The 72,089-nt window shown below is 36.2% G+C and overlaps 3 protein-coding genes across 3 annotated transcripts; 1 reads left to right on the plus strand and 2 right to left on the minus strand.

Annotated features, from left to right (window-relative positions):
* Positions 1-13,450: 13,450 nt before the first annotated feature.
* On the minus strand, positions 13,451-30,161 carry PLRG1 (pleiotropic regulator 1). Its single transcript, XM_026676582.2, has 15 exons — positions 29,990-30,161; positions 26,594-26,700; positions 25,313-25,455; positions 24,355-24,408; positions 23,089-23,182; positions 21,683-21,773; positions 21,429-21,530; positions 19,746-19,838; positions 19,286-19,435; positions 19,094-19,195; positions 18,382-18,484; positions 17,402-17,510; positions 16,606-16,745; positions 15,150-15,343; positions 13,451-14,140 (listed from the first exon to the last, which is right to left on the minus strand). Exons 1-15 carry the CDS (start codon positions 29,996-29,998, stop codon positions 14,081-14,083), a joined length of 1,551 nt encoding a protein of 516 aa, XP_026532367.1. The 5' UTR covers positions 29,999-30,161; the 3' UTR covers positions 13,451-14,080.
* A 5,928-nt stretch (positions 30,162-36,089) lies between these two features.
* FGB (fibrinogen beta chain) lies at positions 36,090-47,692 on the plus strand. The gene is made up of 9 exons (XM_026676583.2): positions 36,090-36,206; positions 36,401-36,418; positions 38,957-39,169; positions 40,221-40,404; positions 41,635-41,862; positions 43,284-43,397; positions 43,779-43,901; positions 45,519-45,804; positions 47,106-47,692. The coding sequence occupies exons 1-9, from the start codon at positions 36,108-36,110 to the stop codon at positions 47,332-47,334; spliced, it is 1,494 nt and encodes a 497-aa protein (XP_026532368.1). The 5' UTR covers positions 36,090-36,107; the 3' UTR covers positions 47,335-47,692.
* A 12,920-nt stretch (positions 47,693-60,612) lies between these two features.
* Positions 60,613-69,909, minus strand: FGA (fibrinogen alpha chain). The gene is made up of 6 exons (XM_087963638.1): positions 69,812-69,909; positions 67,645-67,767; positions 65,388-65,571; positions 63,607-63,752; positions 61,879-62,731; positions 60,613-61,491 (listed from the first exon to the last, which is right to left on the minus strand). The coding sequence occupies exons 1-6, from the start codon at positions 69,860-69,862 to the stop codon at positions 60,782-60,784; spliced, it is 2,067 nt and encodes a 688-aa protein (XP_087819764.1). The 5' UTR covers positions 69,863-69,909; the 3' UTR covers positions 60,613-60,781.
* Between the last annotated feature and the right edge of the window lie 2,180 nt (positions 69,910-72,089).

Raw genomic sequence — 72,089 nt, forward strand, 5'->3', positions numbered from 1 at the left:
AAAATAAAATAAAAAAAATAAAATAATAAAATAAAATAAAATAAAATAAAATAAAAATAAAATAAAATAAAATAAAATAAAATAAAATAAAATAATAAAATAAAATAAAATAAAATAAAATAATAAAATAAAATAAAATAAAATAAAATAATAAAATAAAATAAAAAAAATAAATAAAAATAAAATAAAATAAAATAAAATAAAATAAAATAACAAAATAAAATAAAATAAAATAATAAAATAAAATAAAATAAAATAAAATAAAATAAAATAAAATAAAATAAAATAAAATAAAATAATAAAATAAAATAAAATAAAATAAAATAAAATAAAATAAAATAAAATAAAATAAAAACCTAGAGCTAAAGAGAAATTCTCCTAGCAAGTGAGAACAATCAACCAGTGGAACAGTTTTGCCTTCAGAAGTTGTGGGTGCTTCATCACTTTTTATTTTATTTCATTTATTTGTCGAGCATGTATTAGATAACAGATATAAGTATAAACATGATTTTTAATAGATGGAATGGGTAAGAATAAAAGGGAACATTAGGACAGGGGTGGTAACCATGCTGGTGTGCTTATGCATGCCCCTTAAAGACCTCTTAGGAATGAGGTGAGGTCACTGCAGGCTTTTAAGATGATACTGGACAGTCTTTTGTCTGAAATGATACATAAAGCAGAGGGATGGACTAGATGACATCCAAGCTCCCTTCCAACTCTGAAGATGTTCTTATTCCTATCCTTATGGGATGGGTAATGTCTCTATGGGATCCCCCAGCAGGCTCAGCTACCCTCCAACCCACAGAATCCCAGTACCTCAGTAAAAAGTTAAAAAAAAGGGAGAAATAGTCACTTGAGTCCGTAGCATTCCTTGTTACAAGTGGGTGGTGCTAAATGGATGACAATGACCAGATGCAGCCGTACTATTTTTACTTCATAAATATTAATTATTACCTGAGGATAACGAATACAGCACTATTCCATTGTTTCCAGAATCAAGGTCTTTGGCAAATATACTGGCAACTAGTGTTCCTGCTGGTTGCCTTTCTAAAACCTAAAAGCAAACAATTCAGTTAAAACGAAATGTTTCAAATTACAAGGAAATGAGATCATTTGTGTTCCAAAATAAAATCATGACATGATTTAGAGACAATTTTCACAAATATATTCACAAATGCCATATACTTAGTGGCGGATATTTTTTCTGTTATCTATTTGCCCCTTTTTTGAATGGCTGGAAGACCATGATTATCATACTTATCAAAATATTTCTAATAGTCAAATTGATTGATTGATGGCGAGGATGCTTACTTCTAGCTCTGGCCATAGGTCAGCAGTTGTAATTTCTTGAGATTGGTTGGAGCTCTGTTTTCCAGTCCCAGCATAACTAAACTGATGTATTAAAAATACCTCATCTCACTGACTAGCTGATATAAATACATTTATCCATTTAGAAGATATGTCATAGCATTGTCATAGCATCTACTTCATTGATTTTTCTGTAATACCTATACAGGTTACACACACACACACACACACACACACACACACACACACACATATCTCATAGCAGGTAGCAATATTTGACCAATTATGATTCCAAAAAGATCACCTGAATTAGATTTTATTAATATTTGAAATTGGGAACATTATCTGACAAAGGTAATGACAAACCAGTTCCATATGGTTGCCGCGAGAAGTTCATGTCAATCATTGGGCTCTCAGATCTAATTCTTTCACATTTTGTAACAGGATGTCCAAATTCTAATTCAAACGTTTGACCACAAGATGGTGACCAAAACCAATTTTTCAGCATACATACATTCATACTTTTTTTTTTTTAACTTGCCTGTAATGCAAATTGAACATGCACTGGGGAGAATTCACATTCAAATTTAAATTTAACATCCTCCCTATTCCGTCCCACTGTAAAAAATAATGTTTAAAATGTCCCCAAAGCCCTTTTCCAAACCTGCAGTAACAAACTTCGCATATTTTGCAAACCTTGAAACGTAGTAGATCCTGGGAGAAGCATGGATGGTTGTTATTGAGATCCATAACTGAGATATAAACAGATATGGTAGCATTATGTTGAGGGACCCCATGGTCTGTTACCAGAACAATCAAATGGTGCTGAACTTGCTGCTCATAGTCTAATGCCACCCAGTTTATAATTTCCCCTAGTGAAAAGGAACAAAGAAAAGGAAGAGTATTGTGGGATGCATTCTAATAGTCTTAGTAAGTAGCACAAGATACCATTTGCAGCTTCTGTCATTGGGTCCATTATCCAGAGGTTACCAAGAATGGTCATTCAGCATTACTTGTGTATCTACTGTCAAAGCCAGATGCTATCAGATGTTAGCGTCAAAGCCAGATGCTATCAGCCAGAAGCAATCAGATTGTTAGGGTTCCAAGTAATATACCCATAGCAAACATAACTCCAAGGCTGGAGAATAGTTTTATTTGGATATATCGTATTGGCACAGGCTGGTGAAAACCAACTCTGAATGTTTCCATGGTTTTCACCTAATTAAAAGTAAAAGTTTTCTCCCTGCCCTAAACAATCAGTCACATGGTCCAATCAAGGTGTTATCCAGTTGCCTGGTAACTTATATGATAAACATCACATAAACATCATACACAGCCAGGAACAGAAATAACTAAACTTCTCAGTTCCGGCTTGCAGGGCTTCGGCGGCAGGCAGGAATCCGCGATCGTGCACGGTTTCTGCCTGGGCTCGCCGCTGGAGCGCCCCGAGCCAGTTTGGCTTCGGGGCTAAGCCACCCCGTAGAGATGGTGAAGACGGGGGAGACCCCAGCAGGGTTCAGGAAAGCCGCACCTCTCCTCCTCAGCTGGCTAAACTCCCTTTCCCGAAGGCGGTAAGAGTGGCGGTCAGAAATGGCTGCCTCAAAGAAGCACACAGCCGGAAAAAGAAAGTGCAGGAGGAAGTTAAGAAGTGAAAGTTTTGGCTGACCAGGATAAGAAGCAACAACTGAGGTATCCTGGAATTTAAATTTTATAAAAGATACATCACTCCCAAAGAAGATTCGGAAGCAGCGAATGAAAGTGAAAAGGGAAAGTTTTTTTTTTCTCACTCTCCTTCCTTACGTTGACAGCAGATGAATGAGAAATCGGAAAAATCCGCTTTGGCACCAACAGGTAATTAAACTGGATTAAATGCCAAGGGGACAATAAAGATTTCTGAACACTTAGAAAACTTTTTTTTGCTGTAAGTGGGAAGGGAGAGGAAAAGAATAAGAGCAAGATTTGGCTGGAGGAGGCTGCTTGGAATTTAAAAGAATCTAAAGTTAAATTGTAATAAGACTTCTAAAAGATACATTTTAACTGGAACTTTGTAACTAAATAGTAACCCAAGGAAGAAAAAGTGAAAAAAGAAGAAAGTGTTAAATGAAACAGCTTGTGTGTATTTGGATTGTTTGGTGACTTTGCGACTTCTGGAATTATTAATTATTTGAATGATTAAAAACAATTGGGTGGTTGTTTTAAAAATTTTTTACAATGGCATCACTTGTGGATGAACTGAAAATGGAATTTTAAAAATATAAAGAAGAGGAACAAGAAGGGAAGGGCTCTTTTGGCTCTGTTTTTCATGAAATGAAATAAATGAGAGAATTGAATTAGGAAGGAATGGGAACATTTTAATTACACAATGTTTTAAAATATAAGTGAAATGGGGGGAAGTAACTATGCAAAATTTATAAGTGTTCCCATAGAAGCATGATACCTATTTGAAAAGTAATGTGTAAAATGTTTAAGATTTCAATGAATATTAATTTTAATGATAGAGTTGAATTGGTATGGATTGTTGTTTTAATTATATTATACATTTATAATTTCTTCTTTTCTTAAAATATACTGTGTAGCTTTAGAATGTACTAAGCAGAATCCGAATGAAAGTTATGTATTATATTAAGTGTTATAAATTTAGGGGAAAGATATAAAGGCGTCACACTCCAATCAGTGATTACAGGAGAAATGTTGTTTTAATGAGAAAAGATAATAGACAGCTGAAACAGGACAGACAAAGGATATAAGTATAATGATTTAAATTGAGATGAAATAAATCAAATAGAATTAAGAGAGTTAAAAGAGGGGAGAAGCTATATAGAAAATGTAGAATGGTAATAAGATATGGAACGGTATATAAAAATGAGCATGAACTTGAATTTGTGTCTGTACAAAGAGATGTAACCCGGGATCAAGCTGCTTTCAAAAAAGATGTTTTATATTTTCATGTTTTGTGTTTTGTTTGTTTATGTTTGTTTTTTAAAAATCAATAAAATTTTTGAAACAAAAAAAAACAAAAAACTAAATTTCTTGCTACAGATAAAGATTCTGGGATATATGGAGCTGACATATAAACATATAAACTGATTCCAGGAAGTTACGGTAAGATCAGTCATTTGAATCCAGCTCCAAAGCCATTTATGTTACAAGTAGCTGTCTTTTAAATCTTTGGGAAAGTTTGCACTCCAGTAGCAATTAGAACCATCTGGATTTTTAAAAAAGAAAATCAAATTTACATAAATCATACCCTCATAATCCCATGAATATTATCGGAGGATGAGTCACTATGTCCAGACTAGGTTTTCTAAAAACAGCTGCAGGTGATAATTGCTCCATCTTAGAGTGAACACAGAAAATGATGTGACATTGTGCAAGATCTGATTTTAGATGGAAAGTGTACAGATTTTTTTTATGTCCGAGAGTCACATTTCACTTTTGAACAGTTTGCCAGGGAATATAGTCCAAAAGAAAAGGAAAGGAAAGGAAAGGAAAGGAAAGGAAAGGAAAGGAAAGGAGGAAAGGAAAGGAAAGGAAAGGAAAAGGCAGAACTAAATTATTGAGGTTATATTACAGGCAATAATACTACTCCCATATATTTAATCATTTTATCCCAGATCACATTCAAAGATAAAATTGGTCTTTAAAGATATTGGTCTTTAATCCCATGCTGTGTACGTTGGCATTTGCCAAATTTATTATAAACTTTGTTATAAACTTTTATTAAAAGCCTGAAAACACTAATCTTGTATATTTTGTACCCTACAGAGCTCTTTCAGTTTCCCCTGTCAGGTTTCAAGATAGAATTTGCTTAAATAACCTTTCCAGCAAACTATTATCACATTTAACTGCCCCAGTGCAAAAGCTCTCTAGACAGAGCTAATATAAACGGAGAACACTTTCATGGGTTAGGGCTGGAGTGCGACTGTCACAATATTCACATCTCCCAGTTTAAATGATATATCAGCTGTTCACCAGCTAAACAAAACTGTACCTTTACACCCTAAAAGGCCATCAGAGTTGACCAGCAGACTTTCACCAAGTGGCTGAACTTGAAGATTGAACCTCAAGCTTTGCATGCTTTGCTTTGTTTGATGCTTTATTAATGTTGACTGTTTTTTTTCTTAGTTATATAGCTGTTTATCTTAGTTATATAGTTACATGCTATTCAGTTAGTATTACTGTCTACTGCTTATCTTAGTTTATAGTTAATTTTTTTTCTCTTCTCTTAATAGTGGAATTTACAATTCCAGGCAGGGAGTGTGCTGTCCCAGCCAGTCTATGGGAATTGGATAGTTACTTAGGAATTATGAGCTGTCCCCTTAAGGGAAGGCATCATGGTAAATGTAGTTAAAGGTATCCTGGGAAATGTAGTTCATGTCACGTGGCCACATCTGTAATCCCGATTGGTCACTAATTTGACCCTTGAGAGGTTGGGGGAGTTTCCCTCCCTTTTGCCTGAACTCCCTAACTCATGGCAGCTTCTTTCTATCGCTACGAGATGGGTTAGGAGATAACCATCTTTTACTACAAGGCAGATATACAAAGGATTGTTCATTAAAGAAGAACTTCATCACAAACGTGAGTTATGAGGATACCTGATGAACCAATAAATGTACTTTGTTATGGACGTCTTGTTGAGTTATCTATCTGCCTCTGTACAGTTTATAAATCCACCTCTGTGCAGAAGGCAGAAAATTATGTGCGTAGTCTAGTCGGCCTGCTGCACCATGGCCAGGGTTGGGAGGAGTCCCTATCTGGGCTCTGGAGTCTCTCTGGAAGTCAGAAACGGGCCCATTTCTAGCCTTCCCAAACTCCCAGAAGACCAAGATGCTTATTTCTTTTTCTAATGCAGAGGAACTTCATTTGCTTGCTATATCAAGATGTTACTGTATGCAAAAGTACTTTCATTTCTTTGTTATCTTTAATTAAACTCAGGAGGCAAAAATAATTCTTATTACAGATAACACAAAATGAGCTATACTTCCATGAGTGACCAAATAATGCTTCAAAATTACTAATGGGGCTATTATTATCTTGAGTTATTATTTGTACTTATACTAATTTTTCCCTATTTTTGTGATATATAAACTGATAGGAGAGATTTTATTGTTTGGAGCACGACAATCAATATTTTATACTTCTTCTTGTGCCATATCTGTCATCGGATGTTGGCAATCATGTTGGCCATTCTATTTTTATCAACAGCCGTTCGAAAAAATGCTGTTGAGTTTTGTACAAACTAGTCCCTTAGATTTTGAATCCATGATGTTCTTCTTCTGCCTGGATCTCATTTGCCTTCAATCTTAAGTGAAGTATGCCGTATTTTTCTGGGTGTCGTATCACATGTCCGAAATATTCTAACTTTCGCTTTTTAGTGGTTTTGATGATTTCCCTTGGCTTTCCCAGGTGGCTTATCACCTCATTTCTGTTTTTTGTCAACCCAACTTACACGTAACGGCTGCCTGTAAATCCACATTTCAAATGCTTCTAGTCTCTTCGAGCGGCTTTCGGTCAGAGACCAACTCTTCCCTCTTCAGAGCAGAGTAGAAAAGGTGTAGCATCTGACAAGCCTGATTTTCAATCTTAGGCTTATGTCGTGACTGCAGAAGACTTTTTTCAATCTGAAGAATGCTGTTCGAGCTTTCTCTGTCTTTGTTTTTACTTCAGTGTACAATATTTTGTACAGAAAACTAAATATAACTGGCTGAGATATCAGTTACGAAAACAGGAAACAGTTCAAAATTCCCGAAAATGTATTTGTGTATTTGTTTTCTTAATCCATACTCCATCCAGTTTTATATCAGTGGTATTACAAAGGCAAAGATGCTGAAATGCCATCATGACTACCTGCATAGAGACCCCTATAGCCATCTGCTAATATAAGGTCTGAGGCAGGAAGCACCTTTAGAAAAAGATTGCACCATAACAACTGTCTGCTAGTATGAGGAGGAAAGAAAAAGATTATGCAGACAAGAACAGCCTGCTATTCTACAGTATGATTGGAAATCCAGGTTGTTATGTATTTATTTGAATAGGAAAAACACATCTCTATTTTTTGTTGAAAAAAAAGGGGGGAAACGCTTTTGAGATTTCCGTTTTTTAAAATGAGATTTCCATTTTTTTAAAATTAAAATTTTTAATTATGTGCCATGTGGAGTCACTGGAGATGGTCACATCTAAATTTAAATTCTCATCCTCATCTCAGTAGCAGCACATACATTATTTCTCTTTTATGTATCTGTTCATATTTAAATTTAAGAAGACATACTTCCAAACAAACATAGAAATGCAGACTTATACAGTCATAATTGAGACTCGGTGAAATTTTGCTCAACAGCCTTCCTACAAAACCTTGAAAAAATATTGGTTTTTTTTCTTCTCAGGACAGAAAGCTAGCCAGGACAGAAAGCTAGCCAGAAAGTCTAAATCTAGTCATTCTCTCATATCTAATGAGATAACGTCCCTTGGAGAATTGAGACATTTTTGCCATCACCTAGATATATTCTAACGACTAGCAGAAACTGAATTTTGAATTGTTACAAATAATTACATGAAAAGTATTCTGCTAGTCTCTATTTTCAAATGTTATTTTCACCTATTAAACAGAAGAATTATAGTCGTCCGTGTCTTCCCTATAAAAGAACATTGGAAAAACATGCAGTTCCATATAAAGACCATATAAAACTGTTTCAATACAAGATTAATGAACACAACCACAGAGCGCCTACTAGGCTGACAATTTAAAACTGATCAGAAATGTATGTTTGCAGCTCAGAAACAAATGTTACTCTTTGTAAAGAAGCAGATAGCACTCCTAATGTATTTCATCTCAGGGTTAGCTTTGTTCTCAGCATCAGACACCATTGCAGCTAATTAGGAATGATTTGTGCATAGGATCATGTTGACTGCAAGAACCTCCATGCAGATCAGAATTAGATGTCCGGCAAGGCATTCTTGTTTCAATAAGCCATTAGTAACCCTTACTGTATTATCAGTTTGTGTGTATATTGTCAACTCACAAAATATTTCTCTGGTCTTTTAGAGTTGCCAACAGAAAGGGAGGGGAGGAAAGCAGTACATTCCATAAACGTTTTCATAGATAATTTCTAGGCAGCTGAAGTTTCTGGCACGCAAAATTATAACTGGAGAGTATGATTGATGACTCTTGACTATGGATGTGTCCCTTTGGAGAATATGAATTATGATACACCCAGGGGATGGGGGGAAACCAGGGTCAAGGATGAAATGAATGATGTGTTTCAGAGTCGGCCACAGCCAGGTAGCACCGGTATGTTCACTCCTAATAAATCTTCTTTAACCTCTGAAAAATCTGGCTAGAGATTTATGATTTAAATGGAGGTAACTACCGGAGCCCTGACATATATCATGAATTAATTTATATAGTGTAATGCTGTGGTGGAACCGAAAGCTATTTCCATGCCATGGAAATGTGAATGCTGCATTGGATAGCCGACATCTCCCTTCTTGACCACATCACAAATGACACCATTTGACAACATTTTGGTGTGGCAGCAATTATAGAGAGGATGAAAGAAGGCCGACTCCTCTGGTATGGAGATGTCCTGCGCTTGCTGGAATATGCTAGAACAGGGGTCAGCAACCCACGGCTCTGGAGCCGCATGTGGCTTTGCTGTGGCTCCGTCGCTCAAAATATGCATCACAACTGCCAATATGCAATACCTGCTGGCACTCAATTTATTGAGCTTTTCAACCCCCGGTAGGCCAACCATGGGTAAATCCAGGAAAAGAAAAGTTTCAGAAGAACATAGAACACTTAATTCAACTAGATATGCTAGTTTTGTGGCCATTCAGGAAATAGTCAGGCAAGGGATGGGTTTTATGGCTTACAGTGTTTTCTTTCCTGTGGGAAACGAGTTCAAATGGCTCTTTTGAGTGTTTAAGGTTGCCAGTCCATGCTAGAAGATTGTGGTGAAATCACCGGTTGAAGGGGAGGAGCCCCTACTACAGAAAGTAAAGAGATCCAGCTAACGGTGAGAAAACGTCTGAGAGCAAACCCTTAGGTATACATCTGGCAAAATTCTTGTCAGATATATTTATGTTAAATTTATCTGCTGCCTATCTCACCAGAAGCTACTTACTCTAGGAGGTATATCAATCATAAAATATCTCTTTGGGCCATCCACAAGTGGATTTGGTTGCTTGTGCTTCACAAATGTGGAGATAAATATTTTTTCTGACCCAAGTATTTCTCTTGACATTTATGTTCATGTTTATTTTTTTTAACTTAAGTTACTTAATTTCCCTGTGCTCTGGAGTGACTCTCCCTCCCCACCACACACAACACAACAGGACCCAACTTGCTTGTAAGAAAGTCCGTCTTCCAGACGTTTAGTGTCAGTTGAATGGGACTGCTTCTGAGTTTGTTTTGTAGTGTATTTGCATGCTATTTTACGTTTTTATTTAGATAGTTTGTTTTTTTTAAAAAGGGGTATAACTGGTGTGTTTATTCATCTGTTGTTCTATATATGCGTCTAGATGTACAAAGGGTAATTTGGGTTTGAGGATAGCTTGCAAAATAACACTATCAAAGAACAGGTGTCTGTACACAATACTATTTATTTAAAGAATAATTAGCACTATAACTGTACTTCTACTATAAATAGAACATACTACACATCATAAGGCCCCTTTGGGGGCATTCTACCCCGGAGGTGGCTACTGGACTAAGAAAATCCCACCTGCTCATGCCTGCTCATGTAATACTTACCTAGTTTTACCCAACTTCTGTTAATTTTGAATGTTTTAATTTCTTGTTTTTATAGTGTAGGCCACCCAGAGTCAATAGCAAATGGGTGACATAGAAATTTAATAAATAAATGAGCAGTGTAAGTTTTCCACACAGAATGGATTGTTCAGAGAAACAGCTTTTTATTATGCAGAACCACAAGGTCTAATATTTTAAACCTCAGCTGAAGCAATATCGGGCATCGTTTTGTCTGATGTGAATATCCCCAAAATCTCAATACACTATGTAATTGCCCAAAGGTTAATTATTTGGAGCAAGTTCTCAATAGGAACAAAATACTACTCTAATTAAAATTTTATTGTCAGAAATTGCAAATATGACCAATATTAGGGTTTAATAAAAATACTTTATGCCCATTCTTTCACAAATAGTAGCAACTTTATTCTACATTTATACTGCATGCTAGCATACATACAAGAAACTTATTCTATTTTAATTTCCTTAAAAATAAAAACAATGCAATTAAATTACAAGAGCCTACATTTCTATTTATCTACAATTTGGAAGCAAAACCAGCCAAATGACAAAAATGGGTATTTCTAGAAATTCGGAATGGACCATTCCATTAGGTATGAAAACACTGTTTGAATTCTAATCACACTCTGAGGTATGCTAACAGGAATCATACAATCTTTTTCACTTCAACATGATCTAAACTTCCTGATCTTGAGGGATCTATCTCTATTAATCAACTTGGAACTCATAATCTGAAAAAGAATAATCATAACAACATCTAATATTTCTTACCTAAAAGATATTATTCACTGCAGTATAGATCCACTCATTAATTTTAGTTGCTATTGTTTCTCATTAGAGCGGAGTAATATACACATTACTTGGAGATAAATTTCATAGAATGGAATGAAACCTACATATAGTCCTTGTTTCTTTTGGGGAAACATGACTCACCAGCATTTTAATGGTACACTTATCAATTACCTGCATAAATCTAAATAGTTTATTATTGTAATAGTCTTGCCATAGCCAAGGAAATAAATAGTCCCCTTTAACCCACTTTCCTGTAGTGGTTGAATCAGTCCAACTCATTGCCTTTAACAGTGGCAATTATGATAAAGGCAGAATAAATGAGACACATAACAGAATCTGTATTTTTCCTTTAAATAAATGTGAAAAGATCACTTTGTGCTTTAAAAATTGTTATGAAATCAAACATTACTAGTACTTAATATATCCCTGACAAAATTGTCCAAGTGGCAGTTTTATCCTTAAGTGCTAAGGAGAATTTATAGAGCAAGAATTTTTGTCCGCCATGGTATAGACTGAATGCACCTCAATATTGTAAATATAGGATATTTTCCACTCTGTGGTTCTATGATTATCATCCAGAAATGATATCCAAAAGAAATGTAGTCGTAACATTATCTTCTATGATCATCATTTTACTGACAACTGAAATTGTGCAAATCAAGATTTATAACAGTTCTGATATTTCTTAAGATGAATATCCTCATAGTAACTGAAGTAACCATTGTACAGCTTATACCCGGTTCCTAGTTTTCTCTGGATTGTTTTAGTACCTTGTAAAAATCTTATTAGAAATTGACCAATGATTTCTCAAACCTTTTCAACAAATTTATGTAAAATCAAATTAGGTTGGAGTGTGAAATCCTTCTAGCGAGTAGTTTTGCAGCCTTACCCTTTTGGAAGCTATCCTTTGGGGTTTTTATGGATGGGGTTTTTTTGGATGTACTCTATATACTTGCCCATTTAACCATCCTATGTATGGCTCCTGGAGAATAAGATAGTATTTTAAAAGATTGTTTAGAATGTGGCATGAGTTGCTGTTCCTTGGAACTTCTGGAAGATTACACTCGATTCTGGAAGATTACACTTGAATTGAAAGTTCCCATTGATATAAAGATCTGGGCATCGTTCCTGAGATTATCTCCAGCTCATTGGTCTGAGACACAAATTTAAAAACAAACAAACCATGGTTACTTTCTGAAACACTAAAATATACCGATTTACTTGACAAAGCTTCAGAGCACCCTGACCAAGTTGCAAATGTTATGAAGTCTTTCCAAACAGAATATCCGTTTTCAATTAAAATGTTAGTATCAGGTACTCAACATATTAAACAATTGTTTTTAAGTGGAAACATTTTGAATGTGACCCAAAGAATCAAACATAAGGAAAATAGCTTTTAACATTTTTCTGCAAATATATGGACCAAAAGAAAGTTTCTATCGGAGATTCTTCTTAAATTGCGCTAGTGAAACATTTAGTTCTTTTCTCCCAAAATTCTCTAGTATGAAAAATAAAATAGCTATTAGCACCAGGAGATCACATACCTGTGATATGCTAAACTTGGGTTTATAATCTGTAGTTGATGTTTAAAAATATCGATGCAATGCAGTCATTTCATTTAAGCCAGACTTGCACCATAAATTCCTAAGTCCTTTACTTGGTATTAAGTATAATTAATTATCTTGGTATAAATATAAGCAATAGATCACAGCTTCACAATGACTCCAACCTGAGTCAGGAAAAGTGGTAACTATTCCAATTTTTTTAAGGAATTTAAAATGTATCATCAAACACTTGTAACATATATGATCTTTGTAACAAAAGCTTTCGACAAACAATTGCATTTTTTTTATCAAAACCTACTCATTAACAGCCTCAGGTGTTAAATAGAAATTACACTAATTACATTTGTACCTCACAAATCAAGCATGCTACTGACATTACATGTGAATGAATACAAGCATACATATAAATACATACTTCAAACATTTTTAGAAAGTTTAAGTGAAGACATATCATTTATATCCAACTTGTCTTCGTTATAACTCACATGAAAATTAAGGAGACGGAGGGGAGAAAAAGCTAAAGATTTCAATCTATATTAGACACACTCTTGAAGCAGTAAGCAAAATCCAAAACAGAAAGAAAAAGATGTGCAGTGATTTTTTTTCAGTCCTTCCTAACAGACTTCCTCTCACTCTCTGAAAAGCTTACAGAAGTCATGCAGCCCAAAAGCAAAATTCAATGTTGTATGAAGGGCTGCAAGCCAAAATAGGGAACACTTTGCCACCACATTTAAGGTGTCAAACTGGCAGCCACCGGCCGGATACGTCACACGCAGGCCACGCCTACTCCAGGTCCACGAATGGGAAAAACTTCTCAAAAATATCATCACATGATGGCAACGGCGAGTTTGACAGCCGTGATTTAAAGCAAAGTCCGCCGATATCCAAGGATATTTTATTTCAGCTGAAAAGCATACCTATTTCTGAAATGTATTCTATATCCTTTCCAATGTTATTACCGTCACGTTGTTTTTAAGCTTTCATAAATAAGAATGTAAAAATGGAAGAGACAAACATCGAATTATTTTTAAAAGGTTGTTTCAATAAAATTTTAATGATGATTCCAACATGGGAAGGCAAAAACAGAACCATGACTCGAGCAGAATGATGCACATTCAACATATGAGACTGCAGTTAAATCTTCTATTTTAGAGGAAATGAAATGTATTGCATTACATCTTGACAAGCAGCACATTGTATTAAGGACGTGAATCATTACTACAATGGCTTTTGTTTTCCCTTGACAATTTTAGCATTCAGGGTCCTAGGACAGAGTAGTACATAATTTAAAAAAAAAAAAAAATCATCCAAATTTCAAACATTACTTCTTCATCAACAAGGCAGAAAGAGCACTATTTTCCATCCACACAGAAAGACGTGCAAACATTTAATGGTTTACAGCTAACAGCAATCTACTATGTAATGTACTCTGATTTTTTATATATGTATAATAGCTGCAGCTGACTTTTCTAGGATGAGAGAAAAGATAAATGCCAAAAGAAAGCATTATAGGAAAAGAAAAAAGATGAACTCAAAAGAGAAGAAAGCAATACAAAATGTAAAAACTGCAAACTGAAACAATGGCTTTAGCAATGTTTCGGCTATTAACAAACAGTTGGGATTATGGCACATCAATTGAAGTTTGATCTCATTAAAATCGTTTCCTCTTGAGGATTTCAGGTTTCCAGCTAACAGGGTGAGTTTCTTCAGTCTGCAGAGATTAGAGAGAGAGAAAAGAGAGTTCTAGCCCCATTCTAACTTTGCATATGCTACAGTTATATATTTCCTAAGACCGGCTCTGGTGAATTTCTGAATACAATCCCAAGTGATATGCCAATTTAGACTACTTTTGGTCTTTCATATTTAGAACAGTCACTCGTACTAACTTCCCAATCAATCCCTAGCTGAGCAGAGACTCAATGCCATTATCTTCTGTATCAATATTCTTCATTTGTTTTCAAATTTTAATGGGAACAGAAAGACACTATTGGTCCCACAAGTTGGTTTATTTTCTATTTCATCTCAAGTTATCCATGATTTAACAGTTTGGGGAAGAATTTAAAGGGTCCAATTGAAATCTTTCACATAAACCATAGCATCAATTAAGAAACATAAGAATTACAATTGTTTTTGAAAGTGGGGCTCTATTTTATATTTTCATTAATCATATTTTGCTAAATAGTCTAAGAGTGATTTCTTGTCATTTGAGAACTACCAGAATTCGACCAGTTGGCTTGTTTTGATATATTCCTTTATATATCACAACATGCTGCCAGATTAAATGTAAAAGCAGGTTCATAAATATCATAAATTTACTTGGAAATAAATTCCACAAAACTTTCATGAGCAGATATGTGTAAAATTGTTCTATAAAGTGTAATCCACTGCTTTTAAAATGCTGTCATAAATACATATTTTTTTAGCCAAACTGAATAAATATCTGACCACATAATTTTCTCACAGTTACTTTATTGAAACTGAAGAACAGATTGCAAAAGCATTTATTTTATTCTGTTACTGGGAAGTTTCTATCAAGCAACTGAACTCAACTTATAAACTCTATTTTAAAAAAATGTTTCCACTTGTGTAAAATGTTGTTTTTGAGCCTTATTTAATAAGTTTAGCCTTAAATATGCTTTTGAGATTAATTTTAGAATATGTGCATCTATCTTTAATCTAGTTTTATGCTGTAAAATGTTATTAAAAAAGATTTCACATACCGCGGAATCATCTTCTTTGTAGACTTTTATAGTTTTATCAGCTTCAGCTGTAAGAAGTCTGCTTTCAGATTGGTCAAATCCACAAGCAAATATTCCAGATTCACTGTCCAACGAGCCAGGCTGTACAGCTGCATGCACCCTTTGGAAGTTGTACCCAGTTCTCCAATCCCAAAGGTGCATTGTACCATTGTCAGCTGAAAAATAAAACACTGGCATATTCATTCAAAGTTACAATTCAAGTATATAGCACAGTTATTCCGAAGACTGACTATATCCACCACATTCCAGATCTGTTTGCATCCACACAATTCATTTCTACGTAATAGGATGAACAATCCGTTTCTATTCCCTGCTGATTTCACTAGGATTGACTTTAGAAAAAATTAAACATTACAAGTGCACTACCAAGATAAAGTATTTGATTTTCCTATAATTTGTACTGGTACTATGTATGTGAAAATAATGCTTGTTATCTCCAGTTAATATATATTGCAGATAGACCTCTAGTCCTGGCCATTTCTAAGCACTGGGTTATATACATAATGGGAGCTATAGCCAAACGTAACACTACAGTACCTGACAACTAGAAAGCCCAGAAGAAGAAAAAAATTCCCATAATTCCTCTGCTAACATACTGGCACCAGATAGAAACCCTTTATATTAACTGCATTTCTTGTTCAGGCTAAACTTACTTTAACATGTCTTCTGGTATACATATTTAAATGGGCTTGAATTTGCTTTCACTGAAAGCTGTCCTAAGAACATGGATGTATGATAGATACATGTTCCTTTAAATAGAAAAATATACTTTATAAAAAAAATTGAACTAAGCATTGGGTGCTTAGGATTTTTAATTATTTTAATTATCCAGTCCCAAAAGAATCAAATGTAAGATGCTCCAAATCTATGTTTAAAGCAGTTTGTAGTGCCAAATGCTGAAAAAAGGAATTACTACCCTGCAAACATCTGTTGAAATAAGTGGATATTGCTGTCTTTAGGAAGAAAAAAAAATGAAAAACTGCCATGATACACTACCCCTGGTGGACAGGTTCAGCTCATTGCCCAGATCATATTTTAGCAAGTACCAGAATCTGAAGTAAATATATTCACTTTTGCCTTTATGTAGGAAAATCTTACAAGAGAGAAGCTGAAACTTTGGCAAGGACATTTTAAACTAGAAATGGGAAACTTGTGGATTCTCAGTGTCACAGCATTGTTACTGGTCACAGGTTAGCATTCCAATAATTAAGGGTCAAAATAAATCAGAAACCCATATTTAATCCTTCCAGCACTGATATTCTATGTATATGTGTTCGTGCTCATCATTAAATCTGAGAATAAGTTCTAAATAACCACAGCTTTAGAATAGCACACAAAAAGTGCTGTATCACGAGACTTACAGTGCCTAACAGCAAATTAGAATTTGTTTTCAAGTCGTATGCAATTTTTAACTTACCTCCAGAAACCAGAACTCCATCTGAGTTCACAGCCAACGTATTGATAATAGCACTATGGCCAGAAAGGTTTTGGATGAAATTTCCATCAGGGAATTTCCACTGTTTTATATTATCTGGAGATCCAGATGCAAACGTGTACCTGTAAGAGAATGTATATTAAGATCTTAATAGAATAGAATAGAATTCTTTATTGGCCAAGTGTGATTGGACACACAAGGAATTTGTCTTGGTGCAAAAACTATTGGATGTCTAATTAATCACTATTTAATTATTGGTTGTTAAAGTTACCAGGGTTTATTACAGTTTCAATGTTAAATTATTTCCTCTAAATTATTTTTGGTGACAAACATGGCTTTCCAGGTATTTTTGAATTACCACTTCCAGTGATCTCAGTCCACATTATTAATAGTAAAATAGCAAACTCTTCCTCGCTGATTTTAGTGAAACACAATCCAAGTAAGCATATACAAGATCGCAGTTTTAATCCTACGTACTTTAATCTTGTTATGCTGTACACAGAAACACAAACCTTCTGACTTCGATGAAGGAAAATTTCAAGCAATGATCAAAAGCTCACAAGGCCGTGCGACATGGCAATAATACATTGCTCTAACGGTTACAACTACTTCTAGTTACAACTGCTAGAACAAATTAACTGTATTACTGTCTTAAATAGGCAGCACAGTATTGAGTTCATGACTGGTAGTCTGATTTATCTATACTGAAACAGGTTATTTACTTTAAAAAAAAAGTAAATAACCTGTTGTTTTTTTAAAAAAATATGGAACATCTTACTGTCTTGGATGCAAGACAACTGCTCTTACAGATTTCTTGTGATTTGTTAATGTGACTCGTGTTTTTCCTGCTACCAAGTCCCAGAGACGTATGGTGGTATCATGACTTCCTGCAGTGAAGAAAGGAATTTTAAGAAACAATATAAATACTTTGACCATATTTTGTTTTTCCTTAATGTTTCTGTTTCTCCTGCATTTGAAAATCTTCCTGCTGTTTTTGAGTATTACTAAGATAAGAAAGATGGTAGAGATACTGGTATTGCTTTTTTTTTATTTTTTATTTGTCAATTGCTTACAAGGTAATAGGGATAAATAAAAAAAATAGTTATGAATACATGGATACATATAAGAAAAAATAAAAAAATATAAAAGAAACAACAGGACAGGGACGGTAGGCACATTGGTGCGCTTATGCACGCCCTCTTCTGGCACCCCATACTTCATGCTACAGTAATATAGATATCATACAGCATGCCGACGACAATTATGACTTGGCAGAACAGTACCCTCTCTGTTCTACTATAGCTTCAGAGAAAGTCCTAGGAGCCACAAATTGAACTGCTGCAGGTACACATTGTAGTTCATTTGTGGACTTTATTCATATGGCCAAAGCGGTAAAGAGATGATTTTCTGAAAGACCTTTTCTTCCTTTGCAAGAGTTTTTCAAAACCTAATAAATCTATTTGCCTGTTGCGTAATAAGTATTAGCTGCAATCCAATAACAATTCTGAAAAGTATTCAAGATTCTCATACTCTCAGTATATTTTTTTAAAGGGCATTTATACTTGTTTATACCCAAAGATTCTTAGCCATAAGCAGAATTATTTAAAACATTTACATAATTGGAAAACTACAAATGCACAATTAGAATGCAACAAATGGAAGCATTTTATTAAACCATAATATGCCTCTGCGTGCAAGTTGGCTACAGGACAAACTTACTGAATTGTGTTCTACTTTAACAAGCAGCATTAATCATACCTGTGATAATCTGTGGCTCTGCTGCTTGGCACTTCACTGTTGCCACAGCATTCGTGTGTCCTGACAACGTATGCACACTAGCTTTTGTTCTTACATCCCAGATCTAATAAGATCATAAATTTAAACAATTAAGTACAACAATGCAAAGGTAATAAATAATCTTTATCAAACAAACATTACCATTTGCATATAATTATGAGCTTATCACTTAGGATCCTGCTGTTCTTACTATCACTTATGAACCCCCACATACAATAAGAACAGTATTTGTGTAGGAAAATAACAGCAACGCACACAAACCTCCTGCCACTGGCATGGTTTGTTATTGTAAGGAGCAGAACTGAAACTGCTCAGCTGCCTTTGAGGAATAAACCATGGATTACAACAGTTTGCAGCCCCCAGGGACCTCTCTCATTTCTACTCCAAACCCTTAAAACAAAAAAGTATTAAACAGTACTCCCCAAATTTGCCTGTTTTGCAGAAGTATTTCAGTGGTACAATCCTGGGATGCTGGGGTTACAAATGCATCAGGTAATTCCCTTTCCATGTTTAAATGTCATTCTTATTTGATTGACTGGAATTAGTAGAATCTGAAGATTTTTAAAAGGGAGTATAAATAGCTAATGACAAAAAAAAATCACACTAGTTTCCACAGGGAGAAACAAGTTTTTTTTTTTAAAAAAAAAGATATAAAAATTTCTGTTTTACTTACACGTGCTGTTGAATCTCTGCTACAAGTTACAAGCACATCTATTGTTGGATGCAAATCTAAGCCATACACAGCACTTAGGTGGCCATGGTAATGCCTAATAACCTGGCGAAAACATATTAACAATCAGTACTGAATGTCCTATCATCATTACATTGCTGAAAGATTCCAATGGTTTCAAGTTTATTTAGTTACCTTATTATATTCAAGATCCCAACATTTCACCTGTTTGTCTTCCCCACATGAGAAAAGGTAAGGACTTCTTGTACTGACTATTACACCTCGAACTGTACTAATATGTCCTGTTAAAGACAGTTTTAATTTGCCACTTGCCAGATCCCAAATCTGTAATGAGAAAAATGCTTCTCTGATGTTCTTTGAAATAAAACACACAAACATCTCTTATTTTAATTCAGCAACATCTCAAAGATCTTAGTAGAATACAGAATACATTCCTTCATGCTGGCAGAAAGACTGAAAAAATAGTTTACTATACTAATTCTAGTTAGGGAGTACTAACACACTTAAACAATAAGCAAAGGCCTATAGGCAAAGACAGAAGATAATAAAATATACTGAAGTGATTATTACGAAAGCATTATGAAGTATATTATCGAAATAATAATTAAAAAGTACAATTAAGTCAGTATCTCACCTTTATAGTCCTGTCAGCAGAGCCAGTAACAAACCACTGATTTCCTGGTTCAACTGCAATACATCTCACCCATCCCAAATGTCCACTGATAACCTGCAAAAGTTACAGGATAGTTTATCCATTTATATCAACCCTGACAGCTTAAAGCAGTTACATATAGTAACAAAATGTATGTTCGGTCATTTGGCTTCAAATTTGCCAGTAACTGTAATGTTGCCAAATTTCAATTAATATTGATTAAGAGGTTCCAAGAAATTGCAAAATCCATAGGCAGGCATGATATTCCCCTCTGAAAAAAAATCGGGCCGCCAAAAGAGACCCCCCACCACGCACCAAGAAATCGCCCGCCCGCCCGCTCGCCCGCCCGCCGCCCGCCCGGGCTCCGCTCCGCACCGCCCGGGCGATTCCCAAAAAAATCGGAATTCCGATTTTAATCGGAAAAATATCATGTCTGATAGGATGCAGATGGCCCAGTTGTGCACTAAATTAGGATTATCATTATGTATAAATAGACTTATATATCACTCTTTACAGCACACTCTGGGCAATTTACCATGCCAGCATATTTCCCTCAACAATCTGGGTCCTCATTTTACCAACCTTGGAAGGATGGAAGGCTCAAGGCTGAGTCAATTTTGAGCCAGTCAGGCTCAAATTCCTGCAATACTGCATTCTCACTACTGAGCCACTGGGGCCTCCTACAGCAAATCTATCCATGATCACCAATTCGTAGACTATGTAATTTCAAATTTTACTTGAAATAACATTATTTTTGTTGCTGCCTTCTAGGGCAAATTCCTTTCTAACACCTTTTGTCCAAATAGTCCATAGAGCTAGATTAAAAGTGTCAGTATCATATTAGTTAAACTTCAGAATTTGGAGCTGTGGTTTCTCCCTGTCCACCCAAGTTGCATTATTTTCATCTTTTTAAGTTTCCTTCTTGATGGTATAAAGATAAATTGTCCGCATCTTTGTCCAATTTTAAAATGAACTTGTGTTAATCTTTTCTGGACTATATGTGCTGCCTTGCCTGCTATGGTTTTCACATGATTTTGTAGAAGTATCTAGTTAACTAATACAAGAGGCAATAAATGAGTAAGTCAGTTACTGTGTACTTGAGTGTAATGAACTAGATTCTTCTAAGGGGCTCTACATACATGTTTCCATGACATTCTGAAGAATGAGAGCTTAAAAAAAATCAGTTCCACTTACTCTGACAGTTCCGCCAATAGTATTCCATGCAAGACCAAGCTACAGTATTTAAACTAAAAATAGTTGGAATTAGATTCCAACTAGATTAGATTCCAATAGATTCTACATTAAGCTGTTTTTGCAATATTCTCTGCTACTTTAAAGTGATTAGAAACGTCACTTCAAATTTTAAGCAAGTCACAGAAATTGCAATTCAGTTATGATTTACTGGAACAAGATAGGATAAAAATATGATATGACCTTGATTCAGTCAATAAACTTTAATCAGAATGGTGCTATTATATTTATAGATGTTTCCAACTTACCTGAAACATACTGAAGTAGGACTGATAGTAACTGAACTCAAGAACAGAATAGGCTTATTCTTCTAATAAACCTCAGCATATGGTTTTATATTCCCATCTAAACTAGTCCAACATTTAACAAACTATTTATCCGCCAATAAATACTTCTAATATATTTGCTACTTACTCTGTATAACTTCCATGGTGGATGCCACTGTGGTTTTGGCATTGTTGGAGCCTTTTTTGCCATTAATGCAGAATTTTTATTCCCACCAGTTTCCATCATAGCCTATAAATTGAACAAACATGACATCATATATTTTTCTTCACTGAACTACTTTCACATGGGCCTATAATTCTGTCACAAAAATTCTATGCTCTTTCTAGCTCATTAGAAGACTAAATATAAAATCTGGTTAATTTACATGAGTTGAAACTTACCATAGTCAAACCTGGAGGCTGTGAACGCTCAGAAATCCCAGCATGTCTATATATATCACCTACACTAGCAGCAGTTCTATTTGATTCTATTCTGAAATGAGAAAAATGAGAAAAAAAATTAAAAGACTGCTGATTTTGTATATAACTGATAATACATCTATTCGAGAAAATCTGTGGAACATCATCATGCTAATGCAGAACAAGTATGTTCAGATCACAATCCAGCTAAACTGATAATAAGTAGCAATGTTTTAATCATGACTATTAAATTCCATGGTATTTCATGAGCCTTAGGCTTTACCAATTTTTACTTTATATCAATGCTTATCATAATAGCAAAGGAAGAAACATGTCATATGTGCACATCCATTGAGACATGCATGGTTTATAATCTCTGTTGTTAATGGAAGAGTGAATGTCCAAAAGGATTCCTGGGGATAAGAATAAAAAGATGCTATTGCTGTCCCATTGATAAGACCATCTACTTTGACTGAAATCTGTCTATCAAGAATTAGCAGAAAGGGCGCAGGTCTTCTGGATATGGCTTCCTCCTAGATTAGTGGGATGGCTCCTTCTCTAATAATATTCAGAAGGGGAATTAAAATACTGTTCTCTAAAAGTCTTCAAGGAATAAATTTATATTGTACTGTCATTGAGTAACTGATTTATCTGATCCTATAATAGATTATTTTGGATTTTTTTTAAAAAACAGGAGATTGTTGTAATTGTAGCTTATTCTGCCAGAGACATTAGAATGAGACAGCACAGAAGACTAAGTAAGCAAATTGCACCCATCCTACTTGCAGGCCTTCCTAGCTGGCCGTTGGGGGAAAAGAATGCTGGATCAGACAGATTTGTCTTGGTATGGCTCCTCTTTCTTTTTAAGGTCGAAATTAATGTAGCAATAATATAGTGCAGAGCTGAAGTTAATTATCAGGTCATTTAGGCTGCAATTTATTTCTTTATATTTTTAGGATTGCCTAGTTATCAGCAATCCCACACAGGCATACTTGAATGTATGTCCTATTAAACTGAAATGATTACTGAGCAGAAGCCGGTTAGGATTGTAGTATTCATGGATTGTGTCCTGGCTCATACAGAAATCTTTAGACACTATAGAAGCTAACTTTCATCAAAATAACTTTTATGGCACACAAAAGCCATCAGAAGCAGAAAAAGATGTTCATTTACATACTGCTTCTGTTTTGCTGCTTGATTTAAGTCCCTGTTTTACTTTTTTTCTTAAATTATCAACAGTAAATAACATCTTGCTGAACAATTACAAAGAGCATAATCTAAGGGAACACACCATTATGAATCAACAAATACCGCTGAACCGCGTTTTGTAAATGAATCTGAAATGTTGTTTTGCTTTCTTAGCTGATTAATAAATAAAATATAATTACTTGGATTGAGATGGAGGCAGTGCCACAGCTAATGATTGAGATGCTGATTCACTAGGCATCCTTTGGATTTTAGTGTCTGCAGTCAGAGCCACCCCTTGTTTTTTTTTTAAAAAAAGGAAGAGAATACAATTAAGAACAATAAAATGTGAACAACTAAATGCTTATTTATGTTACTGATTATATAGTTAATACATGTACCATTTTTCATTTTGCAATACATAAAGGACAATGATCACTTCTCCAAGCAATTATTGTAATCAGGGAAATCAAGGAAATTCTATGTGAAGTTTTTAACTGATAACAGACTTGTTATATATTGAAAGATTGTCCACTTTAATTATTATATTTAATAGACCGCTTTTTAATTTTGAATGCTTTTAATTCATTGCAGTCTAATGCTGTCACACAGATATTTCAACTGCTAAGTTTCATTAGTACTCAGCAAAAATAATCAGTTTTTTAAATTTTTAAGAAGACCAGTTTCACAATAGTTTTGCAAGTTAAAATATTCATTCCATATAGAAGTTTGAAAATTCAGTGACTGGAAGCAGAGATTAAAAAACTAAAATCAGATTTAAAAATTTTGTGATTTGTAATGTATATAACACATGAATTTGAGTAAGATTTTTTTTTGAAGCTATATAAAAAGAGACAGAACATTCAAGAGAATTTGAGTAACTGAACAGGTAAGTGAACAAAAAGAATGTATTCCTAGTTTGAGAGTTTGAAAAGTATCTGGCATCCTGTTAATTGTCTTAATTCAAAGTATTCCAAGTAAGAAGTAATTCTGTTTGTTTGTCTCATTGTCTAAGAATGGGTAAATTCTTCCATTAGGTTGCTGAGCAGCTAAAAACAATGCAGAGGAGAATAGCAAGATGGTGAGTGGCTTACAGGCTAAATCTTACAACGACTTCAAAAACTGGGGTATGTTTAGTTTACAGAAGACAAAGTTGATGGGAGACCCAAAACAGCCTTCCAATATTTGCAAAAGCTGTTATAGGAAAACAATATAGACTTATTCTACCCTAACAGTAGGACAAAAAACAGTAGATACTTGGTTTAATTATTTACAGAGAGAGATCCAAATTTGAGGAACTTTTTTTTTACTGTGAGAACTATTAAGCAGTGGGACAGAATGCCTCCTGGATAACGTTTGTATCGTTATACTGCACCTTAATATACAATGGCATCTTCCTTAAGATCCTGTTTTAGAATACCACAGAATTCCACCTAAACATAATTGTATTTGGCAATAAACTTACTCACCAGGTCCAGGAGGATATGGATGCGTTCCTGTTATCAAATAATCATTATCTTCTCCTAAACATTAAGAGATGTATTAAGTCATTTATAGAAGAGTAAAAACAATCATTTAATGATGATACAATTCCTGTCATGATTCCAAGCTGCAACCATCATTTGGATTTCTACTGAATAATTAATGTAGAAGAATCATGCATATATTTATGCATATGGATATGTGTATATGTATGTAAATACATATCTGAATATCTGAAAAGCTCAGGAGGAGTTTAGCAAAGATGTTAAACATATTCTGAACAATATCTGGAGGTTCAAGAAGTCTTCATATTTGAAATGATACTTCTTTCTTTTAACCAGGAACATATAGACTTCACCCTATAGGAACTACTTTATTTTGACTAGAATTTCAAGAAAATTGACTGAACTCAGATGAGAAATAATTGTTTGAACAAATGGACATAGGTTAAGAACTCATGAAGACTTTCTCTCTACCAACAAGAACTCATCCCAGCCTCTTGTGATTAGTGGTGGAACCAAATTCATGTTGTGAAAATAGAAATTACCATCAGTTTTCTTTTTCATTAATTTAACTTGAAAACGTTTTTAGTTATTACAATTTTCTACATAGCTGGTAGTCAGATACTCTGCCAGTGTATTTTAAAATATCTAGACCTCTCTTATTACATTCTGATCTACATTTCATTATCTCTCCCTTAAATCAATGACTCAAGTCAATGAAAAGTCTTCAGGCAGTTACAATTCACTTCAGCCAACAGGCAACTCCCTGTTTAAAAGTGGGATACAAATCCAATAAAACAATCCTAAGCATCTCTACAGTTACTATCATCTGATGGCGACCATATGGTTACAAAAGGTGTTTCTTGAACAAGGGTTCAGGATTATTAAAGCCATATCTGTATCCACCACCTTACACACTTGCACACATGTAACTGTCACCTACCTGGATTTTGGAGATACTGCTTGTGTCCATAGGAATCTACTATACCATGGGAACCCTTCTCTCGAACACATTCTTTCAATACAGGCATATGTAGCACAGAACCATACTCTGTACGGAGTTTAACTGCCATCTTAACTTTGTGGCTGCACAAAAACATACTTTATTACATCTTTATTTTTTTATATATGTTTTACTATAGTAACACTGTACCATAATAGAGAGTCATATATTTATATATTCAGAGGTTCAGGTAGTAAAAGCCTGATGTAAACATACTTATGCCATGCGATGGTACACAATTTTTTTTCAAATACAACTTTCCTGTATTTTCTGAATTTGAATGAAATGCAAAAAGCAATTCGGACTATTTAACATGAATAACTTGAAGTTTCTTTAACCATATTAATTAAGGGGAATCATTCCATTTTTCCATGGTACATAGCTCTGAATATGGGACTGATTCAAGACTTTGGGAGTCAAGCTATGAACAAAGCCAGTGGTAGAAACTAAACTGAGGTAAGGAAAGAGAAGCATTAGAAAGATCAGTAGGGGTGAGGGGAGCTAGCTGCTACTGTCCTTGGTTTCAAGAAAAGCATATTCAAAAGGCTAGCTCAATTGGTCCTCAGACAGCATTCCTCTCCTTTCCTATCTGCTGACTGCCTTGGCTTCATATATGGCATAAGGGAAGATGGGAGGAATCACTGGATAGATGGAGGAGGCCAAGTCAGTTAGATATGCTGCATCTGAAGTCACTCAGATGGTGGCTTAGTTCAGTGGCTAAGATGCTGAGCTTGTTGATCAGAAAGGTCAGCAGTTCGAATCCCTAGCGCCGCGTAACAGAGTGAGCTCCCGTTACTTGTCCCAACTTCTGCCAACCTAGCAGTTTGAAAGCATATAAAAATGCAAGTAGAAAAATAGGGAACACTTTGGTGGGAGGAGAACGGTGTTCCGTGCGCATTTGGCATTTAATTATGCCAGCCACATGACCACGGAAAAGTCTTCGGACAGTGCTGGCTCTTTGTAACAGAGATGAGCACTACTCCCTAGATCCAGAAACGATTAGCACGTATGTGTGAGGGGAACCTTTACCTTTAACAGTAGGGCAGATAGGAAACGGAAAGAACTCAGAAGATCAGTGCATGAACCATAATGTTTTGAATTTGATTCTGCTGAACCACAACCTATATGGAACAGTTTGGCAGAACTTTTAAAGCACGGTGTGTTTATTCTGGGTTCAAAACGAAACCTACTTTTCATGTCATGCCTAGGTCTATTTCTTACCTTTTTTCATCTAATACTACAGGTTTTGCGTTGTCAGCCACAAACATATCATGAGTCCTCTTTAAAGACCTGAATACAAGAGTGTGGACAGAGTGCTTCTGCACTTCCTAAAAAAGAGGGGGGGAAAGCACACATTGCGTTAGAGAGAGATTCTTTGAGGATGGGCTCCCGCCCGACTCCAAAAACTCATAAGACTAAACTAAACCTCTGGTCGTGGGGACTGACCCAGATTGAATCCTGCAAAGAAAAAAAGAGTTCAGATTTATCTGTAACAATTTCAATAAAACAAAGAATGAAAAAATGAAAACAAAAAAATTCACCTTGGCTGTCCTCTACGGCAAGTATAAAAAATACCATTGACTGAAAGACACTGTTCCTGTGGCTCAGGAGAGATGGAGACTATGGGTCACATACTCCTTCGATGTTCCTTTTACACAGATATTCAGGAAAAACATATTCTGCCAAGCAGTTCCGACACTGCTTATCTTCAGTGGCTGCTTAAGGATGAACAGTCCATAACTACAGTGCAGCTAGCTAGATTCTGCACAGCAGCACTGGGTATTTGTTGAAAAAATGTGTCTAATCCACCATAGTTATGTTATATAATAAATATGGAAAACCCTTTGCACTGCCTATTCCTTTCCCTTTTAGTATTAAACTGACTATTGGCCACACAGTTTATGGACTGTAATTTTAGTATAGTTAGACTATGTATAATTGACAGATTGGATTTTATTATTTTATACTAGAATTTTTAATTGTATATTTACTGAATGTTTTTATTTGTTCTAGTCTCTGGAATAAACTGAATATAATTGAAAAAAAGATTCACTTACTAGATAACCATAATTTCTCCTTATGAGCCAATGAGCAAAGAAAATGAACACCTGCTCTCACTAGGATTTGAAAAAGAAATAACATAAAACTTTTCCTACCTCCTTCAAAGCTCAACAGAATAGGAGAAATCTAACCTTCAGGTCAGAAGGAACCACTATAGTAATCACTCAACAAAATAATCATGTTTTACTTTCTATGTGAAAAAACCAAAGGCAGCCATTTCTTCTTGCTCTAAAGCAGCTGTCACCAACCGGTGGGCCGTGGTCCATTGGTGGGCCATGATAAAATTTTGATGGGCTGCAGAGAAATCTCACCCCCAAAGCACCCCCACAAAGCAATTAATCCAGGCTGTGCAGGAACACAAGGCTGCACCGTCCACATGGCCCGCGGGAACCCTTCCCGCCTACTCACTCCTTACCCGGTAAACTTGCCTGCTAAATTGCTATTTTTCTTTTTTCCGACCATCATCTGTTCTGCTGTGCCGGGAGATTTAGATCTCCACCCTAAAAAATATTTTTCCCCAGTGTATTACAGTGCCAATTCTGAAGAAGGCAAAACCAAAATGAACTGGTAAATTACAAGGGGAACACACACACACAAACACACACTCCCTTCTAACCCTGCTGGTGATTGGACAAGAATAGATATCTCATTATCTTTCTCCTGCCTCCCTCCTTCTTTATTTCTTTTTCTTTCTGTCCCTTCCTTCCATCCCCCCCCTTTCTTTGTCCCTTTTTATTTCTTTCCCTTTTCTCTTTATTTTTTCTCTCTCTTTCTCTTCTCTCTCTCTTTCCCTCTCTCAGGCTCATCCCTTTGGATCAGGGGTCGCCAAACTTTTGGACCTCAGGAACCACCAAATTCATAATTTTAAATCCCGCAGACCACTAATATGAATTTTGACTGACAGTGGCTTTCTGGCATTGGTGGGAGAGATCTGATCCAACCTCTCTCTCTCCCTCTCTCTCACACACACAGGCAGGGAGTGGGATTTAGACCCCTGATCTAAAGCTGTCAAAACTCCAAAAACCGGTCAAGTAGCTCTGGGGAGGCCAGTCATAAATTAGAACACTTGCTAAACAACCGGTCCTTAAGTGAGGACCACTTGTATTTGGTTTGCCAGTCACCTGGCCACGCCCACCCAGTCACATGACCAGCAAGCCACGCCCACCCAGTCATGTGACCAGCAAACCACACCCTCAAATTAGGTCACACTCACAGAAATTTGAATCCCACCCCTGGGTGGGGTGGGGGGCACCGAGGATGAGTTTGTAGCACCAAGGGGGCGGTGGACCAAAAAAGTTTGGGAACCACTGATTTAGACTGTCTACTGTTGACCTCCACCCATTTCCTAAAAGGTCTGTAGGGGGCCTGCATAAGCGCACCAACGTGCCTACCGTCCCTGTCCAATTGTTTCTTTTTATTTGTATCCATTTCATGTATTCATAACCATGTTTATACTTATGCCTGTTATCTTTTAATCACTTGACAAAATTAATAAAATAAATATTTCATGCTTTTGTATCATGAAAAAAATCTGAACATTGCAATAATCAAGATAGTTAAAACCATGAAAAAGGGGCGATGCGTAGCGCACCAATCGTGCCTACCGTCCCTGTCCTATTGTTTCTTTTATTCGTATCCATTTCATGTATTCATAACCATGTTTATACTTATGCCTGTTATCTTTTAATCGTTTGACAAAATAAATAAAATAAATATTTCATGCTTTTGCATCATGAAAAAATCTGAACATTGCAATAATCAAGAAAGATACAGTTAAAACCATGAAAAAGGGGGCGTGCGTAAGCGCACCAATCGTGCCTACCGTCCCGGTCCTATTGTTTCTTTTTTTTCTTATAAGTATCCATCTCATGTATTCAAAACTATGTTTATTCTTATACCTGTTATCTTGTAAGCGATTGACAATACTAAATAAATAAATAAATACAAAATACTAAACAAATACTAAATAAATAAATAAATACGAAATACTAAATAAATAAATAAATACGAAATACTAAATAAATACGAAATACTAAAATACCCTGTTGGACAAATTTCCTGGATTTACACGATGATATACTGACTCCAAGTATTGGAAATCACCCTGGATATAGGAGTCCTTTGGTCTGACTGGGGAAAATAATACTGGTTTTTGCACATAATTCTGGGCTGCCTTCTGTACTACTTAACTACTGGTATCTTCCTGGCTAGCTGTTAAAGAGTTGGGAATACAAAAACATTGCTTTAAAATAGTGTTCCTCAACATCTGTTTGTCAGAAAGGGTGTTAGGGTCTCCCGCTTGGGCGGGGGGGGGAGTTGGACTAGATGACCTTATAAGGTCCCTTCCAACTCCGATTATCTGTATCTGTTTCTGAAGGGATCAAATTCTCAGCCATTCTTCTCCCCTATGTAACACCGACCGGAAGACCCTCAAGAGAGGCGATAGTAACGTATTGGTAAGACTTTTTGACCCCCCTGCAGTTCTGACGCCTCGCTCCGTTCCCTTTCGAATAAAGCCGAAAAAGGGTCGGAAGGAAAGCGCTCTTTCTTTCTTACCTCCACCATGATGGCAGCCGGCCTCGGTTAAAAGCCGCCCGTTTTCGGCCACGGATTCCTCCCCCCGCCTTCCTCCTCCTCCTCCTCCTCAATGGAAACGCACAGATGCTTAACTCCACCAAAACCAGGCCCGTTACCAACAGGCGCTTCCGGCAACGGTCACCGGCGCGACGGAAGTGACGTTTCCGCTCGCGTCCTGGAGCATGCGCAAAAAGCCCGCCGTCGAATTGGCGGCACAAATGGATTCCGGACGGCTTGGAATGCGGGGGTGGGGGTGGGGTGTCAGCTATAAATCAGGGGTGTCCAACCTTGGCAACTTTAAGACTTGTAGACTTCAACTCCCAGAATTCCTCAGCCTGGGAGTTGAAGTCCACAAGTCTTAAAGTTGCCAAGGTTGGACACCCCTGCTATAAATGAATAATATACGATAATTAAGATGGAAGAAGCTATAAATGAATAATATACGATACATTTCGCTTAATTTAAACAGTTCAAATGTGCGGGATCTGCTCCCAAGGTTCCTGCCTGGAGGAGTGCGAGTTTAGCACTCTTTTAAAGTCGGCAGGTCGCTTACAAAACGGAGAAAAGGGGATCCGCGAGATCCACTTTCTTGCTCTGTCCCTCCAGTTCCGGATTTGGTTCAAAAAACAAAAAAGTTTTTTTTTTATCAGAACATTCTAAATTTAAGTTTCCTTTAAAGCCAAAAAGAAAAAGAAAAAAGGGTTAGTTAAAAGTTAAAACTAGTTTGGGTGCTAATTTAAAAACCAAACCAAACCAGAAAACTTAGAAGTATGTTAACTAAAACATGTCCACATAAATTTAAGTTTCCTTTAAAATCAAAAAGAAAAAAAGGGTTAGTTAAAAGTTAAAACTAGTTTTGGTGCTAATTTAAAAAAAAAAAAAAAAAACCGGAAAACTTAGAAGTATGTTAACTAAAACATGTCCACATAAATGTAAGTTTCCTTTAAAACCAAAAAGAAAAAAAAGGGTTAGTTAAAAGTTAAAACCAGTTTTGGTGCTAATTAAAAAAACAAAAAACGGAAAACTTAGAAGTATGTTAACTAAAACATGCCCACATAAATTTAAGATTTAAAACCAAAAAGAAAAAAAGGGTTAGTTAAAAGTTAAAACTAATTTTGGTGGTAATTTAAAAACAAAACAAAACCAGAAAACTTAGAAGTATGTTAACTAAAACATGTCCACATATAGTTTTGTATCAGGGTTTTTCAAATCTCTGAAGATATTTTGTAGGAGTGCACCAAATTTTGGCAGAAGGAATGTGGATCTGTTTTTAAGAAGAGACTGGACAGTCACTTGTCTGAAATGGTTTCGGATCTGGTTGAACAAGGGGCTGGACTAAAAGACCTCCAAGGTCCCTTCCAGCTCTAATCTGATCGTAATGTTTTATATAGTAATAAGGGTCTTCACCACACTCTTCTTTGCAGTCACTCCTCCAGTCTTTAAGCAGAAAAGTGTGTTGGCATGATTTGGGATACCCTAATAAGCTGTAATTTGTGTGCGTAACAAGTTTTGCTTAGTAGAAGATTCCCGAGATGGTTGGTTCTGAAAGAAAGTCTGGGTTATCTTTGGGCCAGGCTGCATCCAGACTTGGAGAAGTATTAAGAGAAATTATAGAATTGAAGTAGCTACAAAATAAATGCTTACACCTGTTAAGATCAACCAATGTTAGACTGGATAAAAATGCTGAAGTAGCCTGTGGAAAAACGAAAAGCACTTGAGACAGGTTGCTAGTATTTTTAAGAAAAGGTTTAATAGAGTGTGATTTAAAAAAAACACAAGGCAGTCTACTATGCAATCCAGATATTCAGATACCAAAAATGTATTTACAGCATTATGAAGTTTTAATAGTATTTCAGAGTTATATACATCTTTGTACAACTTTCATCCTCTGGCTTCATGTTATATTTTGGAGCAGAAAGTGCCATTACAGATTCTGAACAGAAGGGTGTGTAGTTTAGCTTGTTTCACAACAAAGTACCATAAAGCAATTAGATCAATATCAAAAGATGGGGCTGTTTGTTTGTTTTTTTCCACCCAAATGGAAAAAAATGCCAAAATCCAAACTGATGGAAGATTTAGTTTGGTTAAAGGTTGCAGTTCAATACTTCTAGAGGCTACTATGTTTGGAACAATTAAGTCTATAACCATGTATACTTTAAATCTCAAGATTTGTTGAATTTATCAGCATTTGAATTTGAAGATGCTTGTTTCCTAATAAAGGAATAATGTGCTTTTGTTGATGAAATTATTATCTGCAAATAACTAGGCATCTATGGGGGAAAATTTGTAAGATGCAATGGGCAAAATGGGCAAAACTGCAAATATATAAGGGTAGAATTTGCACCATGATGCTATTGCATGCATTTTACAATAAACTAAATTTCTGGCAGATATCATGCCAATAACCAAAATATGGGATGAAGTACAAAATGCTAAGGAAACTAGGTTGGTCATCAACAATGACAAAATGTCACATACCTAATAATTTTTGCTCAATGGATTTTAAGATTTTCCTTGGAATAAATTTCATTAAATACGTTGATATTGAGTTTCTAATAGCGAAGGGACTAAGAGCTAATTTGATAATTCCAATCTGTTTTTTAAAACTGGCTGTTGATTTATATATGTGTGTAGCAATAGCAATAGCATTTAGATTGATATACCACTTATATACCGCTTTATAGTGCTTTACAGCCCTTTCTAAGTAATTTACAGAGTCTGCATATTGTTCCCAACAATCTGGGTCCTCGTTTTACCCACCTCGGAAGGAGGGAAGGCTGAGTCAACCAATACATATGCAATATAAGAATAGCTATCTTTTTCCAAACAAGTTGTATTTAAAAATGTATATTTGGATTAAGCCCTGTACTACATGCTGCTACCATATTTACTCAGCTGGGGAAACTGAAAACTGAGTTAGTCTTTACAAAATGTTTTGGTTGCTTTCTTTATATTGTGATTACATTAGGTTTTCATTTACAAGAAGTTACTGCTGCAACTTTTTGCTGCCTTCAGATTACAATTTGAGATATCAGAGATAGATTCTATGTTTGCTTTGCTGCTTCAAAAGTCAGAATAAACTTGCAACACCCCTTGTGAAAAAACACTTTTAAATAAACAACCAGAAGGACTGGCTTACCCTTCCACATTGCTTATATTTGGTCAAAAGTCTCTGTTCCTGATATTATGTGGAAAGGCAGTCTGATATGAGAGTCACTGAGAGTAGCCTTGACTCATCTGATAGATAGGGTAGGATATTTCACCACTGTTTGAATAAGCCCAGTAAGGCCAACAATGCAAGTTAGCATCTCTGTCCTCCACTGGCTAAATAAATAACTTGGTAAATGAATGAAAAACCAAGGAAGACCAAAATGCCTACCAACATCCTTACCTTCACTTCTGTTTACATAGAAAACACTATTTTCCATCCAGCTTTAGCAATCCAGCTTATTTATATATCCCATTCTCAAAAAAAAGCTCAGGCAAGACAATATGCTATATACTTAGTCATAATAGTTCAAAGAAACCATGATTTGAACTGCAATATAGATATTTATCTACATGCAATTGCAGTTCAAACTAGGAAATTACACAGGAAAAGCATGGTGGCTAGTATTGTGTAACATTGGTCAACAGGATAATAAATATAGTCAAATAATTTCCCGTAGATGCTGCAAGACATTATTTGTGGCCGAGCTGGGAAAACCATTTTGTAATGTTAACTTTGGTGAATAATTGTCTATTTTACTTTGCTGATTTTATGAGTCATTATTGGATGCTCTATTCAACATTTTCCTGTTATAGCACTAGGACATCAGCAAACTATCATCAGGTCAAGCTATCTGTACATCAATAGATCAATCAAATATAGGAATAGGAATGGCTAATGCAAAAAACATCAAGTGGCAGCCTTATATTTCATATTGTTTAAATGTCTAAATCTTAGAGTGCTAATTTAGTTTCCGTTCCAAAGACCTTATGACAAATTTACTGAAGTGGTTAAGATGTTGCCTTAATGGAGAGATCCAGGTTTTAGTCCTCCATCAGTCACATAAGTTCACTAGTTGTCTTGGATCAAATCATATTTCTCAGCACAATCTGTTTCATGGAGATGTGGGGAAATTAGGAAGAATGATATACTGTACAGTGTATATGTCTTAAGTTTCTCAATGTAAGGCAGATTATAACCTAACACTTTTTCATATATACTGGCAGTTTCCAGACTTACTTTCCAACCTCAGCATCTATTAATTTATGGAATTGGATCATAATTTCTTCATTGGACACATGCTATAGGAGGGATATTTTTTAAGAAGAATGTTGTTGGATGATTTTCAGGTTTTAGTTTCAGAATCTCCTTTTCATAATTTATGTATTTATCTTAAGCAATAATTGAGCAGCTAACACTAAAATAAATCTGCATTTATGAACACACACACACACACCAAATTTTGTTTTCTCAAAGATCAAGCTACCATATAATACAGAGTCTCCAAACTTGGCAACTTTAAAACTTGTGGAGTTCATCTGCCAGAATTCTCCAGCCAGTTGGCTGGAGTTAAAGTTGCCAAATTTGGAGACCCCTGACATAATACCTACAGCAGTATTTTGATCAGTGGGATAAATTCAGTATATACTAATGTGGCCCTACCACTTCTTTTAGCTTCAGCTGGCCTAATAAAGATTATCGCTCTGTAACAGGAGTGTCAAACTCGTGTCGGCACAGCATCGTCACGGCATCATCATGTGATGTATCAGGAATTCCCCCCCTTTGCTAAACTAGGTGGGGGCAGAGGCAGCATGTGATGCATCTGGTCTGCAGGCGGTGAGTTTGACACCCCTGCTCTATAATATAGACTTGGGAACTTTTTCTCAAAGTTGAGATGGCTATTGACAAGCATCTGCCAGTAGCAGTTTATGTCAGCAAAATTTTTTTAATAATAATAACCTGTTTCTCCAACAATACGGCCTCCCCCAATAGGAAGTCCCAGCATGTTTTATAGGCATGAAATAAAATTAAGCCCCTCCCCCCAAATTAAGGCCTATATTAAAACATGCAAAATGGGGGGGAATGGTGGGGGGGGGGCTTGCCGTTAGGAAGTACTTTTGTTGCACACCCGGATATGGTGCTGCCTGCGTTGACCCCGATACAAAGTGCCCCACCAACGCCGAGGTCAACATCCAAGCCTTCGCCACCCACCCACCTGAAGATGCAAGGGGGGGGGGAATTAAGTCACCCCCGAAAAGACAACCTAGCCATTTTTGGGGGGCTCAAAAAAAAATAAGACCCGGCCTTATTATATGAGAAACACGGTAGTGTACAGTGATACCATAACAGAAATCCAGACCTTGTGTTTTATCCTAATTCCAAAATATGAATTCTGGTGGGTTTTTTTTGGGGGGGGGGTCACTTTCCCCCAAAAGATTACCATTTCTATTGTCCAGTTAAAAAAACATATCCATTATGTCATAACCATGGGATTTGATTATTTGAGTTAATCAGGACAAAATACACTGTGAATTCCCAAACACAGCATAAGTTTCCAATTCTATCCTATGCTATCCTATTCTATTCTATTCCCTGTAACCCTGTTTTTTATGCAGGAACAAATTTACATTTACAATTGTTTTTCTTCATGCAAGCCTTAAAGCTCAATTGTACAATAAGGCTTGTATGACAGAAAAATTACGTTTTTACAAAGCGGTGATTTGGTTTGAAGTGTCAGTTGACAGCACAAATCATACTGTAAGGGAACACCTCTAAACTACAACAACTGAAGTTGCTATTTGGATATAACCCAAAATTCAAAGAAACGAGTTGTGCTAAAGCTCCACTGAATACTGATCATTTTGAATCACTTCCATTTGATTTCTGTAAATGAGCAGAAACTATATTTAAAAAACTCATTTCTGAGCTTAAGCTTGTGCATAGCAAAAAATATTGCTCAATCAGTGACTATCCAGGCATAATAAGATTAAATATTAACAATTGGAATGACAGTTGGGCCTATCAGGAATAGGTTAGTACCTCTCGTGGTGACTCATTTATATAGGAGATTGGATTTGGTTTCCCTAATTTGGGGAAAACACTGCAAAGATGTTCAAGCAGCTCAGTATCATGAAGCTCCTATTGCTCTTTCTTCTTTCTGTTGCTCTAGTTAAATCTGATGAAACTACAGACTATGATGATGAAGAGGTTAGAATATCACTTCTTTTATATGGTAGCATGTTTTCTATTTCACTTAGATTAAAACATATTTCTGATTTGTATAAACAAAAGTTTGATTTTCAACCTAATCTAAGAAAAATGTGCTGCACTTTTGCCCATCCAAATACATATTTTCAATTTTTCTCTCTCTTCATTTTCTCCTTTTTTTTTTCTTGATACAGGGAAATGATGCACCACCGGTAAGTATTTTTTAAAAAAATTAAAGTTAAAATATATAGCATATACTGGTTTATACTTGTTTCTGTGGTAGACAGCATTATTGTTATTGTAGCTAGGAATGAAATCTGGCAGGCATAGAGGGAACCAGTTGATTTTATAGACATTCCTTCAGCATTATTTATAGTATTCTTAGTGCTTATGGTTTTAAAAAGAATGTAAGAAAAAAAAAGAATATGTGAAAGTGTTTTTCATTCCTATAGTTAAGCGGGTGGAGTATAGAATCATTTGTCTTGATAATGCACACTCAGGATATGTTAAACAAAAGCCTATTGTCTGAGCAGGTAATCATTGAACTTTTCAGAAATTAAAAAATATTCCATATTACTCTAAAAACAATATTAAATATTTTATTATGCTTAATATCCATTTGTAAATTAATGCTTAAAACTTTTTGGAATGAAATCTGATATTAGATTACGCATTTCCAACAAAACATTATACAAAGCATATGATTAATATTCTAATCAGTGATAAGCCATATAGCTAATATACATGTATATGTAATCTAAGAAAGGAAAGCCTGTTTCTTTTCATATTTGTAGGGCTTCAAGTTCTTCAATCGCTGTCTTTTATTTTAAAGTACAAAATATTTTAACTGCTTTCCAATTTATTTCCAATTTATCTTTTGTTGTATAAAATGTCGTGTGAGAAATTTTGGAGGAAAAAACCAAGCTCTTCTATGATTTTTGAACTCTAATTGCTTATATCCAGATTCATAGCCACATCTATAGAACTGTATTGTTTCAGAAGTTGATATAACCCATAAGATCTTCATGTCATGAAACTTTTCCTAGCTACTTTAAGTTTAAACTGACCTTCATATTCTTCAGCTTTGTTTCTTTTTCCTTTCTGCATATGTGGATTTTTAAATTTCATTTGACTAGTCTTGGTGATTTATTCTTAGACCAATCTGTTTAGTTAATGTACGCTTCCATAACTGGAGTGGAGAAATCTGAATGACTGCTACTGGTCTTCCAGGTTTTTTTTAGCCGAGCAATTATATTTTTAGGATTAAGCTATCTAGCACCCTCTTTTTCCCAATAAATATACACGAAGGGGTTAGGGTTAGGATTAGGGTAATACAATGTTTGATAGTATTAAGCAGAAGAAAGTCAAGTCTTTTGCCATGCTGTTTTTTCCCCTTTTAATCATATACTTAAAGGCTACTTCTCCTCCATATGGTTTCAGATCAACTTTTATTGTGCATTATATTGAACAATTGAGGTGCTGCAAATACACATTTTTGGAGATGTATGTTGCATTGATTCTTCCTTCAACAAACTAATACTTGAAATGAGATCCCCCTGCATTCTGTGTGGCTCCCACCCTGAAGATATTCCATAAAGCCTTCAACACATAGTTGTTCTCTCAGGCCCCAAATCACATTTGGGGTTTGAATTGTATTGATTTTCATGTTAGTATTTGTGAGCTACCCAGAGTCAGCTGGAGATGGACAGTGTCTAAACTAAACAAACAAGTACATAAAAATGTCTAGGTTGGAATTATATTTCACAATTTTTGGGAATAAGTATCACTGAACTAGTGGATTTTACATTTGACTAAATTAATAGGACTAAATAAATTTGTTAAAGTTAATGTTGTAAACCTGTTCAACCACATCATGTTTGCAGTCATAAATCCATTTTTCTGTGAGTAATACAGCTTTGTTCTATGCGGCTATATAATGTGAGTTAGTACTCTGTAGTTGTGCATATTGTAATAATAGAAGACAACAGTTCTTTGAAAGAAGAGATGGCGTTCTATGATGGAATGATAATTAATTCGTTGCGCCTTTTTTTCCCTTCTATAGATGGAATGATGGAATTATTTCCTAATGGAAACAATGCATACTTATCTTAATCAATGTGGCTTGCATAGTTCCCCAAATCATGATTTTTTTAAAAAAAATTGTCGAATAAGCTGCATTGTACTAAAACATAAGCCCTATAAACCATGGCTAACAATCCACAGAAGTTGGATTAATACTGCATCCTAAACTAAAACCGAACCAATGATTTTGTGCCATAGTGCAATGTAGAAACCTAGTCATTATTGTTAATCATATAGTCAAAAAAATTAAAATGTTAATTAGGTATTGCTTCTAATCATATCCATGCAGTCTACAAGTTAATTATTATTTGATTTGAGCAATTAGTTTCCATGAAAGAAACAGGCTTATTATAAAACATTAAATCACCAAGAGTATTCATGGTATAATAGCTAAGGTACTGGACTAGGACCAGAAGGGATTGGTGTCAACTTGATGTCTCAAGGAAACTCAGGAAATAAATCTAACAAAGTAAGAAACCAAGAAAAATACAGTACATAGAAATATTACAAAACGCATTGCATAGTTTGTTTTTAATCACACGAGTGCATCATTTTTTTGTTTTTGAGAATTTGATTGTCCGTGGGTTTTTTTTGCTAGAAAATTTCTCATCTTGAAAATTCTTGACGGTTTGCAATTTAAAACAGTATTTTTCCTTGATGTGAAATAGGTTGAAAATAAAGACAGCACTGTGGATGCACGAGGTCATAGGCCTTTGGACAAAAAACGTGAGTCACTTCCAACTCACAGGCCAGCTCCTCTTCCTCCTGTTGGTGGTATAAGGTATCGAGCTCGTCCAACCAAAAAACCTGTTACTGGTGAAAAGCCAGGCCCAATCGTTTACCCTGACAGTGGAGGTTGCAAACACTTGGCAGAGGAACTGGTAGGTATTAGTTGTACTGAGGTAGTGTTGAGCTAGAATATTTAAGACTAAATAATATGTTGCTTTCATTAAAGTTTTCTTTTCAGATTTATTGCACATTTTATTGAATGGAATGTTTATATGCAAGTCCATTTATTAGATCCACATAATAAATATGAACAGGCTTCCATATTTCTGCAAATCTCCATGAACAGCACCCTTAGTCTCACTAGCTCCATAGGATCCACAAATATCATAAAGGATTATTATGTGGAAAATATTACTTGTATTGATGTGAGATTAACAGATTAACAGATAATCAGAATTGGAAGGGACCTTGTAGGTCATATAGTCCAACTCCCTGTCCAAGCAGGAGACCCTACACCATTTCTGACAAATGGCAGTCCAATCTCTTTTTGAAAGCCTCCAGGGATGGCGCTGCCACAACTTCCGAAGGCAACTTCTGTTCCATTGGTTGATTGTTCTCACTGTCAGAAAGTTTTTCCTTATTTCCAGGTTAAATCTCTCCTTGATCAGTTTCTATCCATTATTCCTTGTCTGGCCTACAGGTGCTTTAGAAAATAGCTTGACCCCTTCCTCCCTGTGGCAGCCCCTCAAATATTGGAAGACCGCTATCATGTCTCCCCTGGTCCTTCTCTTTACTAGACTAGCCATGTCCAGTTCCTGTAACCGTTCTTCGTATGTTTTAGTCTCCAGTCCCCTAATCATTCTGGTTGCTCTTCTCTGCACTTTTTCCAGAGCCTCAACATCTTTTTTATAATGTGATGACTAAAACTGGATGCAGTACTCTAGGTGTGGTCTTACTAAGGTTTTATAGAGTGGTATTAGTACCTCACTTGATCTCTATTTGATCTCGAGATGTTAAGAGGAGAGATTTTTTTATAAAGCTCACAGCAAAATAGAAAAGAATTAAGCTCTCTCAATCACTTTGTTTAATGTAGTTTTGATAATAAAAAGAGCTATTCCAACAGTTACTGTTTTCACTTTTTAAAGGTTATTTTAATCATTTCTAATTTTGAATTAACCTACTGAATTTGTTGTTCTTTTTAAGGGTGTATTATGCCCAACAGGTTGTGAGCTGAGAACTGAACTATTGAAGCAAGAAAACACAGTGAAGCCAGCTATTAAGGATCTTACCGACAAAGCACAGAATCTACACCAGTCGTCCTCAACTATCAATAATTATGCCCATTTATTGGATGAGCGTTTAGCCAAAAGGCAGAAACAATATACAGGTAACTCTTAACAGAGTAACGTATCAAGCAGTTAAATTAATATGTAGGCAAAACTGCCTTGTTTTCACCATGAAAGTTTTGTTTTTAAAAAAGATGAGGGGTAGCAAACAATATGAAAAGCCAAATACATTCCTACAAAATAAGTACACTTGAATCAAGTATGCTTAAATCACATGATTTAATTCCCAAAGGTGCTTTTTCAAAAGACAGCTGGACTTTGTTTTTCCTTGAAGGCATTTTGCTTGGATTTACAGAACTGAATAAGCTTCTTGGATGAGATGCAAAATGTCTTCAAGGGGTAAAAAAAAAAACCAAGAAAGTCGAGTTGCCTTTTGAAAAAGCCCTTTTGGGACCACTGTGACCTGGATGACTAAGAATCTCCATAGACACGTGATCTAAGCCAAAAAGCTGACAAATGATTTATACTTAGTAAAGAAAGCTCATATGCTTTTTTTAGTTTCTATGTGTTTGCTATAATATCTGTAAAAATTAATTTTAATCGGTGTTGCATTTTCTTTATAGTTATACATTAGGCAACATAAATAACAGTTTTCTAGTGTAATCTTGTATGTATGTATTTAAAAATGAGTCTTATTAAACTAACAAAATTGGAACTGTTGCATTCCTGTCCATACTTCACTTGCAATCTTTTAGATAGGCTTACGTATCTTTGATTGCAAAATCTGCTTGTGAAATTTGCCATGCACATCAGTACGACAAGTTTGTCACATCAGTTGGTTCTCAATCTGAGTAATTAGTGATTCCAAGCTCTGGGCTATGAAATGTTTTTGACGCACATTTTCTTTCATTTGTGACCATTAATCATTCTTTCTGGGAATGATGAGACCTAGTATAATTTAGGAACCCAAGAGTGAAAACTACTTAAATTAGTATAATAATACCAGTCTTGAGTACTGGATCCAGTAAGCAGATATTTCAGTTATCTGTGATCTTTATCTAAGAGGGAAAAGGGAATAAAGTTTTGGCCCTGGTTTATAAAACTGCAAAATTGTAATTATTTATTTTGCATATAGTGCCACCTATTCATAGAAATTTACATAGATTTGGAAGCCTTTGTTCTTTTATCCCAGAGCTTTAGAGCCTAGAAATAAGCATAGCACAGGAAGTAGAAAGAAATGGAAAGTCATAATATCTTATTAAATGTATGTTGTTGTTGTTCTTTTTAAAAAGCATGCCATCTCTTCACCTTTCATTTCTTTCTTTCTCCAGATAATCAGAATTTAATTTCCCAATACAACAGAGAACTTGAGGAGCACTACACTTTCATCAAAGAGAAATTAGACAATAGTATTCCATCCAATTTACGACTTCTCCGTTCAGTTGTGGATACTTTGAACAAAAAGTTACAAAAATTAGAAAACGCTATTACGACACAGTTGTCTGAATGCCAAACTTCTTGTACAGTTTCTTGCAATGTCCCAGTTGTGAGTGGCAAAGGTAATGTTTCATTTCTCCCACTTGCTTTGTTGTTAGAAATGAGGCAGACTCTTAGATAGCTTAGACTGCTGCAATTATGGGAAGATCCTTACATTTCCATCTCCTGCAAGGTCAAAATTTCCCTTTGCTTTGTAGCAGTGTTGTACCTCTTTGGATTACCAACATTTGTCCTGGATCATTGCACTTACATAACACTGAGGCACCTTTTGAAATCTAACCTTCCTAGATTCTCATGGCTCTTGTATTTGGCTATTGGCAGTTCTGAGGTGTAAACGAAGAGCTTCGAGGACTACATGCCAATATGGTTAGATGTGAGAACTATGATGTATGAAACTAGAGTTATGCATGGACGTACTGTCTTTTAATAGCCTCCTTCTTTCTTTCCTTCCTGGAAAAGGAGAATTTATTTGTGACTATAGAGAACATTTGAAATTTAGTCAAGAAATACTGTATTTATAGCTTTACAAGTTACCCTTTCTATTCTGCAGAAAACTGACTGCTGTTCCTTCCCTTCTTATTTCTTAACCATCTAGATCAGGGGTGTCCAACCTTGGCAACTTTAAGACTTGTGGACTTCAACTCCCAGCTTTGCTGGCTGAGGAATTCTGGGAGTTGAAGTCCACAAGTCTTAAAGTTGCCAAGGTTGGACACCCCTGATCTAGAGGAATATGTGAGGACTTTAAGTTAATAGCACATATTTTAAAAGTATCTCTTCATTCCTTAACCATTCTTTCTGGGAATGATGAGATCTAGAGTAATTTAGGGACCCAAGAGTGAAAATATTTCATGGGCTTATCTGCACAGGAAAGCTCGCATTCAGACATTGTTCGAAGTTAGACTTGGCAACAACACAACAGAAAAGCTGGACTCCATAAACTCATTGCCACGTTCAAAAACAGCAGAAGAATCATAGAAGTGCCACGGCTTGATAATTTCCATTAGTTTGGATTAGAAAGAAGTCATGTATACACATAAGATTTGTCTAATGTGGAAGAAAGCAATAAAGAACTATCAGCCTCAAAATTTACATCCTAGACCCTTTTCCTTCCACCCTTGTTTGGTTGTTCTTCCATTAGCCTTGAGAGTTGGCTACATAAGTTCCATGTTTATTTAATAGTGTTTTTTTTTTACCTCAGCATTGATGGCTTCTGTATGGCCAAATTCAATCCTTACTGTGGGATATACGAAAGAGTTTCCAAATCAGCATTTCTAAAAATGCATTTCGTCCTAGATAAGGCAGAGATCCCAAAAGCAAGCAGACACTTGAAAATTTTCTGATAGGTGCTTACCGCAAATACAATCTTCAAGCTTTCCCATGCAGATTTAATTATATTGTAGATTTCTGTAGTTTACTTATTCCTCTGTTCAGAACATTTTTGTTGCTCACTAAACTATACAGATAATGGATTTTCTGTTTGCAGAGTGTGAAGATATATATAGAAAAGGAGGCGAAACGTCTGAGTTGTACCTTGTTCAGCCTGATCCTTTCTTTAAACCGTTCAAAGTGTATTGTGATATGACCACAGAAGATGGAGGTAATTCTTAAGCTAGTATCCTTAATCAAAATGGTTTCCTATTATGGATCTGCCACCTTTATAATATTCCTCTATAATATTCCTTTATAATATTCCAGTAGCTCTTCAAGTACTGTATGTATACGATGATAAGGACAAAAACAAGAAGATCTACTTCCAAATGTCGGGATTCCCCTCCTCCCCCAGCCAATAGACTGAGCATAGAAGGGGAGGCCACATCATTGACTAAGCATATCAGTGATAAGAAAGGGGAGTCCATTCAGAGTGGAAACCCTACAAAGGGCTACTTGTCCCTTCCTCACCCTCCAGTTATGAAGCTTTATGGAAATATTTCAAGCGAGTGGACTATATAATAGTTACTATAATTATCATTTTGAACAGGTTGGCTTCTAATTCAAAACCGCCAAGATGGGAGTGTTGGCTTTGGAAGAAAATGGGACGCCTATAAAAAAGGATTTGGAAATATTGCTTCCAGTGGTGGAAAGAACTACTGTGACACCCCAGGTAAGAATCTGTTTTCCAGCAGCGTGTACATAGTTAACGGTTGTCTCTGCTAATGCAAAATGTAACCAATATTTCCGTTTTCTTTAAATGGTTTTTATTTTATTCAAAAGTTAAACTACAAGGCTCAAAAAAAGATATTCATAGAAGCAAACAAACAAAAAACAAGCAAAACAATAAAAAGTACATTAAAAGAACACAAACATATATACAGTAGAACCTCTGGTCACGAGTATAATCCGTTCCATGACTTTGGTAGCAACCTGATTTGGTCGTGACCGGAAGCGAGACTGACTGTGCATGTATGTTAAAAAAAAAAAAAAAATGCTGCGGAAGGGAAAATTGCCATGACTGTGTTTGACTGCCACCTGAGTATTTGTTTGCGACCAGATGCAAACATTTTTTTGAAATTTTTGTCATCACCCAATTTGGTTTGCGTTCATGACCAGAGGTTCTACTGTACATATATTACCTGCCTCCAATTGAATATTGATGAAATATTACAATAATATTAGTTTCCCATCTTTTGCGATACAGGCTCATTTTTTTTTTCAAATGTCTACTTTTATTTACAAATTATTAATCTGTCCTCTATACTATATTAACAGCCCAATAGTTAACAGGTAGAACAACAAATAAACAAACAAACCAAAAATAAGATTAAAATTTCAAAACCCTCTGTTAATAAACTATTATTGTATTCAACTCTCAGAAAACGTATCATTGCTTTATACTTTAATTTATCTGCAGTCATCCCAACAGTTAATTCTGAATTATCTTGGATCAAATATCCATGATTGTGTCTTAATACCATCTCTTATCAATTATTGTCTGATTAAATATAATAGATCCATTCTATTCTATTGTTGATCTATCTTCTCCCAACAGTCCAACTGAACTTGTTTTTAAGTTAAAGTATGATAAATCCATTCTCCATCTTATTTCAATCTTCTTAGAGAAAATCAATTCAGTCAGTTTTCTGCTGTTGTAAAAGAGATCTTTGTCTATAACATCCATATCTCTTTCAATCCCTTTCACCAAATGTACCAGTTTCAAATCAAATTTGTTTTGTGAATCTAATTTACTTGCATTTACTCCAGTTACTTGCATTTCTATGTTTTTTTTGCTATCGTTATTTGTTAACTATTTAGAAAATTGTTCAAGTTGGGTTTTCATATTACCAAACATTTTTTTTCCTTTTTTACTACGGTACCAGCCAATTTTCCTTGTCAGTAATACTATACATAGTTGCTCTGGTGTAATTTGTGAAGTATTAGTACCACTTTACAAAGCCTTAATATGGCCATACTTGGAATACTGCATCAAGTTCTGGTCACAAAATATAAAAAAGGAGTTGAGACTTAGAAAAAGTCTTTGTCAAATTGCTTTGACCTCAATAAAGAAGAACATTCAAGTCACCAGTGCCCAGCAAGTTGCCATGCCATTCTTTTAAGTATGCATTCAGAATACTGGAAAAGGTAAATAAAGACATATAAATCATATTTTTCATATATCCAGAATGACTTCAGTTCAGTTATTATGATGTGGCTTTATGACAGGGTGAACACACTGCTTAAGATTTAATGACAACAGCCTCAAGGGATTTATTTTGTGTCCTAGGTGAATATTGGCTTGGAAACGATAAAATCAACCAGATTAGCAAATTGGGGCCTACTGAACTTTTAATTGAACTTGAAGATTGGGATGGCACTAAAGTTAAAGCTCACTATGGAGGCTTCAGTATTCAGAACGAAAACAACAAATACCAGCTCTCCATTAGTAACTACAGAGGCACAGCCGGAAATGCACTTTTAGAAGGAGCTTCACAACTATTTGGTGAAAACAGAACAATGACAATCCATAATGGCATGTTCTTCAGCACTTTTGACAGGGACAATGATGGATGGTAAGCATTTTTTCCCCACTTGGTTTCTTTTTATTTTTATGTAGCACTTCTACAAAAAATCTTTGAAATATATTTGCAAATCCTCCTCCTACAGAATTTTTTTCTAAAGTTCCTTGTGAATAAGCTCAGTGAAATTCATTTCTAAAATATACATATGATTTGTCCAATTTTTATCTCATTTTTCTTCTGGGAATTCAAGATGGGATAAACAGTATTCTTTCCTCCATTTTTCTCCCCAGCACATCTATGGGACAAATTAGGTTGGAAAAAGTGACTGGCTGAAAATTATCTAATGAGTTTCTATGGTTGAGATGGACTCTCTTTGATCTTAGTTCAATGCCATCACCGTTCTGACCAGGGGTGGGATTCAATTTTTTAACAACTGGTTCTGTGGGCGTGGCTTAGTTGGTGGGTGTGGCTTGGTGGTCATGTAACTGGGTGGACGTGGCTTGGGGGTCATGTTATTGGCTGGGCGTGGCCAATTCAATATCACTTACATCGAGGCACGCATCTCTTCACCTGGCCTCTCATGACTGTGGGGATGCAACAGTCGTAAGTGTGAAAAATGGTCATAAATCACTTTTGTCAGTGCCATTGTAACTTTAAATGGTCACTCCACACAAGCAAAGTACCAGCAAAGGAGGGGGAAAAAACTCCAGAGACATTCATGAGACAGAAAGTCTAGTCCTGCCAAGAATGTAATAAGGGTCAACGGAGAGGCAGTTTCTATAAGCAACCCCAGAATGTTTCCTTCCTGCCTTCCTTACAGGATTAGGCCAGGAATATCTTCTAACAACCGATTCTCTGAACTGCTTGGAATGTTAACAACTGGTTCTAGAGAATAGGTGCAAACTGGTAGAATCCCACCCCTGGTTCTAACTCTCTATTAGACGTGTATAGTGTTGCTTTTGTATTTGGAAAAGATTGTCAAAAACTACAACTGATCTCCTAGAGGAGCTATATTGATTAAAAGAAAGAAATAATCTTATCTGATTAAAATGTAACTGTTTCTGAATTTACTATTTTATATATAAAAATTACCTTAAAGCAATACTTGTTTTGTTTGGATTTAAGAAGGTTTCAGGTAGAGTAAATACTAAATGAATCCAATTTATTGGGACATACAGATATTTAAAAGTGCAACATCTCAAATCAAAGAAGCCAAAACTAGAATATTTCTTTTTTGTTATGTGTGTCACAAAAAAATATGTACACACATTAAAGGCAAGATTCATAATATGTATTTACATTTCAGTTATGGGTATATATTCTTTTAAATGTTTTGTGTAATTAATTCACAGGATACACCCAGATCCCAAAAAGCAATGCTCCAAAGAAGATGGCGGTGGCTGGTGGTATAATCGTTGTCATTCAGCCAATCCAAATGGCAGATACTACTGGGGTGGACACTACACTCCAGAAATGGCAAAACATGGAACAGATGATGGAGTTGTATGGATGAATTGGAAAGGATCCTGGTATTCACTTAAACAAGTCAGCCTGAAGCTGAGACCAATTTCCCAGTCTTAGTAACAATGATTATTTCAATAAATAAGTGTCCGAGTTCACATCTGTTTCATGATACTCAACTTTTACTTTGCATAAAAGCAGTGAAGAACAATAAAATAATTCTTCCTCGGTGATTTGTTTAAAAGCATTTTGATAAAAATGGAAAGACTATGCTGGGAACGAATCTACCAACCGATTAAAACAATGTTATTTGTGATGTACAGAAGGGCAGTGCTGAAACCTATATTTTGCTAAATAAATATTTTATCCTAACGTCTGCCTATTAGCACACTCACTAAAAAGTAGATTCATAGGTAGTGAGGTTTTGTCTCACATTTTGTGGGAAATGCTTAATAAAACAAGCCAAGTTCAAAGCTTTGGATGCTTTGTCTTTCTAGCTTCCTTCTTAGTATGCAAACATGATTATACCATCTGTTTAAAACAATATCGTCATATCTTTTGTTTTACATTGTCCTCATAGCCCTTAGTATGTTTCTGGTTTCTTTTTAATCATTGGAGACTAAAACCCTTCTGGATGTTATAACTACAACTTCTCTTGTCCTGAAAAACATGTTAGTGGAATATTAAGGTTGGGAATTTCATTTCCAATATATTTGTAATGCTCAGGTTAGGAAAGGTTTATTAAATTTATTTGCTGCCCATTTTGCCAGCAGGCAATTCTGGGCAGCTTACAACATTTTACACAGATACCCAGGGAGGGAATGGGAACTGCTATTGGTCGATCAATCACCTCCAGTGATATTCCCCTTATCCAGAGGTGGTATTCAGTGGGTTCTGACCAGTTCTGGAGAACCGGTAACAGACATTTTGACTAGTTTGGAGAACCACAAATGCCACCTCCGAGTGGCCCCACCCCCCATCTTTTCTCTGCCTCCCGAGTCCCAGCTGATTGGCTGGGTCTTCTTTTGTTGCCCTGCACAGGAGAATGGAGCTGGAAAGCAGGTTAGTAGGGTATGGAGAGAATGGGGATTTTACAGTATCCTTCTCCTGTCATGCCCACAGAACCGGTAGTAAAAATTTTGAATCCCACTACTGCCTCCACTGACAGGGCCAGGTCTTTCAGAAAGTCAAAAGAAAGCAACATGCTTGATCCCAGATTAGCTTCTGGCATCTCTAGTTAAAACAGACAGAATTAAGGCAGATCTCTGATAAAGTTATTAGAGAGCTGAAGTCCCTCCAAGGTAGCAGTATAAGGACATGGAGCTATGTTTAGATAGGGTATGAGATAAATTCATAGATTCATGTCATCCTTGTCCAGTGGTGGTATTGGACTGGTTCGGCCCGGTTCTGGTGAGCTGGAAGGAGTGATGAGCAACAGAGACCGAATCGGTTCTCTCTGCTTCTCTGCTGTTGGGCCAACCCACCGCCTGGGCTCCCATACAGAATAGTGCCGCACGCAGGGGTGGGATTCAAATTTTTTAACAACTGGTTCTGTGGGCGTGGCTTAGTTGGTGGGCATGGTTTGGTGGTCATGTGACTGGGTGGGCGTGGCCAACTCAACAGCACTCACATCGAGGCACGCATCTCCTCGCCTGGCCTCATGACTGGGGATGCTGCAACAGTTGTAAGTGTGAAAAATGGTCATAAGTTGCTTTTTTCAGTGCCATTGTAACTTTGAAAGGAAACTCCACACAAGCAAAGTACCAGCAAAGTACTCGCAAAGGAGGGGAAAAAAACTCCACAGAAGTTCCTGAGACAGGAAGTCTAGTCCTGCCAAGAATGTAATAAGGGTTAACAGAGAGGCAGTTTCTGTAAGCAACACCAGAATGTTTCCTTCCTGCCTTCCTTACAGGATTAGCCCAGTAATTTATTCTAACAACCGGTTCTCCAAAGTGCTTAGAATGTTAACAACCGCTTCTAGCGAATAGGTGCAAACTGGTAGAATCCCACCCCTGGCCGCGCAGCAGCTGCTGAAGCCACTGGGATCATGCAGGCTTGCAGGAGGTGAGTTAGAACACCTCTGCCCCTGCGCAAACGCCTCTGCGCCTGCGCTAAGTGCACATTTGACGCACACATGCACGCAAAGTATGTGCATGTGTGCAAAGCGCGCCCACCAAGCCACGCCCACTGAACCGGTGGCAACAATATTTGAATCCCACCACTGTCCTTGTCATCAGATTGTAATGGTTTTACAAAGTATATTTGCTTCCAGGCCCTAATGTCATCAGTGAGATTATTCTGTAGTAGTATAGCCTCATTCTCTAGTATTAGGTTAATACTTACCAGATAATAGAGTTTAGTATTTTCAGGATACTGTTGGCTTGGGTGGCTCTTTGATCCCTTGACAGCTTTCTGTCATTTTCCTCAATGCTCCAAAAATACTACCATAGCATTTCCTCAGAGGAAGTAAATTGAAATGATGAGTAGCCTCTTGGTTCCAACAGTAAGAACATAGAAAGTACCTTTGGTGGATCAGGCCATTGTTCCATCTAGTCTAGAAATCTGTGTTACAAGGGCGCCAATTGGTTGCATTTGGAGAATGCACAGATCTGGGTTGAATGATATACACCTTCCACTGTTCAAGTGCATCTACCACACAGACATACCCATGTATCACACTATTTCCATTGAGTGTTGTGCAAAAACAAGAAACACTAAGAGAAAGTCATTAAGAGCTTCAGATAAAAAATAAAAACGCAGCTAAACATTTATAAAGCCATAGCTATATTCATAAAGTATTGCACATCGTGACATAGAGTGCCCTTTCAATTGGGACTCTACCAAACTTTTTCCCAGGCACATATAATAGTTTAAATCTCTTGCAGTTTTTGTAGGTTTTTGTTGTTGTTTTGCATTCCCCCTTGCTACTATTCCTTTTCTATAGATTAGGACAGTAATTAACAGTATTCCAGTCATGAGGCATAGATGCAGTCTTCTATGTTGAACAAATCACACCTATCCTCTTCAGGCAAAGCCCATCCATATTTTAATATTTTACTATTTCTTTGGATATTTGACCTGAAGTCTTACCATTCTCATGACGTTTATTATTTCATATTCATCCCTTTTTTACAATACAAAATAATCACGTTATTTTCAATTCCACTCTTCAATATGTCATTCTCATTTTCATATAGATCCTTGAATTATTTGTTCATTTCAGATCCATGCCAAATCTTCCATTTTTTTTTTTTAAAAAAAACATCTATTCAGTCTTCTGGATGTTTATATATCACCCTTCACCCTTTTGAGAACATCAACCTAACCTTTCTCCCCATTTCAGACCTTATTCAATATTGTTTTTATCCATTCATTGCATCTCTCACAAGAATAATTGTTCTGCTCATTTATATTCAATACTTTGAATGTAACCTTAACTCAACATACTACTATTCCACATCTGAGTTTGTTTGGGGGTCTTTGTAAAAGGTTTTGTCAAAGGCTACTTTACAAAGTTCATACATGAGACATATGCTGAAATGCTCTTGTGTGCATAATTGTTGAAACCATCAAAAAATCTAGAAGGCAAGACAGCTTTATCTTTGTAAAAGCCATGTAGTTTTCTTTGAAGAAAGCTTATTCTTCTATATTTGTACTTATTTTTATTGTATATTAACAACCATTTTTCTGTAACAGATGTTGACCTAGCTTGCTTACAATTTCTTTTAAATATCAGAGCCATATTAGATATTTTCCAACCTTTAAAGCAAGTACAAAAGGTTTTTTTTTTAAAAAAAAAAGATCAGCTATTCTTGTTTAAATTTTTGAGCGTAGGAACAAAATATGCCTCTGTGTTCTGTTTAGAAACAGAAAGAAAAGCAGGAATGCAGAAATGTGACAAGAATGTGTCATTAGTAGGCTAGATTTTAGAGGAAATCCAAATCTCCTTCAACTGTTTGAAAGCTAGCTGTGCATAGGTTCTGAATGAATATTATGTTCAGTTGGAAACTATTGGTTATCTATTATGCCATCTTTATTCTGATTCCCAGATTAGATTGGCCAACATTTTTGTTCTCTCTTTGACATTTTTGAGGAAAAGGTCAAATGGGCAAAATGGGAACCACAAAGCTTCTGGGCGCTCAAGGGACCCTTTTCAATCTTTAAGACTTCTGAAAGTTAAATGTAGGACTTTACTTTTCTCTACATTGAATTTCATTTTGTTAGATAGGGCCCAGTGTCTGTCAAGATCCATCTGGATCTTGAGCCTATCTTCTAGGGTGTTAGCTATTCTTGCTAGCTTAGTAGCATCTGCAAATTTGGTAAGTTCCCCTTCTATTCCCTCATTTAAGTCGTTTATGAAGATATTGAAGAGTATTGGGCCTAAGACAGAACCTTGTGGCACCCCACTGCTTACTTCCTTCCATGTAGACTTAGACCCATTAAGGACTATTCATTGAGTACGGTTTGTCAGCCAGTTGAGAATCCATCTGGTGGTGATGCTATCTATCCCACTTTTTTCTAGCTTACTAAGAAGTAGGTGTGTCCGCTTTGTGTATTGCCTTGTTGAAATCTAAATATATTATATCCACAGTATTTTGCTGGTCTACTAATTTAGCCACTGTGTTGAAGAATGAAATAAGATTGGTTTGGCACGATCTGTTTTTAACAAACCCATGCTGACTGCTAGTTATTACTTTACTTGTTTCTAGATGTTGGCAGATCTGTTTTTTTTATTATCTTTTCCAGTATCTTCCTAGGCTGATTGGTTAGGCTGATTGGTCTGTAGTCGGCTGGGTCTGTTTTTCTCCTTTTTTGAAGATGGGAACCACATCAGCTCTTTTCCAGTCCTCTGGTAGTTCCCCGGTGCTCCAGGATTTTTGAAAGATATGGTGCAGTGGTTCTGAGATGACCTTTGCCATCTCTTTAAAACTCTGGGATGTAATACATCAGGCCCCCGTGATTTGTTTTCATCAAGATCAGACAGGTGTTCTCTTACTATTTTTTTTTTTTTGCTTATTTTAACTTTTATTTCTAGTCTGTCTTTTACAGTTATGTTTTTGGCAGGTTGGGTTATAGTTTCTTTTTGTGTGAAGATAGATGCAAAGAATGAGTTAAGCAACTCTGCTTTCTCTCTGTTGCCTGTTACTTCCTTACCATCTTCTTTCTTTAGTGGACCGATTGTTTCCTTGATTTTTTTTCTTGTTATTTAAGTTTCGGAAAAACTTTTTTTATTATCTTTGACTTTTGTTGCAAGTCTTTGTTCGTTCTGAGCCTTTGCTATCCTGACTTTGTCTTTGCAGATTCTGGCTAGTTGTGTGTCCATCTTTTCATTTTTTGTACTTGTCCTTTTTGTCTTTCAATTTGTCAGAGAGATCTTTGTGTAGCCATGCTGGTGTCTTCTTGGATTTCTTGTTTTTCTTTCTCAGTGGTATTGTGCTGGTCTGGGCTTCTATGATCATACTTTTTAGAGTTTCCCAAGATTCTTGAGTTGTTTTCCCCTTTAGGATTTTTATCCAAGGAATCTTTCCCAAGTTCTCTCTGATTTTATTAAAATCAGCTCTTTTAAAATCTAAGACTGGTATCATTATGTTCTATTGCTTGTTTTTGTCTTATGTTGAATTCTAATATGACATGGTCACTCTCACCCAAGGTTCCTGCAGTTTCTTTCTTTTTTTTTTTTTTTTGAAAATTTTATTTGGGTTTTCACAAAAACAAAATATAAATAAAACATCTTTTTTGAAAATAGCATGGTCCCAGGTTATCACTTCTTCATACAGACACAAAACTCAATTTCATGCTCATTTTTATATTCTATTCCATATCTTATTACCGTTTTATATTTTCTACATAGTTTTTCCCCTCTTTTAATTTTCTCAACTTTGTTTTAATTATCTCATCTCAAATATAATGATTTCATTATATTTATACTTTTGTCTGTCTTGCTTCAATTTCACATTATCTTTTCTTATTAAGCAAATTTTTCCCTGTAGTTACCAATTAGAGTATGATACCTTTATATCCTTTAATTTTATCCATTCAAACTCTTATTTAAGCTTCAATGTATATTTAAGATTATAGCATTCAATATAATACATAACTTCAAATCGAGTTCTGCTTGGTACATTCTTAAAATAGAGACTATATTCTATATTCTTATATATATATATATATATATATATATAAATATATATATATATGTAAATAAAAACACACATTCCATTCCAATTCAATTCTATCATTAATATGCATTAAAATCTTAACATCTTTAACATTTCTTTTCAATTAAATATCATACTTCCTTGGGAACACTTATAAACTTTCCATAGTTAATTCTTTTTTTCCCCATATTTCTCACTTATATTTTTATAAATCATTACTAATAATTAAAAATGTTCTCTTTTAATTCTCTCAATCATTTTAATTCATTTATTTATTAACAAACATCCTACTACATTACAGTAAATATTTTATCCATCATCATATTTTCTAAAATTATTTCTATTTGTAATATAACAATGCTATCTTATGTACCTTTGCAGAATCCTTTTTGCAATTAAATTTTTACCCATTATCTCTAAACAAGCTTATGGTTACAATCCTTATATCTTTTCTCTGTTTCTCCATTTCTTGTTTCTGTTTTTTACAACTTCTTTTCCTTGCCTTCTTCCCCCTCTTCTTCTCTCTCCCCTTTTTACCCCCTCGTCTCTCTACTTCTAACTCTCTCATCTGTAATCCCCTCTTCTGTTGCTTTCTAATATTATACTTATCTTTCAAATTGTTCTTCTTTTTGGTTGTTTTTTCTAGTCTTAAACATTTCACTCTCTTTCCCCCCTTTTCTTTTTTCCCCCCACTTAAAATTATTTGACCATTAAAGATGGTCCCAATCTTCTTTGTCCCAATCTTCTTGTTCTGCAAACATTTCTTGTTGCTTCTCATACTTCCAGATCTCCATTTCTAAGAATTGAAACACGAAGCCAAAAGAACTTCTCCCTTCTTGTGCATCTTCTTTCCATTTTTAAAGTTCCGTTTTCAGTTCTTCTAAAAGTGATACAATTTTAAAAACTTTTAAACAACCACCCGGTTAATTTTAGTCATCTAGATGCAAAAACCAAAAATCACCAAATAAGCCAAATAATCCAAGGCTGTTTCTACTTGCTTATTTTTTCCACTTTCTCTTCCTGGGGTTCTATTATTTTGTTACCAAGTTTCAATTAAAATATATCTTTGAGGAATCTTGTTAAAATTGTAAGTTCCTTTTAATTACCGTTCCATTCCTTAATTCCAGGCAGTTTCCTCCATTTTTCCAGATCCTGCCCTTTTATTCTTTTTTTTCTCCTTTCCTGCTTTTAAAAACTTTTAAATGTCCAGAAATCTTTATTATCCCTTTGACTTTTAATTTCAGCTTAGATGCCTATTAATGTCAAAGTGGATTTTTTTTCAGTTTCTTGCTTAAGTCTCTTAGCTATCAGTATAAGGAAGGGAAGAAAAAAAAACTTAATCCTTTCCCTTCTTTCTCTCCTTCGCAGCTTCAAAATCTTCTTTGGGAACAATGTTGTTAAGTTTAAATTCCAGGGTACCTTATTTGTTGCTTTTGCTGTTTGACCCGGTCAACCAAAATTTTCTCTTCTTATCTTCTTCCTGCACATTCTTTTCCGATCGAGTTCTTCTTTGTGATGGCCATTTCTGACCACCGCTACAACCGCCTTCGGGAAAGGGAGTAATGGCCAGCTGGGGAGGAGAGATGTGGCTCTCCTCAACCCTGCAGGCAGTCTCCCCCCACTTCACCACCTTTACGGGGTGGCTTAGCCCTGAAACCAGCCAGCTCGGGGCGCTCCAGCAGCGGAGAGACGAGGTTTCGGTCTGTCGCCGAAGAAGCTCAAACAGGAACCCCAAGGTTCCTGCAGTTTCAACTCCCTCTATCACCTCTTCTCTGTTTGTAAGAGTTACGTTCAGTATGGCTGTCCCTCTAGTTCCCTCCTTTGTCTTTGGACAACAAAGTTGTCAGCTAGGTTGGTTAGGAACCTATTTGATTTCTCACTTGGTGCAGAATTAGTTTTCCAATTGATATCAAGGTAATTGAAGTCTCCCATTGTAGTGTGTTTCCTACATATATTTGTTAGGTAGTTGGCAAAAAGGACATCTATTTTTTTCTGCTTGATTGGGTGATGTATAGTATCACCCAGGGCCATGTCATTCTTTTTTTCTTTTATATTGATCCATATGCTTTCTAGGAGGCTTTTGTCTTTGGGTTCATGCATTTCTGTAGCAATATAGTGGTCTTTTACATACAGTGCAACTCCACCTCCTCTTTTATGAGGTCTGGTTTTTTTTAACAGTTTGTATCCTATCATGACAATCCAATTTATAATTGTGCAGCTGGTATTTGAGAGCAAGTGCTTATATATAGATTATATCATTTGCCCATAGTTGCTGCCATTCAGAAAGATGTCTTAACCAAACTTATAATTGTTTTAACTGATTAACTGAACTGATTAGAAAGGTTTTGGAATTTACTTCTCTGCAAATATTAAGCAACAGGGTTTTGTAAACTAACCTTTGAGTTTCTGGCTTGTCTTTTTCATGTGTACATCACAAGTCTGCCCTAATATTTAAAATGGGCCTTAGTATTATTCATTTATTTATTTTATTTTATTTGGTTTGTCAGTTGCTTACAAGATAATAGGTATAAGTAAAAACATAGTTATGAATAAATGGATATATATATAAGAAAAATAAAAGAAACAATAGGACAGGGACGGTAGGCATGTTTTGTGCTTATGCATGCCCCCTACAAACCTTTTAGGAAAGGGGTGAGGTCAATAGTAGAAAGTGTAAGGTTAAATTTTTGGGGGTTTGGGGAAGAAACGACAGAATCAGGTAGAGTATTCCAAACATTGACCACTCTGTTGCTGAAGTCGTATTTTCTGCAATCAAGTTTGGTATGATTAACCTTGAGTTTGTATCTATTGTTTGCTCTTGTGTTGTCATGGTTGAAGCTGAAGCATTCATTGACAGGTAGGACATTGCAATGTATGATTTTATATACTAAGATCGGACCAAAAGTGGCATAGTTGTAGGTTTTCTAGGTCTAGAATTTCAAATTTGGTGGCATAAGGTATTCTGCAACACATAGAGGAATGGAGAACTCTTCTTGTGAAATATTTGTGGACTTTCTCAACTGTGTTAATATCAGATACGTAATGTGGGTTCCAGACTGATGAGCTGTATTCGAGTATTGGTCTAGCAAATGTTTTGTATGCTCTAGTTATTAGTGTAATATTACCAGAGAAAATGCTACGTAAGATTAGGTTAACAACTCTTAATGCCTTTTTCGCTATGTAGTTACAGTGGGCTCTAGCACTTAGATCATTAGAGGTGAGTATTCCAAGATCCTTGACAGAGTTTGGATCATCAACAAGGTCTTGACTATTCAGCCTGCATTTTATTTTCTGATTTTTTTTTTGCCAATATGTAAGACAGAGCATTTATTTGTTGAGATTTGAAGTTGCCATTTGTTTGACCATTCTGATACATAGTCGAAGTCTTTTTGAAGGGTAGCAGTATTATCTGTGGTTTTGAATAACTTTACATTGTCAGCAAAGAGAACGCAGTTGTTCTTAATATGATCACAGAGGTCATTTATGTAGAGTATGAAGAGAGTTGGTCCTAGAACACTGCCTTGGGGGACACCACTGTTGACAGGTACAGAATTTGATAGGACGCTCCCAATTTTGACCATTTGTTGTCTGTTTGACAGGAATGCTTCTATCCAGTTATGCAGTTGTCCAGAGATACCATAAGATTTTAGTTTTAGGAGTAGTTTGTCGTGTATCACTGAATCAAAGGCTTTACAAAAGTTTATGCAGATTGTGTCTATTGCTTTGCCCTGATTGAGTTGTGTAGTCCATATGTTTTTGCTGTGTAAGAGTTGCAGATTGCAGGATAATTTTTTTCTGAAACCAAATTGTTTATTAGAGAGTAGGTTGTTTGTTTCTAAGTGGAGGATAATGGATTGGTTAATAATTGATTCCATGACTTTACAGGTGACACAGCATAAAGAGATTGGTCTGTAATTTTCAACTAGGTTGGGGTGTCCCTTTTTGAAGATGGCGATGACTGTGGCTTGTGACCATAGTTTTGGCAAGGAGCTGGTCCTGAAAGATTTTTCAAAGATTATGCTTAGAGGTTCTGCAATGGCAGTGGATAGCTTTTTTAAGAAGTAGGCACATATTCCCTCCGGTCCAATAGAGAGAGATGGTTTTAGATTGCATAGTGCTTTTTCAACATTGTTTACTGTAAAATCGATATGTATTAGATCATTGTAGTTTTCTGTGGTTCGACTAGGAAATACTGGACATGATCCATTGCTGTTTACAAATACTGACACAAGAATGTGTTAAAGAGGTTGGTTTTAATAGTGTTGTCGTTGCAGTCTTTACCATTAGGTCCTGTCAGGAGTGGGATGGACCTTGAGTCTTTTAGTTTGTTGTTTACAAAATTGTAGAAAGCATGGGTGGAATTGGTGCGTAGAAGGTTTTCCTCTTGTTTAATGTGGTAATTGGTGCATTTAGTCTTTATCTAGCAGCATAAATTTTTGTATTGGCTTTTGAAGTTGGCAACATGACCAGATTTGTTTTTCCGCCAGAGTGATCTCTTTTTGGATTGAAGATTCCTTATTGTTATGGGTAATCTCTTTTTTTCTGGTTTTTGGAGTTGTTATTGGTACATATAGTTTGAGGACTCTTTTGACTTCAAGTAAAAATATGTTGTAATGGTCTTCAAAAGTATTGCATCCAGTGAATAGAAATTGCCAATCAAGGGATGAGAGATCGTTGTCTATAAGATCATAGTTGCCTTTTTTGAAGTTTTTAACTTTAGCATTAACTTTGGACTGGATTCACACATTGCAGGAGCCATGGTTTATTTAAACACGATTTGCTGAGAAAGCCACAATTGATGGAGATCACACAATTACCGAAGCCAAAACAAAACATGTTATAGATATGTGTGAAAATAGCTAATCCTTGACTTGTAAAGGATTGGATGGAACAATTCCTAAAGATGGATGTCCTTGAACATGAGAGGTAAATGGCATCTTTTCAAAAGGGCCAAGATCCCATGATATATTTTAATTTAATCTAGGAATTATACTTGGGGGCAAAAGACAGGGTTGGGATTCAGCTGGTTCAGACCGGTTCAGATGAACTGGATGTTAAATTCACATTCACTGAACCGGTTGAACCAACTGGCTGGCCCCACCCACTCCAGCCCTCCCAGGAATCTCCACGCAGCTCCTTTTGGATGCAGGTAAGTACAGGGTCTGTGTGGAGGCTCTGGGAGGGTGAAAAACGAGCCTTCCAAAAGTCCAGAAATGGGCCTGTTTCCGACTCCCAAGGGAGGCCATTTTCACCATCCCAGAGGCCCGAGGAAAGCCTCCGGATCCTGGGGAAGATGAAAAATGGCTTCTTATAGGACACACCCCCATGGCCACGCCCACCCAGCAACCGTGCAGTGAACTGGTTGCTGGGATTTTCTAATCCCATCTCTGGGGAAAGACCTAAAACATTTCATCTCCTCTGTACTACTATTCTTTGTGATTCTGGATTCAGTCTATACACTAGAGCAGGGAAGTGAAAGAGGGAAGAACCAGGAGAGACTAAGGAAAAATAGCAGATCTCAACAAGGCCAGACCCCGGTGATTGGTGTCAACATTGGTCCTCCCAGTTAAGCCTGCCTGTACATTAAAGTCAATCCCTGAGCCTAGTTCTGAGTCCTTTCTACATTAGACATGAATAAACGCAAAAGGTGGAATTTACTTGGTTCAACCTGAATTCTAAAAGATCCTCTAAGGGTTGACTGACTAGTTCTATTGCTATTTGCTCTTTAGATGACATTTTGCCCAACAGTTTCAGTCAGCAATTTGTGGCTGAATAGAACATCAATTCCTGATTACTACTACTACTACTACTACTACTACTACTACTACTACAAGTAGCCTTGAACACAGTAGATATTAAATAGAAGTGGTTGGTTCATAGCTGTGAGTGGTCAGAGTCATAGTGTCAGCCTCCAAGAATCCTTTTGCTTATCTTTCCGGCTGCCATAGAAATGGGGGAGGAGGGAAGAATAATTGGACTTCGTGGGGGGAAGAGTGTTAGAGGTTTGAGCTGATGAAATGTAAAAGGTGGGATGTTTTCTTGACTGCTTACTTGCTTACTGCACAGATGTAGCCTCTTATCTGTCTACACCAAGGTCAAGCGCCTTGGCATATCAGATGTGTGAAACGCCACCTGAAGAGGCCCCACATGACATTATACAAATCTCAGATTGGATGGCCAGTTTGAAATATTGTAGGTGGGAACGTTGCCATAACTGTGTATATGTGATTTTCGCGCCTATTGCCTGAGATCTTGTATTCTTATGATGCTACCACTTCAATTTTCAGTAAAAGTCCTTTTCTCTGTAACAGTGGAGTGTAAGGTTTTATTTCTTGGATTTTGAATGGAGCCTCACCTGACACACAGTGATCTGATATGACAAGCAGCCTTTGTCTTATGACCACAATTTTTGTTCCTAAGTGAGACATTTGTTAAGTGAGTTTTGCCCTATTCCAGTATTGGGGCTCCTGTGCCAAAAATTGTGCACACGCTTACACTCTTGCGCTCGTGGGCCAGCACCCAGAAGGCAATGCGCACTCCCCCCACACCCCCTATGCATGCGTGCACAATCCCCATTCACACACCCAGCCCCCACCCCCACCGCCTGCTTACCTGCATTGCACCTCACAGCTGATTTTCGGCCGGTTTGAGGCCTTTTTCAGCCTCCCAGAGGCTTGAGGAAGGCTTCTGCAGGCTTTGCAGGCCGAAAACTAGCCCCGTTTCATCGCTTCCAGTATTGTCAGAAAAACAGGAAGTGACAAAACGGGGCTAGTTTTCGGCCTGCAAAGCCTGCAGAAGCCTGCAGAAACCTTCCTCAAGCCTCTTGGAGGCCAAAAAAGGCCTCAAACTGGCCAAAAATCAGCTGTGAGACATATGCATGTGCAGTGGGGTAAGTTTGCCTGCAGCTCGCGTGCCGGCACAAATGGCTCTGCATGCCACTTGTGGCATGCATGGCATAAGTTTGCCATCATGGCCCTATTCTATTACCTTTCCTGATACAGTTCTAAGTGAATCATTGCAGTTGTTAAGTTAGTACAGGTAGTCCTTGACTTACAACAATTCATTTAGTGATCATTCAAAGTTGCAACATATACTGTATATAAATATAATTGTTTGCACTGTCAATATTTTCCCACTGAAATGGTTTAAAATCTGGTTTCATTGTAGGTCTTCACACAGTTACAAAATATAGAGAGCCTTCCTTTTTATTTTACAAAATAAGTTAAATACACCAGAAAAATTTATTAGTGTGAATCTGTTTATTTTGTTTAATAAGTAGGTATCACTCAGTTGCATTCAGATAGTAAAGAAACACACACACACACACACACACACAAATACACACCACACGCACATATGTTTGAGGTATATATTGTTTTGGAAGTTGGATTAAACATTAGGATTGGTATCTAGTCTGTTTCCACAGGCCGAATTTTCATTCTCACAACTTTGAGAGAGTAATCTGATGGCCGAAAGGGTAACCAAATCACTCCATTTTCAATCTCATAAGGAACATTGTTCCTTGGATCATACTGACCACCTGAGTAGTAAATACCATTGAGATTAGCAGCTTGGCAGTTGTTATACCACCAGCCACCTCCATACACCTCAGCACAATTCTCCTCCCACTGATCGCTGTCTCGGTCATAAGTACTAAATTTCATGTTCGTGTGAGCTGTATATTCAGTCCCATCTTCCTCTGAACCCCTCATCAGGGCATCCCCTGCTGTCCCCTTATAATTGGTGACTCTGAGCCTATAACCTTCGGATTCAGAACCGATGTGTATATTATATTCTGCGTAAGCTTTATCACCCTCCCAATCTTCTAGTTCAACCCGAAGGACAGTATCTTTCTGAGTCAGGAGATGGAGATGTTCATTGCCCAACCAAAATTCTCCCCTCCCTTTCACATCCAAGCTGCCGAAACCTTTCTTGTAGTCTTCCCAGGTCCGGTTAAAATTCAATGACCCATCCAATCTCTGTTGGATCAGAAGCCATCCTCCCAAAGTAGTCTCTTGGTCGCAATAAACTGAAAAAACCTTAGCGGATCCTGCTGGCGCGATTCTGAAAGTGCCACTTTGGGCACCAGAAGTGTGTTTTTGGTGGATATCCTCACAGTCTAAAAAAACAAAGTTGATCAAGTTGACAGAAGTTTTCAGTTAAGTTTTATTACAAGCTCACAGGTATCCATCAGTAATATTGCTGAAGTCAACTGTCTACACTCAATGTTGGGCTACACATGGAAAGACATCTTGCATCATTCCCCACCCAAAAAGTACACTTAGATTTAAATGCATTATCTCTGGCATTCTGTATGAAACTGCCTTGCTAACCAATGACTCATGATAAAAACTCAATGTACCCCACCCTTTCTTAACTAGCAACAAACAGACACATGGCTTTCATTAACTGAACAATGTAATGGATTGTAGTATTTGTGTCAGTTTGGTTGCAAACTTCATTTTTTGCTCCCTCCACAATTATTTTCCATGAACTGGATGGATACCTGTCCCGGTGTTGCCTTTCCCAGGATTCTGTTCTGCATTCAAGCTTTGCCCTTGTAACTCAGTGTTGTGCTCTGTAGTTTCATCATGTTGTATTTCTTCTACAAAGCCACTTGTTTCAACAATTCTCCTTGACTTGGTTTCTACAACTGTCTTGGTGTTGCCTTCATGGGAGAAGTGGTCAAATCTTGAGAAGTCATCGAATTCTCCCTCCCCTATTTCTGAAAAAATGTCCTCTCCCTGTGTTTTTGTGTGGCTGAATGATGGGGTTTCAGAATTGGCATCTGGATGTTGGGGGACAAAGTCGTGAGACCCGCTTCCTCCACCTCCACTACTGATAGCTTCTTTAAGGAAACCTTTCAAATCGGAACAATCTGAACCATCAGGAGTTTTAAATTCTTCCACCGTCTCCTCTCGTAAACCGTCCGGCCCACGAATGACTTTTTTAGTGATGGTTTTAATACATGTACGGCTGGTATGAATGTCAGTAGCAGGTCTTATTATTACTGTGCTTGTGGATGGTCTTCCAGCTGTTTCGGGAACAGCATATTTGGTGTCTGCTATGGATCCTTTAGAATCTTCCAATACTACCTTAAACACCTTGATACTGTCAAGTATATTTGCTTCCTGGTCAGTTAGAGGACTAGATTTATAGTGACTGGGAGCAATAGAATCCTTCACTTGTGTTATTTTCAGGGACTTGAGGGGAGCAGTTTTTTCTTCTGACACCAGTTTAATGGCATTAACTTGTACGAGTTGCTTCTGTATGTTTCCATAACTCTCAGTGTCCAGGTTGTAGTTGAAAACACGAGCACAAGATCCTTTGCAGGCACGTATCTTAATATCAATGTCCACCTAGGCATGAGGATTTGGGGAGGGGGTGGAGAAATGTAGAAATTTGTAAGTCAACTTTTACTCCTAAATCTCTCCGAGTTGTAACTCTAGTTGCTGCCCCATAACATTAAAATAAGGTACACTTGTCAAGCTATTGCTGATCATAGCTCCATTTGCTACTTCAAGAAATGAACAATCATTTCAATAGTGATACTAGTGTATTTAATTTCTGATTGATAATATGAGTTATTATGTAATGTAACTATAATTGAAACTACGAAATGGATGCACAAAAAATTGGTAAACCAACCGACACACTGCTTGTATATTTATGAAAGAAAGCTGGATGTTTTTATGTTTTCTTTGTTTTGTTTGTCTTTAAAAACCAATAAAATTGTTTTCAAAAAAAAAAAAGAAAGGCCAAATTCTACCATAAATATAGATGGGCCATCTGCAACCATTGAGTTATATCTGGCCCATGGCTTCATTTCACATGACCCTTGATATAATTTGAAAAGTCTTCTGCAAACAAATTGCAGATTTTAAATATCCTTTCCCTGGCTGTACGCTACAAAATTTAAAAAGGAAAGGAGACTATAGCCCCTCCAGGTTAATGCTGATTCACATTTTTGATTTTACCTACCAACAGATTATTTAAACATAGTAAAATAACACAATAAAAGGTTGCTTCAGGAAGAGAGAGAGGGATGGACGGAGGGAGGGAAGAAGGGAGACTATCAATCCTAAAAAATAAATAAATATCATTTTCTAATCCCACAGTGCTTGCTGAAACTGCCTCATTCACTGAAACATATAATTGATAAAAAGGACCATAGGGAGATATTTGCTCCAGCATTTTAAAAAAATACGTTTTTAAAAATAATAATACAACTCACCTCTAAACGTTTCAACTCTCCAACTTGATTCTGGATTGAGTTCTGCAAGGTTTTAATCCTTTCTACTTTATTAGCAACTCTCTGTTTCAGTGTCACCAACCTCCTTCTTAGGTCATCAGATATTTGTCCATAGTTCGTATTTAATTCTGAAAGAAAAGAAGTTAGTACAGTATAGCCGCAGCCCTTTATACAGTGTAAGTGATCCAAAAAAAATATGCATTAACCAAAACTACACAGCTTTCCCAGTTTGATTTCTTTAAAATTAGATGGAACCATCTGTATAACAGTCAGTACTTACTCTATATGTGTTTGTAAGCCTGGATAGAGACTTAGGGATAGAATACTATATCTGCAATTCCTCCTTAATGTCCTTTCCCCTCCCATCTACTTATTTTTTTTAGTATAGCTATGGACTAATATAGGAATCTCTCTACTGTGTTTTCTTCAAGAGTTCATCGCATCTCTTGTGGCCTTTTTCTTAGTCTATCATCCCAAAGAATTGTCTCCCACTCAGTGTGGTCCCAATTAATATTGGACTACATCATTAGTAAAAATATTGGAGTACACCATTGTTTGTATTTCTGTTTTAGGTGCAGTCTATCAAATAATGAGCAGGTAGCTTAGAAACAGTGCATATTAAGCATGCATAATTTGGAATAGGATTTGCTCCTAATCTGCCTTTGCTCCTAATCCTTATACTAACCCAGGTGTTCCAGAGATGGATATATATCAGTCTGAAAGCATGGCAAATAATTTTCAGAAGGAAAAGTGAAAAAATAATGTACTGGAAGAAATAGTTTTCTAAGACTTTGTTAAGTAATTGGTAAAAACATTTTTGTGATCTGGAAAACACCGGAAATAGGCGAGAATTAGATAATAATGTTTTTTTTTTACCAATTTATGTCAAACAGTTTTAATTCTGAGGTAAAACAAGTATGTTTTTTAAAAAGAAAAAGCTAATGATATTTAAACTCAATTATTTTATGAGCCAGCCTTTCCCATCTGCTCTCCAGGTACATTGAGGATAGAGAATTCAAAGAATTTTATATATCTTTAAATTACAAAACAAAAAACAAAAAAACAGATTAACATCTGAGTTGGAAGTCATGTAGTCCAACTCCCTGCCCAAGGAGACACTACACTATTTCTGACAGATGGCAGTCAAGTCTCTTCTTGAAAGCTTCCCCTGATGAAGCTCCCACAACTTCTGAAGGCAAGCTGTTCCATTGGTTTATTGTTCTCACTGTCAAAACCAAAGGTGGTAGTCAGCAGGTTCTGACCAGTTCTGGAGAACCGGTAGTGGAAATTTTGAGTAGTCTGGAAAACCGGCAAATACCACCTCTGACTGGCCCCGCCAACCCCCCTGCCTCTCATTGAGTCCCAGCTGATCGGCTGGGTCTTCTTTGGTTGCTCTGCACAGGAGTAGGGAGCTGGAAAGCAGGTTAGTGGGGTGGGGAGGGAATGGGGATTTTACAGTATCCTTCCCCTGCCATGCCCACCGAGCCATGCCCACAGAACTGGTAGTAAAAAAAAAAAATGAATCCCACCACTGCTCAAAACATTTCTCCTTATTTCTAGTTTGAACCTCTCCTTGATCAGTTTCCATCCATTATTCCTTGTCTGGCCCTAAGGTGCCTTGGAAAATAGCTTGATCTCTTCACCTCTTCATCCTGGTTGCTCTCTTCTGCACTTTTTCTAGAGTCTCAACATATTTTTTGTAGTGTGGTGCCCAATTATATAGGCATTTTTTTTAGTCTTCATATAACTGGGATCAAACTCACCTTGTTCACTGGGCAGATTTCTTTCCAGATAGTTAAAAATTTCTTGTTTCAAAGTATTAGATGACTTGTAACTATTTTGGTTATCCAAAAGCGCCCTCCTAACCTTTTCTATCCTGTTTTGAAAATCCTCATTTGTTTCATCTATCAGTCCTTGAATCCTGCAACCTGAGGGACATTTAATACCCTATTAACAGAAACAAAGTAAAAGGAAACAAAGTAATTGACAAATAATTGACACATTTTCAGATGTTACAAAGTATAGGTAGTTCTCAGGTTATGAACACTATTGGAACTAGAATTTTGGTCGCTAAGCAAAGTGAGTCCTGTGCCAGGGTTGGTAAGTGAAACATTAAGTGAATCCAGCTTTAGACTGACATGTCTACTCAGTCATTGTGGTTTACTGTAGCTTACCATATCATGTGCACCCAAACTGTGGTTAAGAACGTCTTGTACGGATTATACAAATCAGAAGTAACTCTTTGTATTAATTGACTTTTTGCGCAACAGCAATGATTCCATTATCCCCTCCCCAATCCATAAATTAATATTTGTGTGGAAATGCACAAGTCAATGTGACAGTGTTTGTCATGTTTAGATAGATAGATATAATTCCTTATTGGCCAAGTGTGATTGGACACACAAGAAATTTATTTGGGTGCAAATGCTCTCAGTGTTCATAAAAAGAATAGATACATCCGTCAAGGGTCAAGAATCATAAGGTACAACACTTAATAATAGTCATAGGGTACAATAAGCAATCAAATCATACTAGGAAACAGTCAATATAAATCATAAGGATACAAGCGACAAAGTTACAGTCATACAAGTGGGAGGGGATGGGTGATAAGGAGTAATGAGAAGATTAATAGTAGTAGTAGTGCAGACTTTGTAAATGTGATGACTATTTTTTGAAGTTCTCCCCCGCCCCAAAAAATCTAAAAATCTACTTTCTGGTTAATTACAGGTAGTCCTTGACTTATGACCACAATGGAGCCCAACATTTATGTTGCTAAGTGAGACATTTGTCCCATTTTATTACCTTTCTTGCCACAGTTGTTAAGTGAATCACTGCAGTTCTTAAATTAGTAACAAGGTTGTTAAGTGAATCTGACTTTGCCTGTCAGAAGGTTGCAAAAGGTGATCACATCACCCCAGGACACTGCAACTGTCATAAATGTGAGTCACTTGTCAAGCATCCAAATACAAGTCACATGACCATGGGGATGCTGCAACAGTCGTAAGTGTGAAAAATGGTCATAAGTCACTTTTTTCAGTGCCATTGTAACTTTGAATGGTCACTCCACACAAGCAAAGTACCAGCAAAGGAGGGGGGAAAAACTCCAGAGACGTTCCTGAGACAGGAAGTCTAGTCCTGCCAAGAATGTCATAAGGGTTAACGGAGAGGCAGTTTCTGTAAGCAACACCAGAATGTTTCCTTCCTGCCTTCCTTACAGGATTAGCCAGTAATTTCTTCTGACAACTGGTTCTCTGAACTGCTTAGAATGTTAACAACTGGTTCTAGAGAATAGGTGCGAACTGGTAGAATCCCACCCCTGGTCCTAAGTGTGAAAATGGTCATAGGTCACTTTTTTCAGTGCCGTTGTAACTTCAAATGGTCACTAAGAGAATTGTAATTGGAGGACTACCTGTAGTTTTAAAAATCCATGATGGGGCAATCCAGAATATGTAGACTTATTAAATTCTATTCCTTTCTTCCCTTGTGTGGCAAAGAAGGTATTATACTCCAGTTTTCCTTCTGGAGTAATTAAATAACTAGTTTGCTTCTCTGTTAGTTCTCACAAACCACTTATCATCCAGTAATCAGGTTAACTGTGCTTCAACTGGCTTTCTCTTAGGAAAGTCAGCAGAACTTAGCCCCCCTTTTTTTTTCAATTTAAGCTCCTGGTTTGAAAAATGTTGTTCCAAGTTAAGCAAACTAATCAAAACAAAACATTAAAGAAACTGATCAAGCCATTTCTATAAAAAATATTTCTTTAATGTTTTGTTTTGATTAGTTTGCTTAACTTGGAACAACATTTTTCAACCTGGAGCTTTCTACAGGAGCTGATGATTACTCCTCCCAAATATTAAAAATAAATAAGAATAGGAGGAATATTCAGAATAGTCTTTTTGTGAAAACAACAGAGTTACAAATGTGTTTCTCTGCTGTACTGACCCTATTCTATCTAATATATTTATTACAATGGGGAGAAATAGCATGAGAAACACATTGGTTTTTTGTTGTCTTTTGGCTTACCCAGTCTTCATCCGCACATATTGGCCAATCGTCATCAGATTTGCAGTTAGATTGAGTTTTATGCTCTACTATTCTGGAACCACGTGGTTCTAGTACTGAAGGAGAAGATTCATTACTTGTCACCTGTGATGAAATAAGTAAATGAGGGTTAAAAAAAAGACCAAATTAAGGCTGGAATTAAAGGCTGAACATTCACACAGTAATAATTCCTTCCATAAATGATACCTTTTTAGTTGATAATCCTTAGTATTTGCTAAAAATAATCACCAACTAACGTACATTTAGATACTTGCTTCAAACCAATGGACTATTCTTTTTTTAATAAATACAATAGGTAACTATCATTCAAAGAAACAAAACTCATCAAGTCTCAAAGAGAGAGTCCATCTCTGGCAATAGGTGCCTACTTCCTAGTTTTATAAATATGGATTGAGTGATTCATTTCACCACTCGAAAAAAAAATCCCCTTTTCCTATAAATAGATGACATTACATTAAAATTGCTTGATTAGGGTCCATGGAAGCACACAGTAACATCTAATCAGGTTTAATTTAAATCCCATTGACTTCAATGGGATTTCAATGCGGCTCATTAGTTTGGGTTCAGGCCATAGTGTTCTTAGTGATAAATTAATGTATTACAAAATATATAAAAACCTTATATATCTAGTTGTATATTAAAATTAGCAATTTTATGTCAAATAGCTCAACTTGACTCTCCATTTAATTAGAAGACATATTGTACTTTCTGTCATGGGACTTCAAATTGTCAAGTGAATGGACTGATACACAGAAAAATTCTTTCTTCTTATTAATTATGATAGTAAAAATAGAAAAATAGAACATTAAATGAAGAACAGCTTTCTATGTTTAGATGCTGACTACATCAAAATGCACATGAATTTATCAGAATTATTACAGTATTACAATACTGTAATAATTCTGATAAATTCATGTGCATTTAGTATAGGATGTATAAGCTGTGTATAGTTTATTTCAAATACAAAATTATCTCTATCTTCAAATCAAAGGATTTTCAAATGCTATTATAAAAATAATTTATAAAACAAATCATGATGTCACAAATTACTCTGGATTGGGGCTTTTCTAGAACTATGTTGCTTTTGATGCACATGAAGATAATGTCCTAAGGATAGGATTATTGGATTATTGATAACAAATGATTAAACCTAAAACAAAAGATTAACAAAAGATTAAAATCAGCAATACTCTATCTTGCTTGTTCAAATGTTACTAGGGATTACAAAGTAATCAATGAATCAATGAATGCAAGACAATGCATGTCTTGGACTGCCTTTTTATCACGAGAGCTGGACTTTCACAGCAGCTGTTAAAATGACTGTAATATCCTGTCTACATGAGTTTCATTGTCCCAGCTTTTTTGTTTAGAATACAGCAGAAATCTTTGAAATCAATGGGACTTCTAAGTAGAAATCAATGGAACTTCTAGGTAGAAATCAATAGGACTTCTAAGTACTTCTAACTAAGTAGAGTTTTACAATATTAGTTTTATGGTAATGCAATTGTAGTTAAGTGCCCCTGTGTGAGCCTGACTTCTGACAATTCTATGAAGAAATGTAAGCACGTAAACATATTTTTTCTTTATTAATATTATAGATAACATGTTCAAACATGACTTGATTTATATGATCTAGATCAAACATGATCTAGATTTTGTATAAAAATATAAGGGGAAATGAATAATGTATACTATATTTTTAGTCAAATATTTATAAAGCACGCACGGTTTCTAAGCAAGCAAGATTATAAACAGTCTTCGTAAGCATTTAAAAACACAAAGATACATCAGGGTATGAACTGCATCACAAAGTTTTTCTGGCTTCCCAAAGATTGAATTACTTATTCCATGCAAGTTATTAAACATAAGTAGGAGCTAAATGTGTCAGTGAGATTTTTACACATGGGCACATAAAGGTAAATACAAATTTTTATCAACAAACATCCAAGTTGGTCCAAGAATTATACCACCCCTAAGAGAATATTTGAAGTGGAAAAGCTTGCTCTTGTTCACATTACCATGTATTTGATAGTGAAAGGATGAAATATGTTACTCCTTAAACAGGCAATAAAAGGAACACAAATCAGTACAACCAGTAAAGAAAGAATTAGATAAAATATATTCATACCAAGGCGATGCTGAAGGACAGCAGTGCACAGAGAATTCTTAGCTGAAACATCTTCAGAAAGGTATGGATGTGGCACAAGGAATACCTTTCACTTAGGCATTTTTTGGTTATATTTCTATCTTTGTTTTGTCCATCCTCCTCCCCTTCCTTTGTTAATGATTACTTTCCTTCTGTTTACCCAGGCATATTGCAATCTCTGAGTTTGGTGACCCAACAGCTCTTGCACAAGCTCTTCAATTTGTTTTTTGACAATCTAGTTGCTCAATGCTAGCAAACATGGAAGGCAAGTCATGGTTGCTCCAACCATATTCCTGGAACTGAGATTGTCTAAAGGTTGAAATGAGTCATTTCAAGGTAAACTGTAGAGAGGAATCCAACATTAAGCACAAAACAAATGTAATGACAAACAGATGCTATTCCTTGCAGGAGTATGTTGCAGAAGATAATTTATTCTCAAATCTTTTATACCTCATTGTAATGTCTAGATCTAAGAAATTTCTGGAAGGGAAAAATATTTGTACAAATTCTGGAAGATTTATCTACGCTGCTCTTGTCTGTCAGTCTGACTTCTTATCCATCTCTCCCCTCCCTTCCTATGAGGGAGGTCACATAGTCCCTTTGAGACTGTGATGGAGGAGGTGAAGACACACAAATAGACCCTTGTTTGAAGGGGATCTCTTGAATGCCATCTCAGAATAACAGGGGTCAACTTAACATGAAATGAAAAAAGTTAGATATCTTGGAAGTCAAATCTTGGAAGTCAGTTGCAGTCAAATCTAACTACATCTGAGTTAACTAAGTAAATTATTTGAAAGAACCAGAAACATGTTTTTATATTTCCCATGCAACCCAGTTACATTTGACACATAGATAGGATTGTTTTCAATTTCTATTCATATTTCTATTCATGTCATTCAAGAAACTTTTTCAGTGGAGAATGGAGGGATTTATTTATTGTTACAGTCATCTGAAGATTGGCCTTTCACATTCTAAAGTTCAGTAGTTAGCTGTCTGAGAGTTGTTGAAGCCACATTGTTGGAATATCTGAAAAGTTCAGGAGGATTTTCAGTCAACACAATATACACGCACACTTCAAATCCAAGAATATGCTAAGACAGATGTTTGTCCACTCCAAAGATAAAACATCTGGATACAAACTGAACAATGTGATATATGCAGTACTTTGCAGTGAGATATGTGAACTTAAGATCTGTACATTGTGAAACAAAACAACCACTTCACAAAAACATGGCACAGCATAGGAGAACAAACAAACCCAGCAGGACAAGATTCAGCAGTCGATCTGCATTAAAAGACAAAGGTCATTCTTTTGAAGACAGCAAAGGTCTACATTTGGGACAAAAGGGCCACTGGTTTGAAAGAGGTCTAAAAGGGGCCATCTTTGTTAAAATCGAGCTGCCCTCTCTCAACAGAGATGAGATATATGACACCACCTATCGCCTGTCTACAATATAGTACTTTCAGCAGTTCCAAGAAGGTTCCACACAGGGATGGGATTCTACCGGTTCGCATTTATTCGCTAGAACCAGTTGTTAACATTCTAAGCATTCTTGCCTTGCTGAAATCTAAATATATTATGTCCACAGTATTTTGCTGGTCTACTAATTTAGTCACTGTGTTGAAGAACGAAATAAGATTGGTTTGGCATGATCTGTTTTTAACAAACCCGTGCTGACTGCTAGTTATTACTTTACTTGTTTCTAGATGTTGGGAGATCTGTTTTTTTAATATCTTTTCCAGTATCTTCCCAGGTATTGATGTTAGGCTGATTGGTCTATAGTGTCCTGGATCTGTTTTTTTTCCTTTTTTGAAGATGGGAACCACATCAGCTCTTTTCCAGTCCTCTGGTAGTTCCCCGGTGCTCCAGGATTTTTGAAAGATATGGTGCAGTGGTTCTGAGATGACCTCTGCCAGCTCCTTGAAAATTCTGGGATGTAATCCATCAGGCCCTGGTGATTTGTTTTCATCAAGTTCAGACAGGTGTTCTCTTATTATTTTTTTGCTTATTTTAACTTTTATTTCTGGTCTGTCTTTTACAGTTATGTTTTTGGTGGGTTTAGCTATAGTTTCTTTTTGCATGAAGATGGATGCAAAGAATGAGTTATGCAGTTCTGCTTTCTCTCTGTTGCCTATTACTTCCTTGCCATCTTCTCTCTTTAGTAGACCGACTGTTTCCTTGATTTTTTTCTTGTTATTTATATGTTGGAAGACACTTTTTTAAAATTATCTTTGACTTTTGTTGCAAGTCTTGTTCGTT

The sequence above is a fragment of the Notechis scutatus genome, chromosome 4 (genome assembly GCF_049901735.1).
Source record: "Notechis scutatus isolate UNSWTSFEM ecotype Mainland chromosome 4, rNotScu1.2, whole genome shotgun sequence".
NCBI lineage: Eukaryota > Metazoa > Chordata > Lepidosauria > Squamata > Elapidae > Notechis > Notechis scutatus.

Bases quoted from the DNA above. Each gene is read 5' to 3' on its own strand.
- PLRG1 (XM_026676582.2), bottom strand. The intron at 19,436-19,745 runs GTGAGATACTGA...TTCTCATTACAG, and splicing joins CTGCTGACAGGACTATAAAG to ATTTGGGATCTGGCAAGTGG. The intron at 18,485-19,093 runs GTAAGTAAAACA...TGATCTTATTAG, and splicing joins GCAGAGATTCAACAGCACGT to ATCTGGGATGTAAGAACAAA.
- FGB (XM_026676583.2), top strand. From the start codon at position 36,108: ATGTTCAAGCAGCTCAGTATCATGAAGCTCCTATTGCTCTTTCTTCTT. The intron at 40,405-41,634 runs GTAACTCTTAAC...TTCTTTCTCCAG, and splicing joins AAGGCAGAAACAATATACAG to ATAATCAGAATTTAATTTCC. The intron at 43,902-45,518 runs GTAAGAATCTGT...TTTGTGTCCTAG, and splicing joins GAACTACTGTGACACCCCAG to GTGAATATTGGCTTGGAAAC.
- FGA (XM_087963638.1), bottom strand. From the start codon at position 69,862: ATGTTTCAGCTAAGAATTCTCTGTGCACTGCTGTCCTTCAGCATCGCC. The intron at 65,572-67,644 runs GTAAGCCAAAAG...TTCTGTTAATAG, and splicing joins TATGTGCGGATGAAGACTGG to GGTATTAAATGTCCCTCAGG. The intron at 63,753-65,387 runs GTGAGTTTGATC...CTTTTCTTTCAG, and splicing joins AAATCTGCCCAGTGAACAAG to AATTAAATACGAACTATGGA.